Source organism: Cupressus sempervirens, chromosome 10 (genome assembly GCF_028749045.1).
Source record: "Cupressus sempervirens isolate cs-2001-9-10 chromosome 10, ASM2874904v1, whole genome shotgun sequence".
In the NCBI taxonomy this organism is placed as follows: Eukaryota; Viridiplantae; Streptophyta; class Pinopsida; order Cupressales; family Cupressaceae; genus Cupressus; species Cupressus sempervirens.
In genome coordinates this window covers 879,155,140-879,227,228 of record NC_143127.1, presented here as the reverse complement: position 1 = coordinate 879,227,228, position 72,089 = coordinate 879,155,140, and the positions used below count along the sequence as shown (strand labels likewise).

At 34.5% G+C, this 72,089-nt stretch overlaps 1 pseudogene; it reads right to left on the bottom strand.

The window, feature by feature from the left end:
• Positions 1-27,931: 27,931 nt before the first annotated feature.
• On the bottom strand, positions 27,932-50,995 carry LOC149536796 (enoyl-CoA delta isomerase 3-like; annotated as a pseudogene).
• Between the last annotated feature and the right edge of the window lie 21,094 nt (positions 50,996-72,089).

The window sequence follows — 72,089 nt, the reverse complement described above, 5'->3', positions numbered from 1 at the left end:
AAAAATTCACCCAGGAACTAAGAACTCAAATACAAGCACAACTGTAGACCAAGAGTGACAGTATGATTAGAATGACAATATATTCAATATGCCATGTTAAGAGTACACTATCAGTGCCTGTATATAAATGCCTCTAAGATACATCTAGAATGCCTAATAATCAGCATCATGATAAGTCATACGATCAAGCACATGTCCACCACATATGGGTTATCCTCTATTAATCATGGAAGTAAGTGCAGTGATGAGAGGATAAGCCTACAAAGCTATGACATGCAAAATAGTGTTGTAGACACCATGAGCTAAAATAGAGTTGTGTAGTCCTGTGTTGTCAACATTACAACTCAAAAAGGTGCACCAACTCCTAAGTATCTCACAAAATAAAATAATGCATTAACCTAAGAAAACTTAAGTAAGTGTAAATAGTGAGTATGTATTTACACCAACACCCCCCCTTAAGTGCAACTTAGCAGAATGCCCTTAAGGTTACAAAAACTAGGATGAAGTGCATGATGGGTCCCAGGCCATGTTAGGTACCCATGTACATAATGAAGATGAAATCTCTTGTAAAGTGGAGAAAGATGGAAAAACTCATGGGAAAAACCCTCCCCCAAAAAGAGAGATAAAAAGGGATGCATGGATGGCTAGAGTAATCAAGATCCCCCCCCATTACAACATACATCTAGTATATACATAAGAGAATGATGAGAGGAGGAAGAGAGATAGAAGAGGCTCCCCCCCCCAAAGAATAATGTTGACAAGTGAAAGCTACTCTGATGAAGAAGATGGTCCAAGAATTTATAATTGTGTTCCTCCCCTTAGTAAGAAACAATGTCAAAGGTACAATCCTGAAGATGTCTGGTGGCCCTGAAACCTACTCTAGTATCCCTGTGTTGATGTTGATGCTCACCCCTTCCAATTGTACTGAAAAGAACAAATGAAAATTTGTCAAGGATGTCTGTTGAACCTATTCCAATGAACCATCTATCTCCTCAATTGACAAAGAGACCACCTCCAATTTCTATACATAAGGATCCAAAATCATGCCAACCTGTGAAGATTGATCATGTAGAGAATGGACATGAGGGTTAGAGTGACCCCTCACAATAATTGTAGAAGCATCATGGTCATCAATGAGAAGATGTAAGTCCTCAAGTCTATCTCCCAAGTCAACTGAAGCTGGAGTTGGAAGACAAGATGTACCATGTTGTGTTGGACCTTTCACTATGGAAATGTAAGAATGGGCACTATGATGTGACCTCTCACTACAACTATCAATAGAACCCCACATGTCTGAAGCTATTGAAGCACTATCATTGGTGCCACTATCAGTTTCCACTATGTATGATGTGCAGAGAGGATTAGAGGATAAGTTGGGTGAACTTTCCTCAAAGTGAACATCCTTCTCAACAAAAATCTCATGTGTCTATGGATCCATAAGTCTATAAGCCTTCACATTGTCTTCATAACTAATTAAGGTACAAGGCCTATGTGCTGGTACCTTACAACTCCTAGAAGATAGATTTGCCCATGCTTGACAACTGAAGGCTCTAAGGTGACTCACAACTAGTTTTTTGCTCGACCATGCCTCAAAAGGAGTCTTCCCATATAAGGAATTATGAGGAGACCTATTAAGTATGTGAGTAGCACTAGTAATGGCTTCAACTTCAAGTATTGGATCAAGAGACTTACCTTTTATCATGCAACTTACCATGGTCTTGAGAGTCCTAATCCTCGTTGCTACAACATCTATCTTATGCATACTAAATCCAGGTGAGTTCTAAAGATCAATCCCCTCAATTTTGCAAAAGTCCCTAAATCTTTTGTCTAAATATCTGTTCTCGTTGTCCACCTTTAGTACCTCAATGGATTTCCTTGACTTGAGTTCAATAGGAGTCTCAAAGTCTTGAATCTTATGAACAACTTCTCTTTTGTGATGAAGGAAGTAGACCCAAGTGAATCTTGAAAAGTCATCAAAAAATGTGAGGATGTAGCAGCCTTGGTTGACTAAAGTCACTACAAAGGGTCCTACTAAAACCATGTGAACTAGGTGAAGAACAACTAGAGCTCTAGAAGATTTCCCTTTATCATACTTTTTCTTGAGATTCATATCCACTGAATAAGATGAACACTCTCCCTTAGAAAAGTTAATGTTTTGTAGACCTTTGACCATATGTTTACAACAAAGTTGCTAAAGAGAGTTGAAGTCAAGGTGACCAAACTACTCATGCCATAAGTTGATTTTTGAAGTAGAGTAAGTCAATAAGGCTTGAGAAGGAGACTTAGGCACAAAGTGGGAGAAGGAATAAAGCCTCTTGTCATCATTGACTTTCCCCACTACAATCATTGAATCTTCTCTTAGATTTTGCACCATCACTAAATCTATAAGGAACTCAACTTTGTGACCATCTCCAATGTGTGTGATTTGGTAAATTGATAGGAGATTGGAGCTAAGAATTGGAATGTAGATAACATCTTTGAATTCCCCATTTTCCATTTCCATGTGTCCTTTCCATTCAACTTCCATTTTAGTATCATCTCCCATGAAGAAGTGTGGTACCTTTAACTACTTCAATGAAGAAAAGTCTCCCTTTGAAGAACCCATATGGTAAGACACACCTAAGTCAAGTATCCATTCTAAAGAACTTGTGTTTTGCATAAGTGATTGACCTTTACTCTTTGAAGATGTTGGAGTTGAATCCTTGGAAGTACCTAGCACTTGAATTCTGTTCTTCTTGACTAGATTTTCCAACTTGTTGATTTGTTTAGTCTTGTAATGATGCTCATCATTATTTGGATTTTTGTAGTATGCACAAAAGAGTTTGTCCCTCTTTTCATTACTTCCCTTCTTGTTTGAAAAAGAACTGCCTTGCTGTGAGGAGGATTGTTGTGTCTCAAATTATGATTTCTACTTCCACTACTTCTTCTTGTTGTTTCTTCCTCCTTAACTTGATTTGTGCTCATCACTAGCCACCAACGCTTTGGTCTTTGATGACTTGAGAAGTCTTTAAATCGATCAAGTGAGATTGTTCAACAACAAACATCTCTATGAATGCATCAAATGAAGGCTTCTGGTAAGTAGATCCCATGGTCAACCTGTTATCCTTCATGGGATTTCCAAAATCATTTAGAAGTGCCCTATACTCATCGGCTTTGATGATGTAATCTTGAATTGTGTCAAAATTCTTTGGATCTAAGAGAAGTAGATCATCTTCAATTCGAAATCCCTTTTCTTCATTCACCTTACCATACAATGACTCAAGTTTATCCCAAGCTTCTTTGGATTCTGAATAATTATTAATGTGAAAGAGAAGATCTCCATGTACACAACTCCTAATAATTCCTAAATCCTGTTGGTCTTGAATTTTTGAATCAATGAGTTCTTTAGCATCAGTAGGTTTAGGAATTTTACCTTCAACATAAAGACTATATCCTTTTTCCATTAATCTACTCCATGCAATATCTTTCCATGTAGAATAGTTGCGTGAAGTTAGAGGAGGACATTTAAAACCCATGATGTCGAAATGAAAAGAGCACAATAGAGAGACACAAAAACACAGTACGCACCCCCCCCCCCCCCCGCCCCCCCCTTTTCACTCAATCAAAAGATCCCCAAAAAACATGCTTTTGGCATTTTATAAGTAGTGTGTGTACAATGGGCCACTTGTTAAAATGAACAAAGTGGACTTTTTGATTTTTCTTTTACAACTACCTTATGAGGCTCAAATCTGTCACTAAGAACTGTAGCTTAGATTTACAACAATTTTGAAACATAATCAAAGCTTTATAATGCCAAAAAAGGCCTAATCTTGAAAGTGAGATTTTGGTCCACACAACCCTAGAATTTGACTTTAGATCTAGAAAGTAGACAAAAAAATGCACTTTAAAAAAAATAGAACCTAAAAAAGTGAATAGATGTGCCCGTACAGAGCTTTTGAAGTTGCAAGATGTGGGATTATGCAAGTATAGTAACCAAAAATGAAATTTATGCTAAATCTATGCACCAAAACCAAAAAAAAATAGCAACACCAGAAAACTCAAGAAATTCTACCTAATTTCAAAAAAAATTGTATCTGAATTGGAGTCTAGATGTCTAAGTTATGGGCTCACAAAGTTAGGCTACCAATTTGAAAAGAAATCTAGAGAAGGGTCTAGTAGGAAAAGAGGGTGTTTAAATTTGACAGTCAAATGGCCATTTTAGTAGTATGAAAAGGCATGGGTTTGATGATTAGATGATTGTATAATTTAACATCTTTCCTAGATGACATTAGCAAAAAGGAGCTATCTTGATGATGTGTCAGGGTGACTAGGATACTAGCTATGATTTCCCTACTATAAAAAATGTATAGATAGAGGACACATGGTGAATGATGTGTTTGTACACTTGTCAAATAGGTTTGGCTATTGATGTGGCTGATGTGGTAATTCCAAGTTGTCCAACGTGTCAAAGAGTAGCTGTTTATGTGAATAAATAAATGTCACATGTCTTGTTTTAAACAAGAACTTCAATGCTCCAAAAATTCAAAAAAGTGGGTTAGGATTAATAAACTCACCATCTATCTGATGCCAGAATAATGTGGCAGAATATCTGCTCACGAAAGGACTAACCCGCAAGCCATTGTTAGAACTTTCAATGAAAGAGTTGGGACAAGGTCCAAACTCAATGTTGAATACATATTTCTTTTAGATTTAATTGTGAATACAATTTAAAAAGTTGATACAAAATAATCTAAAAGAAGCATATATTTAAATTGTCTAATTTCCACCACAAGCCAACAACTATGAGAAGACAATATATTTAAATTGTCTAATTTGCATATTATTGCATGAAATTGAGTTATATATTTGATGTTTAAAAGTGGAGAAATTGGATGTGTAGAAACTTTGCCAACTTGGTGAATGTAAAATATTATTTAATGGGTGGGACCATTCAGATTTATTTCTATTATAAGAGAAAAATTAATGAATTCTAGACTAGTGTTCAACAATTCAATTAGAATATAGGTGTACTATAACAATGCCTTAATAATGTATAGTTACAAGCATAGATGTGAAAGACCCTAGTTATCCTTAAGTACACTTAGACACCTCCCTCTACATTCATCTTTTTTTATTTTATTAATACAACATATTTGCTGATAAAATTTTAAACTCTCAACACCTTGTAAATCATGATAGTTGGAGGGTTTCCAATAGTATGTGCTCATCAAATATGTTTACTCTACACAAAAGCTAATTTCAAAAGTCAAAAATGACTCGACATGTAGTTTCGAATAGTATTTAACTTATTTGTGGCTAGACAATTGAAATAGTAAAATCCCACTTAGTAACCTATGATTATTAGTTTCTTGTTTAGATGTTTCTTATAAATGTATGGTATAATAAGAACATTTAATAAGTACTCTACCATTTGATATATTTATATTTTTAAATTTGTGGGCGATTTTTGAAAGCTTGGGGTTGTTTGATTAAAAAATCTAACATATTTCTCTATCATTTTAGTGCTTAATCATCTATATTTCATAGGTTATGTGGATCAATTATGTAGAATATTAGTAATTCTCTAAACAAGGAATGGATTGATGTAAACAACAAACAAAGACAAGTAAGAAGAGAACATGATAATTTTTTAAATTTAACCCCTAGGGTTTCATTTCTCTATTGTGTTTCTCCTAATGGGATATCATTTTCTTCTTGAAGGCTAGTGCAAGGGATAGATTAGGGATTAAAAAATGGGGAAGCAAGGAAATAAAATTAGTCCCTCTATTTTAGGCTTTAGTGTTAAAATCAAAAACCGCATAATGAAGGGTTTGATTTATAGATGTTTGAAATTTTCATCTTGCTTTCAACTCTAGATTATTAGACTAACTAATTGTTTATTATTCTAACTTGATTTTTCCTTGTGATGTTTTAGCTCATTGATATTTTACCTTATGAATTTTTTTCAGAGAGGCATTCGTAGATTAAAAATGTAGGACCATAGGTTGTAACCATATGTGAGAAACCTATCATCCTCCTTGAGGTTTAATGTAAATAGTTCAACAATTTTTCTTTGCCTATCTTCTAAGGTTATTTCTTGGGTTCCTACTTATATATTGTTCTTTATTTCAAATCAAAAGCAAATTGAACCTAAAAGACAATTTTAGTTTGTAGAGATGTATTGTACCAGTAGACTTATCATAAACAAAAGAACATGGTAGTTCTAAGCTAGATTCAGTCAAGTAGGGAGTGTTGAAGGATCAGCCACAGGCATTTGGGAAAACTATAGAATCTCATGGTACTAATGCTACTATTTTAGCTGAAACTTTTCCAAACATCATGGATAAGAAATCTAGTCAAAATCTTGAGTCTAGGACTTCTTCTACCATGGTTGTAACAAATATCTCTTTATCAAACATGCATGGATATTTTCCATAGATGCATGGTTCTCTTCTAAATATGCATGTAATAGGATTAGACTCATTTTATGTGGGGGAGATCTCCAAGCTTAAAAATCTTAGTTTAATTGTTTCCCACAAAGCCTTACTCAAACTATTCTAGTTATTTCTCTAGAGGTCGTGATGGAGGACATCGAGTAATAGCATAAGCATGCTTTGATATGTAAATTTATTTGAATTAGGATTTTTTTATCTTCTCTTGATGGATGGATTCATCATTAATGGTAGGTGGAAGGAGATATGAAGATCATGTTGGTTTAAAATAGTTGTCTTTGTTGTTTTCTCTTCCATGTCTAAGAAGGATTGTTTTTTTGAAGGGGATCCTTACTTTTACAACCATGTGGGGTTATATGTTAAACCTTGGGATTTATAATTTAATTCTACTAAGGATATCCCCTCAGATGTGTCAATGTGTGTTCTCCTATCAAATCTTCATAGGAGACATTCTATGAATTCTAGTGAGAAGACATTCTTCCTCATAGTGTTTCTTTGTTTGGAAAGATAGTTGCAATTGTGAATCAATGTTTTGATAAAAAGGTTCTCTCGTATACCATAGTCTTTGTTGAAATTTATTTGAATAACCTAATACCAAATTCTATTGAAATTTTTCTTCGGTGTAGCAATTGGATTATTAATCCATTCCTTTCTAATGTCAAATATGTCATGAGTATGGTCAAATTCTGGTTTTAATTGATTTGAGGTGCTTGAGAATATGGTTTTAGAGGAGGGTGATATAGTTTGTGATGGAGAATCTCTACCTCATGATTCTTGTGAAGCATCTCAAGTTGTGGTTCATTAGCCAAATGAGGTCCCTATTACTCTTGAGTTTGGAGCTCTGGTAACTCCTTTGGTGCCTTAAGATAATGTTAGGATTTTTGTGGACTTAACTTAGGAAGTACTAGTATTTGGTAATGGTAAGGGGCCTCTGCTCCCTTTTGATTTTCCACAAAGACCTCTTAAGTGGATTTAATTTACTCTTCTAAAGAGTGGGTGTAAAAAAGACCAAGAGAAGCTCAATTTTATTGGAGAAATTTTGATAGAGTTTGGTGTTGTGAAACCCTTGGATGCTTGTTTCCCTCATCCTACTTAGTAATCATCATCATCTCATGGAATTTTTGGGGGTTTGAATAGAATATCTAGACAAAAGGCTATTCACAATTTGGTGATTGATCATTCTCCAAATATTTTTTGTGTCTAGGAGACTAAGATTTCTGTGGAGTCTATGGGCTGATTTTCATCTATTATTTAGCCCCATGGGAAATGACAATGTGTTGGGGCTATAGGGATGGCTATTGGTTTGGATATCTTTTGAGACCCTAATAAAATTTCTTCCCTTTTCTAGGTGTCTCCTTATTTAGCTCTATCTTTGGTGGCTTCTTCTACAGAATCTAGTGAGGTGATCCTGATTACTAATGTGTATGCACCTGTCAATTTTGTCAGGAAGGTGAAACTCTGGATGTCTATTTGACATGTTAGAAACTTTCATTCTTACCATCCTTAGTGTTAGCAAGAGATTTTAATTCATTTTAAAATATACAAAAGAGACGAGGTGGGTTGGCCCAGTTAGGGCCTTCATCTAATCTTTTTTACTAGAATATAGATCTTTTGCATCTTTCTGATATTAACCCTACTAATAGTCACTTTACTTCTAATAATAGAAAGAAAGGAGTTGATGTTATCTCATAATGTCTTGATAGATTTATAGTTTCTTTCTTTTGGGTTATTGCTACCCTCACTCTCTCTTCTACAATTCTTGACTACAAGGTTTCTTATCATTGGCCAACTAAATTTTTTGCTACTAGGGTGATTATTCCTATAAGTCCTCATTTTTTTTTTTACCACATGTGGTTTTCGGACTCCTATCTAAATGATCTTACTTTTAGCTAGTGGATGTATAGTGCCCCTGCTTTTGGTACTTCTATGTTTTCTCATTCTAAAAAACATCAATATGTCAAAAGCTAGCTCAAGAGATGGAATAGAGATTGTTTTGAGAGCCTTGATTCCTTGATGGGGCTCATGCAAGACCATCTGGATGTCATTACTAGATTGATTTGAGATCTTGGTTTCTTAGAGGATTTGGGTAATGTTGAATCAATTAATTATATAAATATAAAGGAAAGGGAAATTTAGGAGGAAATATTTTTGAAGCAAAAATATAGGGATGATTGGCTCTAGGAAGGTGATAGGAAAATTTTCCTTTTGCATTGAACTCTGCAATCTTGTCAGAATCAAAGTTGTATTTATTCTTTTGTTAATTATGAGGATATCTAGTTATCTTCCTTGCTAGCTGTGTTTCAAGAGACTACTCGGTACCTTTTTGACATTTTCTTTGAGGAATCTCCTCCTGCTGATAATGAACATCATATTATTTTGTCTTTTATTCTTGCCCTTATTTCTCAGGAAATGAATGATTATCTTATGTGCCCAATCTCTTTGGCTAGGTTATAGGAAGTGGTCTTTGCTATGCTTGAATAAAAATCTGTTGGCCTCAATTGCTTTCCCATTGAATGCTTTTAGGAATTTTAGGATATCATTAAGAAGGATTTATTATAAGTTATTAAGCAATCTTGTTCTAGAAAGAATATTCTTGGAGCATTGAGTTCTACTTTCTTAATTTTGATTCCAAAAGAAGATGGGGCTAATCAATTGGATTTTTTTTAAAACTATTTCTCTATGTGTCTTACAAAGTTATTACTAAGTTGATTTTTGAGAGACATAAAAGGTGGTTTCTAACTATTATCCAAGAAGAACGAGAAGTTTATATCATAAGAAGATGAATCTTAGATGTGGTGGTTATTGCTACTGAAACTATCCACTCTATGGCTAGCTGAAGTGAGTGATCTATTTTTATTAAGTTGGATATGGCTAAGGCCTACAATACTGTTAAACGAAGATTTCTAAGGAATATTTTTCTTGCCTTTAGCTTTAGCTCAGAGTGGATGAGTTCAACTATGAGTTGTGTCACTTTTTCCTCTTTCTCTATTCTTCTTAATGAACAACCTTCTAATTATTTGGTACTTCTAGGGGTGTTCAATAGGGTGATCCACTTTCCCCCCTATGTTTTCATTATTATGGTTGAGGGTTACAGTAGATTCTTTAACAATAAAGTATCCCAGAACTCTATCCAGAGGTGTCACTAGAGGAATGGTTTACTTTCTCTTTCTCATCTTCAATTTTTTGATGAATCTTCTCTTTTCAAAATCACATGAGTCAAGGAAATTGAAGCCTTTTGGCATACTTTCAATAATTATTTGATGGTGACAAGCCAAAAAAGTCAATTGATACAAATCTTCATATCCCCTTCCACCTTACCAAAAAAAAAATATTACAAAAAATTGGGATCACATATGATTTGAGTGAGTGTGTGATAAACCCAAAAGTTATCAAAAATATGAAAAACTAAATTTTTATTATTATCCTCCAAAAATCCACTTCTCCATCCTATAAATTAATAATTATTTTTTAATACCAAAATTTAATTAAAAATAAGATTAGCTGAAAAAATTCCAATGATTAATAAATTTCAATTCATTCTTCACTTTAAATTTTGTGCTTAACTATTAATCTTACACATATTTTTCTATATCCGAAGAAAACAATTTATAAAATTATTTTTTAACTTTTGAACCATTCTTTAACTTAAAAGTTATAATTCAAAAACTCTTGTTCTTATCTTTTTACTTACAATTTTTTTTTATGGACATATTGAAGTTGTTTTTTTATTAGTAAATTTTTGAAGCCTTGTATTACAAGTAGGAAAGAGCATGGCAATAAAACCTCCACTCTTGAGTGGGACCAAAATCCTATATTATACAGATTAAAAGGGGCATACCCCTTTTTACACCATCTCATTTAATTTACATAAAACTATTTTAATCAAAATACTCTTTCCAGAATATGAGAAACAAGGAAACTCTTCCCCATAACTACTTTTTTTCTTTCTAGATTTCAAAATTAGGCTTGAAGCTACATCCAAAACACTAATAATTTCCACATAACATTAGAGTTCATCTTAAAAAACTATATAAATAAACAAGTCTGTAATTTCCATACTTTCTAATGTTTAAAAGTACTCTATTCTTTTTAATGTTTCAGTTCTTGAGAACTGGATGTACTTTTATGTTCAAATTATGTTATAAGGCTTGCAATTTTAAGATTGAGAAGAACTAATTACCAGCTAACTCAGAGACCAGTTGAAAGGTTCCCTAAATTGAAAGAAATATTTCTTCTTGTCTTCCTACTTAATGTACATGTTAGCTACCACTCAAGATTTGCAACAATTTCCACATGAACCCTTGACTAAGGAGATAACTATATATAGTTATTGTTCTTTTTTTCATAAAGGTATATTATTAAATTATATTAGAAGGGTTCATGATGCTTTCTCTAGAAAATCATGTTTTGAAATGAAAAGTTATTTGCAACATATAGTTTCATCGAAGTCTCACAGATTTGTCCAATCTTTTGGTAGCATATATCTTCAATTCCCAATGTTTACATATTTGTGAATAATAGGTTTTGATGAAGAACCTATGTGTCTTCCTAGATTTTCATTCGATTGTTTCATCTTGGTGGAAGTAGTGTGATAATTAATTTCTATGATACATAAATTCTCAATTGAAGAAGCTAGTGATATTGTCTTCCTACTCAAACTAGCCAAGCTAACATGTGGAAGCATGGAAGATGCTAAATTTATAAGCTCTGATATGGTTAAGTTTTGTTTTGGTATGTATCAAGCTAGAATGAACTTTGACAATAAAGGTATCATCCATAGCTTGTTTGATAGATGGGCTAAAATTACACATGTTCCTACTGTGGATGATTTATGGGAAGACTGTGCTAATGAACTAGAAGTAAAAAGGTAGGGTCTATCTAGATTTACAATCTCCCAAATTATTCCTTTTCAATTAAAGTTGGGAATAGATATCATAGATATAGAGGATAATGGAATAGATATTCTAACTTCTTAGGAAATTCTACTTGTAAATATTGCCATAAATTGAGACTCTAAAGATGAAAACAATATCATTAAAATAACAACTAATGTGTTTAAAAGGACAAAATATTGGTTGCAACTAAAAAAGGGCACCTGTGCTAATGTCAAGGTTGATTGTATTTCTAACATTTGTCTCCCTGTTGCAGGTAGCAGAAGGTCTTCTAGAATTTTTGTGAAAAAGGTTCACAAACCTCCCCTTGTATAGAAAACCTATTCTAGTAGGAAGGCTAAAATGTCAAATCCAGCAAGCCCTCATCAAGTTATTCAGGTTGAGATCAAGCAAGAAAAAGACCAAGGTGGAAAACTAATTGACAATAGTCAAAGATTTCAGAGGACATTGGGTTCATCTCCTCTGTGGGTACAAGTCATAACTACTCTAGAAGGGACTACTAGATCACAATAGGATGGTACTACTCCTAACTAGCTTTTGGCCTTGGTAAATAGGAAAAGGAGTCTCGTCCTAGTTAGTTTCCTTTTGGATGACATTGTAAGTACACTAATAAGGCTCCCAAACCCAAGAGGACCAAAAGTACTGCAAGGATAACTTTTGACAATGCATCTGGAAGGAGCATTGTTGAAATGGCTACCTACAATCATAAAGGAGTTGACCAATTAGATTTGAGAAATTTTGAGGCTACACACTCTAACCTAGTGGTAATGAATCATGAAACAAAGGAGTACTAGGTAGAAGCCTCGACCAAACAAACTATGCTACAATCATAAAAGGATGGAATTGAAAAGAAAAGGTTGAAAGATGAAAACAATGTGATGACTAAGTACATAATTTCATTGAAGGAACAAAGCTCTATTCCTCATAATCAGTCACAAGTTGCCTTTGATTTTGATGCTCCCAAAAACCAACAACTACTAGAAGACCTAAAAAAGGAAAAATGATGATGTTTGTAGTGTCTAGTTGGATCAACCTGGTAATGATTTGAGTTGCTAAACTTATGAAAAATGTGCATAAGAGTGTTTCCCTAGTAGGGGTTGTGCTAAATGAATCCCATGCTCAATACTGGACACAAAAAATAGAATTTGAAAAAATATCAGCTATGGTGTATCAGCTAATAGGAGTAGAAGAGTTTGGGCTAGAGAAGTTCCTTCAAGAGAACCCGCAGCACCAATTTAATTCAAGTTCTAAGGAAAAATATTGATAGGAGAGTATCCAACTAGAGTTCTACCATTTCAAGAATGCATTCTTGTGAAAGGGATTTCAAAGAATTACTAGAGAAGATGGATAGAGATTTATAGTCTATTGGTTCACCTTTGCCTAGCCCCCTTAAAGAAGGAAGTTTTGATGTAGAATGAATTGTTAAGGAGCATGAAGAAAATATGAAGTCTATTAAGGAAAAAATGGAACTCACATCATTTGAATTCTCCAAAGTGGAAAAAACTAAAATGATGGTAATGGAAAGAACCTGTACCTTGTGACTACCAAGCTACCTAGACATGATGAACAAAATGAAAATGGATTTAGACATTTGGAAAAATCACCTTCAAAGCATCAAAAATCCAAACACAACCACCATGACTGAGTACATGAATGCATTTAGGACGTGGAAATTGGCACATGGACAAAGAGATACTGAAGATGCTAAGGATGAGGAGGAGAAAGAAACCACTTGACTAATCAATAGTTATTTTATGTTTTTCTATTAATTTTATCAAACATTTTAGTTGTAGTTCTTATTAGTTAAACTCTGGGTCTATGTACCCTATTTTGATATCGGTTTTCATAACTACTTTTAACTATCTGAGAATTGGGTTTTCAGTGAGATTCTAAGACAACTTATTATTTAAGCTTAAAACTCAGTAGTGCTAAGGGTTGGCAATTTTTGATGAATAACATGTCTGACCAATTGACTTAAGATTTCATGTTTATGCAATATTTTTCTAAGTTTTTCCAGCAATATATATGAACTGTATTGTTCTTTCGAAAGGAAATGTTGATCATTTTAGAGATGTATGCTTTGAATTAGTTCATTAATTATTTAGTATTTAATTAGTATTAAATTATTGAATTATTCCTCACTTGCTGGATATTTCTTTTCTCATGGTGATCATCTTTCAAATTTGTTTACATTTTTTAATGTGATCAATAGAGAAACTATGTGTTCTCTTCTTTGTGCATGATTGTTTATTATATTGTAATTAATTAGATTGTTTCCTCTATCTAAGAATAGATGGAGAGCCTTATTACTTTCATGTTAAAGGTAATCTTCTTGTAGAGAGATGGTTTTTATTCAAAATCTAATAAGGGTGTTGAACCTTAGCAAAATTTAGAGAGGAATCATGAATGTGAAGGTTCCTCAACTGTTGGGAAATGGTATTTGTCTTATGAACATGGGCATAGGATCTTTCACTCTTTTTCTTTAAATCGAAAAGAAGAATCTGTTCACTAACATGTAGGAATCATCAATCTTCCGATATCATCGAGAGCTTATTGTTGTTCTCCGTGTTAATATGTCTTTTTTTGGTTTTAAGGTCCTTTCAGTCTATGCCAAACACAACAAATCTACCAAATATCTTGTTGATTGAAAGGAACTCCTATTTGGAGATGTCTTTAAAATTTTCCATGTAATTACAAGGATTGAAATGCCATTGGAATGACTTCTTCATGTGTGGTGTGAATTTAGGGATGAGCTCCTTAAATGGATGAAGGTTATATTTTAAGTACTTTTAGGATACCTTCCTGAGTTTTTGAGGGCTCATTTTTCTATTAAAAAAGAATCCATGCTATTGCTTAATTTTATTTTTTTCACCACATAAATTGCAAGAAAGACAATATTTGTACAAATAAAAGCTATTTTTAGGTCACAGTTAACTTTTGTCTATTAAAATAAAAGAATTGAATTATGAAGCTTAGCATAATAAAAAAATATTGGAATAAAGCTAAAGCAAGTGTTATGTCATTGTACCTCTAGTATAAAAAATCTAAAACATTAAATCATAAAATGTTGGTAGACAACTATTTAAACATATTTTGGTCTTCAAATGATCCATTAATAGGCTTAACAATATTACATTATAGTGGGTAAACAATAACTTTAATTTTACTTTGTTTTTAAATTTGACAAATAAAACAAGTAGTCATAAACTGCTTCATTCAAACACTGATGCTTCTTCTTGGGGGGATCTTGATCCTCCTAACATTGGGGGTGTGGCCAGAAGATCTCTCTAGAAGTTCAATTTCTTTTTTTAGTGCATAATTTTTTTCATACTAATAATCTCATGGAGGCTTTGGCCATTTTACATGCTATGGAGTAATGTTCTTTGCGGGGTTGATGCAAAGTTATTTATGAATCAAACTCTCAAGTGGTGGTGAATTTTCTTACTTTATAGTTTCTTGAGGATGTTAGTTGGTAATTGGGTTGAGTTGTTAATCAAGCTCTTCTCTTTTTTACTTCTCTATAGTCTATTAGTTTTAATTATATTCCTCGATAATAAAATAGGGTTGCTAATTGTTTGGCCAATTTGGCATTTGATCATTCTCAAGATTTGAATATTGTGGCTAGGGATAGCTTCCCTTATGCCTGTCTCTTGAGTTAGGTGACATTGTTGCTCAAGATAGAGCTCCTTGTTGAGCTCTCCTTTTTGTTTCTCATTTTGTCTTAATAAATTTGTACCCCTCTATTAGTTCAATATAATTTACTAAGAATGAAGAGAAATATGTCATGAAAGTAGATAAAATAGTAAACAACATTTATGAACATTCCTATTATCAACAATCAATGATATTAATTTTTTTTATAATGACAGATAAGATAGAACTAACCTAATAAATAATAAAACACATTAGATTAAAGAAAATATTAAATAAAGAGCATGAATAGTACTAATTAATTAAATAAATAATACAACATAATACATTAAAGAAAATATTAAATAGACTCAATATGGAAGAAGGGAAATGCTCCCATGCATGTATGCAAAAGGTGTAAGCAAATAAAAGGCATTGTAAATAATGTCTCATTGAATGTGGTGATTACTAGATAGTTTGAAAATGGATTTGTCTAAGAGTCTTAATTTTTTTTCAACATTGCGCAGGTGTATATTCCAAACTTGACAAACTTTGCTAAGAAAAAATAAATGTTTTCAATAACTACATTCTTCTAACTGAGTTTCCTTTATATTATCATAAACAAAAAAGGCTTCTTTGTGACTAGAGGTGTGATATGGGAGACCAAAGGAGGACAATTTTATATTTTCTAATGATAACTTGATCATGCAAGGAGCAAACTATGGAGTCGTATTAGTATTGGAAATTGTAGAGTTCAAAAAACAACAATTTGAAAAGAAAATTAAACCACAAAAGCAATATATGAAAGAAGACAACTCTTTCTTTTAATAGAGAATAGTCTATTTTTTTGGGATCTAAGATAAATAAATTAATCCTTTATTGCATTGTGGCTTGAAAAAAAAATGCATATCCTTCATACTTAATAAAGGAAATCTATGATGCCTAAAACTTATGTTTACTTCCTATAACAATAATTTACAAAGTATAAGAACTGCTTCTTATTGCATGCTAATAATAGCTATAATGGAATTGAAACCTTTTGTTATGGAGTTAAGATGTAGTAGATATAGTAATAATAGAACTTTATGTCACAATTTATTATGCAAATCTAAATATTAAAAAATTATGATCAATTATCCATGTTGATTGATCAAATGAATAGATATTAATGATTATGGAGCTGGAGTCAGGAAAGTGGTGGAAGTGGAATGAATGAAGCTTGAATTTTAACTATGTGTAGAAATCATCAATCTTCTAAAATCAGTCAAAGTTTTTTTTTTTCTCCATGTTAATATGTTTTTATGGTTTTGGTCCTTTGAGTCTATGCCAAACACAACAAATCTGCCAAATCTCTTGTTGATTTAAAGGAATCCTTATTTGGAGATGTCTTTAAAATTTTCCATGTGATTACAAGGATTGAAATGCCATTGGAATGACTTTTTCATGTGTGATGTGAATTTTGGGGTGAGCTCCTTAAATGGATGAAGGCTATATTTTAAGTCCTTTTTGGATATCGAGTTGGCCGAGTTTTTGAGGGCATCATATTAATTACATAGTTCGATAGGGTTTTGTTCATATTTTCCTACTTGAAAAGAATGTGTGCTATTGCTTAATTTCATTTTTTTGCCATCAATGAAAGCAATTTTTTAGGTATTAATTTTGATCTATTAAAATAAAATAATTAAATTATGAAGCTTAGCATAATAGAAAAATATGGGAATGAAACTAAAGCAGGTGTTATGTCATTGTACCTCTAGACTCAAATATCTTAAAAATTAAATGATAGAATGTTGATACACAACTATTTAAACATTTGCTAGTCTTCAAATGATCCATTCATAGGCTTAACAATATTTCATTATAGTGGGTAAACAATAGTTTTAATTTTACTTTGTTTTTAAACTTGACAAATTGAGATCAATCTAGATTACTTTTAAATGAAGAGTTAGAGTCTATAGCTGAGACTACCAAGAAAAACCACCAAGATAGAACACAAGAAAAGTCAAGTTTTTCAAATTTTCATTGAGAAAATAATTGCATTACCCTCTATCATTTTTATTTTTTAACTTTTCTTTTTCAGATTTCTAGTAACAAGTGAAGAAGTCAATATAGTTCTCTCTATAGAATTGAAACATGAACAAAAATTTGAAGAAACATAACTTTATTGTAACTCTCTCTAAAAAATATTACAAAGGCTTGAATATAAAGAATTCATAGTGAGCCAAAAAAGTGAGCAAAAAAATATATACACATGTATCTAGACATGTTTTATTCCTGAATATATGTACAACACATACTTATTTGCATAAAAAAATAAAAAGCTGACTAAAAACTTCTTAAGCAAAAAAATGTATTGTTTCACCAACATTAATTATCAACATGCTCCCCCTTGATGTTGAGTGTTCTCACAATTGCTCATGCTTAGTGTGCTCACAATCTGATCATTTCATCTCAAAGTGAAATCCTTCATTACTAGAGTCTAATATACCCAAATATTACTTCTAATAGAAGTCAATTAACTTTTTATCAATTTCTCTCATTTATGAGATGCCACAATGCTCAATTTTCTACTTCTTTCTTTAGCATACAGAATACTCATAACACCTTCATGTGCCAATTAAAATAAGTATTCATTAAATACTTTATTCAAACATTAAAACCTTGATCCACTAGTGTCACTCTTGATAGGTTAACATTGAGGTTTGTACAACCTTTTCGATATCCTTTTCAACTTTTGCCAACAAGATCCTTTCGTCCATCCATAATCAACCTGCTTAAATTTTTTCATAGATTTTCCATTGCTATTTCTATTTCAACATGTCTTTTCATTATGACTCTTCAACCCACAAATTCTACATGGATGAAGATCTTAACATCTATTTTCTTTATGTCCTTCTCTATGAAAATGAGAACATGTAGTATATTCCTTACATTGAATTGATTTTTTTCAACCTGCAAGACTAGCAACATCAAATTTCTTGCTCTCACCAAATCCAAGGCCTCCAAATTTTTGCCTCAAAATAGGTTTGATGTTATCTTTCATGCCTTGCCCATGTTTTCCTAATCCACTTCTTTCAAATTCCATTTTTGTGCCTAATATTCAAACCAATATTATTTTTAAAACATCCATTTCTATCATCATAACAATTTCCATCTATACCTATAAATATTTTCTTACCATCATCTTTATACACTTTACCAAAAGAAACTTTGATTGAATCATCCACATTAATTGACATAGATCATTTTTATGACATGTAACATCACCAAGTGATTTCATTGATAGGAAATTTTCTTTTTCTTTGTCTTTTTCTTTTTCTTTTTCTAAGATTTTTACCTTCTCTTATGAATCTCTAATTGTCTTCTTAACTTCTTCCAATTCCTCCTCTAGATTATTATTTTGACAAACTTTTTCATAAACATTCTTTCTCAACCCTTGGTAGTTTCTAACAACTTTGATTTTTTTTTTTTCCAAACTCATCAATTTATCATTCAAACAATCCTTATTAGAAATCATATTTTTATTTTCCTTCTTTACTTAATTTCTACCTTCCCCACTAAAATAAATTAAACTCTTATGCAAATATATTACCTCTTTTCTGGGGAAAATTCTTAAGTTGCACAAAAAACCTCCTTTACTGAAAATTAATTTCCAATCTTCCTTTGACACAAATCTTCAAACTTCCTTTTTGTCAATGCCAATCATGATCTTTTCTCTTTGTTTTATTGCATCTCTCTACTAAAAAAGATTACAAACTCTTTCATATAAAAAATTCACAACCAGAAGAAAATATGAGAAAAAAACTAGATACACATGTATTGCGAAGAAACATAACCATGAGATAAAGAGAAAAAAAACTTCAAAAATGATCAAATCATCATGCTTATACATATGATGGAGAAGAAAAACATTGTGTGTATGGAGGGAGCTATGGGGTGGACTACATGGCTGGACACCCATGATGAATTCCTCCATTAGTCGCTTAGCTCTCTCTTTTGAATCTATGCATAGGACTCTGCGATTTGTGGATATTGTGATACTCTTGTTGTCAGGGAGGGCCTCCTTTTTTGTATATTTCTATGTTAGAAATTCTTTAGAATAATTGAGAGCAGAGGGGGGTGGGGGGGTGTGAATTTGTTTTTCAAGGTTCAAATGTCCTATTCAAACTTTTCGCTAAGTATAGTGAGCCCTTTCAACCATTCATTCATCCAAGCTTTAACTTTTCTAACCAATGAGTTATTGTAAATCAACACACAAGCATAACACACAAGAAATCAATACATAACACAGTGATTTACGTGGAAACCCAATTTAGAAAAAACCACCAGTAACATGCTACTCAATTCTCACTCTTCTGAAGTGATGCCCTATGAAAGGCCTACCCTATTAAAGGCTTACAAAACATTGTTAAATGTGACCTTGTTACATGATTTAACCACCTAGTTAGAAGTCTCCCTGGTTAGAGGACTATAGAACATTCACTTGGAATGCCATCGTATTAAAAGATTTACAAATGGTTATTAAACCAACCTAAGTCCATAGGATTTTCATATCTAAAACAATTGCTAGAAAGTATTAGAAAATCTTTGACCTGACTACTAAATACAACTTAACTTGCAGATCTCAGATCACTTCTCAGCTCATACCATTACTTTGCCTTCAATCTCTGCAACTTTGACAACTTGCCCTCCTTTAAAGCTTAGTCTCTTTGAGTCTCTATGCTCAATGTACCAGTGCAATCATCTCTTCATGACCACTTATAGAAGCAGAGCCTCTATGCTCTTCTTTCTTCTAGATGTCTTCTCCTTGACACCCATCTAACCACTTCGTAGTTTAGCTCTTTGGCAATAGCAACATCAGTAACATTTTCTTCTTCGTATATGACTCCTTAAACATAAGTCTTGGGGTTCTTTTCCCACTTGATTCTTCCATTCTTTAGTTTCAATTTGTATGGATTAGGTAGGATTCATTACATCTAACCCATATTTTTTTTCTCTAGAAACTTCTTGAATAATCCTCTTGAATTCGCCTAAAACTAGTTTGCATAGAATTTTGTTCCACTGGCTCATCATCCTTATCTTCCAACTAGTTCACAAATTCAAGGTAACCACTTTCTCAGCTTAGATTTGGAAAATCTTCATTATTTGAAATAATGTAGTAGCTTAGCACTATTGAAATACTGGTGCTTGGCACATACTATGTTCCTTGGCATCAATTGTGTTTTTCCTGATGCTCGGCACCTGAAGATCACTCGGCACCAACTAAGATTTTTTGATGCTCAACACTTGAACTTTACTTGACACCTGAAGATCACTTGGAACACACTAGAATTTCCTATTACTCAGCTCCAACAGTGAATTTTCTTGCCTTCAACTAAATTGCTTGATACCCACTAATGATCTTAGTTTAAGCTTTGTAGACAACCTTGATACAACTTCTTCCTCCAATGTTTCTAGGTGTGATCAACCTCTGTATCTTTTAGTAAGTTATCAATACATCATTTAACCATTGTCTTAATTGATCCTTGCACTTTATTACAAAATCATAACTCAACCTTTCCCTTAGGTGCTCTTGTTACATCTTTATTGATCAAATCCTCTTCCTCAATCAACTAAGTTATAGTACTTGGATCTTATAAGAAAATGTCATTCCTACAAATAGTAGGTTTAACATAAATGACAAAACAATGATTGAAAAAAACAATCTTCCTTCTTTGCAACAATCTTCCTCTTTGATCTTCATCAATGAGTTTTTCAATTAGATTTCCAATAATCTCCCTCTTTGGCATTGATGGCAAACCAAACTGATCAATCATTAGACTAAAATATTTAACCTCATGCTAATAAGGCTAGAACAATAAGTCAAATTCCAAAAAGTAAATTGTGACTTCAAAGCTCCCTCTACTATTGCGATTTCTTAGTTTCATTTCTACTTCTCCTTCTATATTGCTCATATTCTGTTGTTCTGATCAAATTCTCCCTTTTATCTTCATTTGATCAGATTCTACATTTTCTTTTCATTTATCTCTCATGGATTTGATTGCTAGATCATCAGCATTTGATTAGTTTCTCACAATTTCTCCCTCTTTGACAACAATGCCAAAGACATATTAGCATCTTAATATGCAAGTGTATCTTTTGCAGGTTCATTCAATTTCTCCCTCTGTCACCTTGCTTGTGACTGATTTGAAACTTCAACACTTCTACTACTTTAGGCATGAATCCTATAGTAAACAACATCTACATCAATGTGTAAAAATCTTTTAACAATCAGCTCATTTGATGTAGAACATTCTTGCTTTTGCTTCAAGTAGCCTTGGCTAGGGGTATCACCCTTAACTTACCTCTAAGATATCAAGATGCTAGCAATTTGTTCCTTTGAGGTAACATATTCCATCTTCACTTGTTTGTCTTCTACCAACTCTCTTACATAGAGATACTTGATTACATTATGCTTGATTTTAGCATGCATTACAAGGTTCTTTGATATGTTGATAGAACTTTTATTATCACAATAAGGTATTACATGCTCAATTACATCTTCCTTCATAACTTGTAGCAAATTTTTGATCCATACAATATTGGTGCAATTTATAGCAACTGGAACATATTCAGCTTCAGCAGTGGACTGTGAGGTACAACTTTACTCTTTTCTAGTCCATGTAATCAACCTTTTTCCCAAGAAAAATGCTCCTCTACTAGTGCCTTTTCTATCATCAATGTTACCTCCCCAATCTACATTAGTACAGGCTCTTAGTTCAAACTTTTCACTTCTCTTGTAGTACAAACCAAAGTCATTAGTATTTTTTAGGCACCTTAGTATTCTTTTTACTACCATTAAGTGATTTTCTCTTGGATTTGTACAAAATCTTGCCACTATTTCAACAACTAATGCAATGTTTGGTCTACTATGTACAACATATTGCAACTTTCCAATCATTGATCTATACAATGTCTGATTCACTTCAATAGACTCATCATTCTTGGATAGCTCATGGCCTGTTGCCATTGGTGTGCTAACTAGTTTTGAGTCTTCTAACCCAAATGTCTTGAGTATCTCCTTGATGTATTTGGATTGGGTCACAAATATTCCATGCTTCAATTGATGTACTTGTAATCCAACAAAGCATTTGATTTCTCCAAACATTGACATCTCAAATTCATGCTTCATTTGATCAGAAAAATCTTTTTAAAAAACATCTTTTCCTCCAAATCTTATATCATCAACAAAGATTTCTACTATCAAAATGTCTTTTCCTTTTTCAGCTTTGATGTATAAGTTGTCATTGTCATCCATTCTCTCAAATCCTATCTTTACAAGATATTTGTGTAGTCTCTCATACCATTTTGTAGGTGCTTGCTTCAATCCATAAAGTGCTTTCTACAGTTTGCAAACCATGTTCTTGTCATCTACAAATCCCTCTGGTTGTTCTATGTAGACTTCCTCTTCCAGTATACCATTCAGAAAAGAAAACTTAACATCTATTTTGTACACTTTGAAACCTTTGTATGTAGCATATGCAATTAATGTTCTTACTCCTTCCATTCTTGCAATAGGGGCAAATGTTTCCCCATAATCCAATCCTTCTTCTTGTGCATAGCCTTTGTAAACTAGTCTTGCTTTATTTCTTGTTATCTCACCATTCTCATCAAGTTTGTTTCTAAGCACCCATTTAGTACCAATTACATTCTTATCAACTGGTTTAGGAACTAGGGTCCATGTTTTGTTCTTCTCAATCTAATCTATCTCCTCTTCCATGGCTTTATACCAGTCATCATCTTGCAGTGCATCTTTCACTATTTTAGGTTCAACCTTGCTTAGTATACATGATTCATTCCTTGGTCTATTCCATGTCATTGGTCTGGCATCGTTGTCACCAATGATTTCATCTACAGGGTGATGTCTTCTCACATACTTGGCTAATCTTGGTTCTGTCCTCCTTTCCATGTTTGATTTTTCAGCTTCAAAGTCATTTTGGTCTTCTCCATCCAGTATTTTATCATTCCTGTCATGTATATTGTTTTTAGAATCAGAATGTGCACTTTCTACATTCTGCAGCTCCACATTCACTGGCTGTGACTTAGTAGATAATGAATTTTTTTGTTGATTTCCAACTTGATTTGCAGCATTATCTTCAACAGTCATTCCTTCATAGAAGTATAAAAAGGATCTATAATCCTCTGTTTTCTTGGACTCATCAACTTGGACTTCTCAATGCTCATCAAAATTTACATTTGCACTCTACACAATCTTGTTAGTGTTAGTGTTCAAACACTTATATGATTTTCTCTTAGTGGAGTATCCAATGAATATGCCTCCATCACTCTTTGCATCAAGCTTACCATTTTTACTATCTTTAAGAATATAGAATTTCCAAACAAAGACTTTGAAATGCTTAATATTAGGCGAGTGACCATACCATAATTCAAAAGGTGTTGCATTTGTACCTCTGTTGACTTGGACTCTATTCAATTTGTAGACTACAATACTTGCAGCTTCTCCACAATAGTTTAGTGCAACATTTTTCTCCATCATCAAGGTTCTAGCATAGTTAATCAATAACCTATTCCTTCTTTCAAAAATACCATTCTAATGTGGGGTCCTTGGTGCTGATGTTTGTCTTTTGATGCCTTTTTCATTGTAGAATATCTCAAACTCTTTTGATGTGAATTCACCTCCTTTGTCTAACCTTAGGCATTTCAAGTTCTTTCCTATTTCCTTCTCAACTCTCTGAAAATACCACTTAAACATTTGAAATGCATTAGATTTTTTTCTTCAAAAACATACTAGTCATCATCCTTCAGTAGTCATCTACAAATAGCATTATGTATCTATCTCCTACATAGCTTTGCACTTTTATTGGATCACATAAGTCTATATGGACTAGTTCTAGTACTTCTCTGGAAGTGTATGTTTTTCTTTTGAAACTAGACTTAGTCATCTTCCCTAGTTGACACTATTTGAATATTGTGTTTTCAGGTTTCTTTAATTTGGGCAACCCTCTGTCCTTCTTATTGTTGTTGATGCTAATCAGATTATCAAAGTTAACATGACATAGTCTTTTATGCCACAACTACACATCATCAAGTCTAAGAACAAGACATGTTGCCTCTTCCATATATAGGCAAAATAGAGTACTCCTAGTTTGTTCACCTTTTCCTATCAGATTTCCATCAGTGTCATAGATTTTGGCAATTTTGTTTTCAAATTTAACTTTGCAACCTACATTGTCTAACTATGACACACTCAACAAGTTGTAGTTCAATCCTTCAACACAGTATGCATTATCACATAAAATATTCTCTATGAGTTTAATAGAGCCTTTTACTTTGATTTGACATGGACCATCATTACCAAATCTAACACTATTTCTATCATATTGAGTAAAGGTAATGAACTTATTTTTATCTCCTGTCATGTGATGTGAGCATCCACTGTCTATGATCCACTGGTCATTCTTGTTCACACAGATAACCAATGTTTTTTCTTTATCTTCATCTTTATCGAATTCATCCTTCATGGCCACATAGAGTACTTCGTCATCATTTTTATCAGAATCTTCTTCAAAAATGTAGCATATCTTGCTTTTTTGCTTGTAATATTTTCTATCATCTTCTCTCTTGTTCCTATACTTGTTTCCTTCTTTATATTTTTTCTTCTTTGTACATCTTGCAACAATATGACCTACTTCATTACAATTGAAACTTATGATAAGGAGCTTACCTTTGAATTTACCTTTGCCTCTATGGAATCTCCTAGCCAGTAGTGTTTCTAACTATTCCACATGTTCCTCTTTTGCATTGCTATAATTGGATGCATGTTTTCTCTTTCTTTTCTTCTTGCTTGATGTCTCCTCATCAGTGTCTTTTATTGTAATCTTGGCCTTGAAAGCAGATTCAAGATTCTCAGGTCTGTAGTTATCAAAATTGGATAATTCAAATGTAGTAATTCTTCCCACTATTCCTTCAAATGTTAGTGTGTTTCCTTGTACACACCTTAGCTCTTGAAAGGCTAAAAATCTAATAGCATAGATAGGGAGCAAAGTTCATAAGTATTTGTTGATGACAATTTCTTCTTTCAATTGACCACCTAGACTTCTTATTGCACTTTCTACTTCTTTTATTCTTATAGCATACTGAGCAACATTTTCACTTTCCTCCATTTTCATGTCATCAAACTTTCATCTTAGATTCTCTCTTTGTGCTCTCTGGACATTCTGATCTTCTCCATAGATATCTGATAAGGCTTTCCACATCTTGAAAGTAGTGTCACAATCTTTGATGTCATCATATTCTGCATAACTATGTGCAGAGGCAATCTTTAGCATTGCTCTATTGTGCTCCTTCTTTTTATTCAAATCATTTGCAGTAAGATGTCCTGTTGGATTTACATGCTCTGTTCCAATTGAGGTTTGTGCATAGTCACCTAATGATCCAAGGTGTAGTTTCATCAGACTTTTCCATGCAGAAAAGTTGTCTTTGTTGAGCTTAGGAACTTCTCTCTTGGACATCTTGATCTTCTTGCTTCTAGTACCTTGAAACTAAATCAGCAGATGGCTCTGATACCAATTGTTAGAAATACTTTACAATAACTTGGGGGGGAGTGAATCAGTTATTCAAGGTCCAAATTTCCTATTCAAACTTTTCTCTAAGTATAGTCAACCCATTCAAATATTCATTCATCCAAGATTTAACTTTTCTAACTTGCAAGTTACTATAATTCAACATGCAAGCCTAACACACAAGAAATTAACACGACATAGTGATTTACGTAGAAACTCAATTTGAAAAAAACCACTAGTAACATCCTACTCAATTCTCACTCTTCTGAAGTGATGCCCTATTAAAAGCTTACAACACACTATTAAATGTGACCTTGTTAGAGGATTTAACCACCCAGTTAGAAGTGGGCCTAGTTAGAGGACTTTAGAACATTCACTTGGAATGTCACCCTGTTAAAGGATTTACAAATGGCTATTAAACAAACCTAAGTCCATAGTATTTTCATCTCTAATACAATTGGTAGAGAGTATTAGAAAATATTTGACTTGACTACTACATACAACTTAACTTGTAGATCTCAGATCATTTCTTAGCTCATACCATTGCCTGGACTTCAATCTCTACAACTTTGACAGCTTGCCCTCCTTTTAAGCTTAGTCCCTTTTAGTCTCCATGCTCAATGTACTAGTGCAATTATCCCTTCATGATGACCACTTGTAGAAGCAAAGCCTCTGTGCTCTTCCTTCTTCTAGATGTCTTCTCCTTGACACCCTTCTAACCACTTCGTAGTTTAGCTCTTTGGTAGTAGCAACATCAACAACATTTGCTTCTTGGTCTATGATTCCTTAAATAGAAGTCTTGTAGTTGTTTTCCCACTCGATTCTTTCATTTTTGAATTTCAATTCATATGGATTAGGTAGGATTCATTACATCTAACCCATATTTTATTTCCACTAGAAACTTCTTGAATCATCCTCTTGAATTCGCCTAAAACCAATTTGCATAGAATTCTATGCCACTAGCTCATCATCCTTATCTTCCAAATAGTTCACCAAATTCAAGGTAACCACTTTGTTGGCTTAGATTTGATGAATCTTTATTATTTAAAATAATGTAGCAGCTCAGTACTAGTGAAATACTAGTGCTTGGTACATACTATGTTACTCGGCATCAACTATGTATTTCCTAATGCTCGGTACTTGAAAATCATTCAACACCAACTAAGATTTTCTGATGCTCAGCACTTGAACTTTACTTGACACCTAAAGATCACTCGGCATGCACTAGAATTTCCTATTACTCGGCTCCAACAAGGAATTTTCTCGGCTTCGACTAACTTGCTCAACACCCAGTAATGATCTTAGTTTAAGCTTTGTAGTCAACCATGTTACAACTTCTTCCTCTAATGTTTCTAACTGTGATCAACCTTTGTATCTTTGAGTAAGTTATCAACACATCATTTAGCCATTGTCTTGATTGATACTTGCACTTCATTACAACATCATAACTCAACCTTTCCATTAGGTACTCTTGTTACATCTTGTTGATCAAATCCTCTTTATCAATCAACTAAGTAATAGTACTTGGATCTTATAAGAAAATGTCATTCCTACAAATAGCAGGTTTGACATCAATGACAAAACAATGATTGAAAACAACAATCTTCTTTCTTTGCAACAATCTCCGTCTTTGATCTTCATTAATGAGTTTTTCAATAAGATTTCTAACATTCTATGTAATGAGTACTTTTTCTAGTTATCCCCTTATATATAATATTAAAAAAAACTTGAAAATTTGTCCACATGTAATAGATCAATTAGTGCACATTTAAATTGAAGGATTAGAATTCATAACTTAGACTAAAAATTTTAATTTTAAATTTAGAATACCATATTAAAAATCACAATATGAAAAAAAAAATCACTTAATGACAAACCAACTAAATTAGGGCAGGGTGACAATATAAAAGAGAATTATTGACTTTTCTTGAACAATAGAAGAACTTATACAATCATAATATTAACATTTCTTTAACAATAGAACAACTTATATAGTCAAAACATTATATTTTTTTGAACAATAGAAAAACTTATACAATCATGATGTTAGTTTTTCTTAAACAATATAAGAACTGATACAATCATTTGGAGTCCTAGTATGATGTCAAAATTTCTTTTAAAACTACAATTCTTTAGAGAATTAGGTCCAATAGTTCGTGGGTGCTCTAACAAGAAGGTGAATGAATTACTCAATGTGTGATTTTGGCTTATTATTATTAGTTATAAATATCTTGAAAATATTCATTTTTTGATTGAGATTTCCATGCAAAGTTGCTAATAAACCATACAAGTTGAAGGTACAATTGTTGTAAAATAAATGAACCCTTTTTACTACAACATAATTATTATTTTTATAGAAGTTGTAACAATGCACTATTGTAGATTGGTCATCTAATCATCTTTTCAGAGGCATTATCTATCTGCCTACTATTATTATCATTGACGCTAGAACTGGGCAACGAGAAGAAAAATGAGTAGTAGAATCTGGCAAGTCATGGGCCTGAGAATTAGAATTTGAAGGAGGGTGGTACGCGGTGGGAACATTGACTTCGAGCGCCTCCATGACTCCGGGAAAGGCAACGAGCCTGAAGCCATGGTATATCTGCCTCTCCCATCCCCTGCCCGCCAGCTTCTCAGCCTCCTTCATCGCCGCCTCCATAGTGGAAGAGGATTCTTCGAAGACGGCATCCACAGTCCCTTTCTCCATGGCCGTCTACGCCTTTAGCTTGCTCGCCCCCAACACCATGTCGCACAGGGCAGTGGGGTTGAGCTTGCTGCTAATCAGGGCCATCGTACTCCTGGGGATGGGCAGACCCATGTTGAGCTCCAACATGTAGAGCTCAGGGGAAGAGGATGATGATGATGATGATGATGTCATGAAACGATAGTCATGGGCGACAGCCAGCATGAAAGCTCCGGCGAATGCACTGCCGTAGATGGCTACAACAGTGGGGACGGTGAGCCTCATGAAGGCCGCCAGCATCTTCAAGAATGCGGTCCAGGGGGCTCTAGGTGATGGAATAGAAGATGGTGGGATCGTTATCCTTTTCCACCTTCCCTCGCTTCTCAAGGCTGCAGATCCTCTGCCGCAGACAAATGTTATGATGGTCTCTGCCGCAAAAAAATATTTAAGCTCCTTCAAATTGCACTTACTGCGAGATGTTCCATTTAAATAGGGGTGCTCCCAGTCTCTGGTGGGCCAGGTATTTTGAATGTCTAAACATTACTATGAAAGATTAAACATAACGATTAATAATCTCACAGAATATTGTCCATCTCTAACATAATGATTAATAATCTCAAAGAGTATTGATACTGATTAGAAAACATACGAACGCATGCATTAGAAACGCGGGTGTAATCTCGAAATCTCAGTCACAGATCAAAAAATTGGAATCATGTTCCCTCTGGCAATGTTTATTTCCCTCGCCTTAACTTTCATGTGACGTTCGCGGGGAACTGACAGAATACTGCACAACATATTACGAAGTGTAAAACATGCATTGGAAATACTGGTCTAATCCCACACTCTAAATTATGCTTTTAAAATGTGTAATCATGTTGAGATCTAATCCCATGTTCCTCCTTGAAATGTTTATAAAGATTTTTAGAATGCGTTTGCATGATGTCAGATCCTTGAGGATATTTTATGTACCCATTTTTAAAAAAGTAGTACGCTAGTTCTCTTAAATCAACTTAATTAATATACTATTGTTTATAATAAATACAAAGGAAATTGTCATAAATATATTGAAATAAACATAAATCAACATTTTCCCCTTGAATTATTGGTAGAGTTTCTACAAAAGAATCATAAGTATAATGTAGGCTCATTTTAAAATCTTTTAATTAAATGACTAAAATTTCCAAAATCAATGTCTATAATTAAGAAAAGAAGCAATTAATGGGTGCTGACCTGAAGTACAATCAAAACTCCAAACACTAATAAAGACTAACACTAGTTCTGAAATTAGATCATCCTCTATCAAATACAAAGGTCTACGAGTGACTAACCCACCAACCATGGTTAGAACTTTCAATGAAAGACTTGGGACAAAGTCCAAAAACAATGTTGAATACATGTTTCATTTGGACTTAATTGTGAATACAATTTAAAAAGTTGATACAAAATAATAAAGAAGCACATATTTAAATTGTCTAATATCCACCATAAGCTAACAGCTACAATAAGAGAAAATTTTGAATGTTAATAAAAACATTAAAAAAATAGATATCGCTCTTTTCCATTACATATTATTGCATGAAATTGAGTTAAATATTTGATGTTTAAAAGTGGAGGAATTGGATGTGTAGAAACTTTACCAACTTGGTGGATGTAAAATATTCTTTCATTGGGTGGGACCATTTGGATTTATTTCTATTATAAGAGAAAAAATCAATGAATTCTAGAGCAGTGATCGACAATTCAATGAGAATGTAGCTGCATTGTAACAATGCCTTAATAATGTATAATTACAAACATACATCTGAATGATCTTGGTTTGCCTTAAGCACACTTAGAGTTAAACACTTCCCTCTCCATTCACCTTTTTTTATTACTACAACATATTTTCTGATAAAACATTAAACTCCAAATACCTTGTAAATCATGATAGTTGGAGGGTTTCCGATAGCATCTGCCCATCAAATATGTTTACTCTACACAAAAGCTATTTTCAAAAGTGGAAAATGACTTGACATGTAGTTTGGAATTGTATTTAACTTATTTGTGGCTAGCCAATTGTAATAGTAAGATCCCACTTAGTAACCTATGATTATTGGTTTCTTGTTCAGGTGTTTCTTAAAAATGTACTATATATTAAGAACATTTATGATCTAAATTATTTTGTCAATTCAGAGGACAATTCCAAAAGAATAAATATTGGTATTGTAAATACATGATAAACAATATGAAGACTTCTATTCATTCATAATATTAAATAAATTTTTTTACAATTGTTGACAATTTTGTAAGTGAGATGTATGCCTACAAATCAATCTAGTTTGGACAAACTCGTGGAGGAGTTGTGTGTCCAAGCTCATAAAAATTTGGCAATCTCATGAATGAGATGTATGCCCATGAACTTTATAGGAGTTGGGCAATCCCATGGTTGAGATGTCTACACATGAACTCCATATATAAGATTTGATACAAATTGGCAATCTTAGCGAATTCATCTTGAGTCACTTTATACATCTTCATGGAAGTTGAAAGGTCACTTCATCTACATTCTTATTAGAAGCCGAAGGGACAAATCCAAATTGAAAAGTCATTAGCCATAATATAATATGATTTAATAAAATATGCATGTCCAATTCTGATCAATTTAATAAGTACCCTACTATTGATATATTTATATTATTTTAATTTTTTGGGTGATTGTTGAAAGCTTGGGGTTGTTCGATTATGAAATTTACCACATTTCTTTGTCATTTTAGCACCTAATCATCTATATTTCATAGGTTATGTGGATCAAATTATTTACAATATAAATAATTCTCTAAACAAGGAATGGATTGATGTAAACAACAAACAAAGACAAGTAAGAAGAAAACATGATAATTTTTTTAATTTAATCCTAGGGTTTCATTTCTCTATTATGTTTCTCCTAATGAGATATCATTTTCTTCTTGAAGGCCAGTGCAAGGGCTAGATTAGGGCGGAGCATGGGGTTTCAGTTGTTAAGTATCCGAGGTGTTACTTTCATTGGTTAGATCTAAAGATTAAAATCCCCTATTTTCAGTGATATAATTTGGTTTCATTGATGTGGTGGCGCATAGGGCATATTCTTATGTTGGTGCATATAATTTCACCCATGGCTCTCCCTCATCAACTAATGTGAAAAAATATCACCAAGGGTCTCAAACAATGATGATACAACATTTTTAATGGTTCATATGTATTGGATGGTCAAATGTGTTGGATAATCTCAAAATTATTTAGTTGTTGAATTTGAAGGAAGTCTAATGGTTATGGGAACATAAAATTATATGATTTAATATGTATAAAAATATATATTGATTTAAATTTCTCTTGTAAATATATAAAATAAGTTATTTTTTATGTATATAATAATAGAATACAATCTTGACTATATATTTCGTAGCAAGGGATAAAAAAATGTGGAATCAAGGAAATAAAATTAGTCTCTTTATTTTAGAATTTATTGTTGAAATCACAACCTGAATAATGAAGGGTTTGATTTATAGCTATTTGAATTTTTTATCTTCCTTTCAACTCTAGATTATCAGACTAACTAATTCCTTGTAATGTTTTAGCTCATTGATATTTTACCATATCAATTTTTTTCAAAGAGGGATGCTTAGATTAAAATTGTAGGCCCACGTGTTGTAACTGCATGGTAGAAACTTGTCGCCCTCCTTGTTGAAGTGAGGTTCAAAGTTAATAGTTCACCAATTTTTCTTTGCCTATCTTCTAAGGTTGTTTTTTGGGTTCCTATTTATGTATTGTTCTTTATTTCAAATTAGAATCAAATTAAAGATAAAAGACAAGTTTAATATGTAGAGATGTTGTGGAAAAAAAAATGTCTTCAAACTAGTTTAGCTAAAATTCATATCCCCTCCCACCTAGCCAAAAAAAAAAAAAAAAATCTACAAAAAATTAGGATCACATATGATTTGAGTGAGTGAGTGATGAATAAATTTCAATTCATTATTATTTTTTAAAACTAAAATTTAATTAAAAATAAGATTAGTCGAAAAAAGTTCGAATGATGAATAAATTTCAATTCATTCTTCATTTCAAATTTTGTACTTAATTATTAATCTTACACACAATTTTTCTATATCATAAGAAAACAACTTATAAAAGCATTTTTAACTTTCGAACCATTCTTTAAGTTTGAAGCTATAATTCCAAAAAATTTGTTCTTATATTTTTACTTACAATTTCTTTTTGTGGACATGTTGAAGTCTTTTAATTTAAATTAGTGAATGGCCAAAGCCTTTTATTATAATTTATTAAAAATTAAAAATTACATGGATTCTCCATTCAAATAGGCACTAGTAGGAAAGAACGAGGTAAGAAAACCTCCAATCTTGCCTGGGACTAAAATCCTATATTATATAGATTAAAAGGGGCATACCCCTTTTTACAACATCTTGACTGATTTACATACAAGTATTTTAATCAAAGTGCTCTTTTGAGAAAATGAGAAACAAGGAAACTCTTCCCCATAGATGCATTTTTTCTTTCTAGATTTCAACATTAGGTTGGAAGCTACATCCAAAACACTACTAATTTCCATAGAAAACTATATAAATAAACATGTTTGTAATTTTCATACTTTCTAATGTTTAAAAGTACTCTATACTTCTAATTATTAAGTGATCTGACATGTCTTCTAAAGATAGCATTCTCCATTATAATTTACAATTTCTTATCTTTTGTTAGACTAAGGGCTTGCTTCCTTAATAAAGATGCTTCTACCCATTTTGAGATGATGCATATCATCACATGATGATAGTACTTAATCAAGAATAGATGTGGAACGATAAAACATAATTTCCTTTTTTCCTCTAATTTGTTTGGAATCATTTTCCAATATTGTTTAACATCTATTGTTGCAGAAATTATCAATTTTGCTTCTTGACCCTTTGTTTACTAACTCTGAAATTAGTTTAGCTACTTCTCACTCGATGTTTATATTTGATGGTATAATATACTACCTTTTATCTTATTAAAATAAATTCTTAAGACCTACTGACTATTAAATTCTTTGTTTAATCATTTGGATTTATCTTTAGGATAAAGTCAAAGCTAATTTTGCTAATAAGAATGAGATTTACATTATTTAGTTTGATTAAGATGACTATTTAATTTCTAGTTAAATTATTTCTAATCATAGATTAAGATATTTTCACCATCAGTGTTGTTATTTGCTAGCTGATCTACCTCTTTATTACCTTCCCAAAATATATGTAGAATCTAAAAATCTTTAATGAGATCCAAGAGATTAAGCACTTCTTCCAGTTTCAAATTTAAAACCCAATTTGAAGTCCCCCATTTTCTAATGGCATTTAAGATAATCTATGAATCTCTTTCAATAATGAGTTTTTCAATATACTAATATTTAAGCATATTTGTAGACCTTCTTGAAGGGCCTCTAGTTCAGCAAGTTTTTTAGTGTTTGATCCTACGAATTTATCCCTTTTCTCTATCCAACAGTTAGAATCATTATTAATGATGCATCCTATTCATGCGGTACCAGGATTGCCTCTTGAGGCTCCATCAAAATTTAGTTTGCTCCAGGTGGTGGAATCCATCTACATTATTCCCTTGCGTCTTTATTATTATTTTTATACATAAGTGGTGGATTAATTAGGTTTCTCCAGCTCTTTTTCATTAGACCATTCCATTCAAAAAATGTTTCTTCCTCTTTTTGGGTTTTCTTAAGGTGAGAGTTTAAGGTTTCACCAATATAGGCCTCAATTTTATTAATAATTTCACCTACTAACATAGACTAATAATGAAATATTCTTTTGCTCCTTTCTTTTCAATCTTCCCAAACAAGGATAGATAGGAAAATATTCCATAGTTTGCTATATATACAAATACTACTATTAGTTGGCCAACCCCTAAGGAGATCATCCATCGGTTCTGGCAAAGGAGCTTTCCAAACTAACATTTATCTGAGCCAATCCCAATAGTATTGTGTATATGGGCATTTATATAAGAGATGATTAGAATATTCATTGTCTTGCTTACATAAAACACATCTTGATGATTCCAAAATGCCCATCTTCCTAAGTCTATCCACTATTAAAATCCTCTTCTAGGAGGCAATCCATAGAAAGAAGGTTGCCTCTAGTAAATAGGATGAATCCTGATAGAATTTAAGGGGGATATTCACTTCTTCCCATCTTTGTGATTGGGTGATTACTCTATATCCATTTTTAACATTATACCTACCATCTTTTGATGCTACCCATATGATTTTGTCATTTCTCTTTAACTACTTTATTTTCCTCTTATGGAACCTCTTTTACTATTGGTTCTAAGTAAATGTTGTCTAGAGATTTCCATTCCCAACTTATACCACCATTATTATCATTTTTAGATTTATAATTACTAACCTTACACTCCCAGAGTTTGACTAATTGCTCTTTGAGGATGGCTAGAATCCACATGCTGTCAACTAGGTAGGCTATCCCATGAATCCTCCCAGAGGAGAGCTTCAACACCATTACCAACATCCCGCATGAGATATTTACTAATAAGTGCTCTGCTTTTACTATACAATTCTAGCTTTTGGATCCTTTAGGAAGCATCCTCATTCTAAACAAGGAGTAGGGATTGACTACATTACAGTATTTTTTATACATAATGTTAGCCCATTTTTCTTCTCTTTCAAGAAAAAGTTACCATGCTAGTTTAGCCCCTAAAGCTTCAATTTTCCAACTTAAGTTTTTGATACCTAGACGTCCTACTTACTTTGGTTTACATAATTTTTCCCATTTAATAAGAGCCAATTTTTTATGCTCATCAGTGTCATTCCAACTAAAGCTTCTAATTTTTTCTTCAAGCCTCTTAGTGATGCTTTTAGATAGAGGTAAGTTGGAAAGGGGGTATGTTGGGAGAGTAGATAAAACTACTTTGACCTTAGTAACTTTACCCAATTTTGTAAGCCATTTATCTTTCCAACCTCCTATCCTTTTATACATCATGTCAAGGATATCATGCCATCCTTTTTTAGTTTTACTCTCTTTTTATAACTTTATTCCTAAGTATTTATAGAGGAATGTGCTCATTTTATATCCAATAATATTACAGATCTATTTTTCTATTTCAAGTTTGGTGTTAATGAAGAATATTTCTTATTTTACAACATTCACTCTTTGATCTAAAGCTTCCATATATTGTTGAATGATCATCTTGATGTTTAGGGCCTCTTTTATTTTACTTTCTCCTGGTAAAATTGTATCAACCACATATTGTTGGTGGGTTCTATTAGAGACACTTTCGGTTACAATAACACCCCTAATTTTTCCTTTAGAGTTTTCTTAGGTAATTGTCCTACTGAAGGCTTCTACCATGATAATGTATAGGAAAGGAGATAGGTGATCTCCTTGTCTTATACATCTTGATGTGTCAAAGATTAATCCATTGGTGAGAAAATCTGAATGCTTCTAAGATTTTGCACAAAAACCTCTAGTCTACCATACTAGATGCCTTTTGAATATCTAGTTTCATGAACATGCTTGCCTTCTTCTTTATTGGAAGAGTGTAATGTTTCTTGTATAATGAGTGTCCCATTTAGAATTGATCTTCCTAGTTCAAAACCCATTTTTTCTTCTGAAATAATCTTTGGGAGAAACACTTTCATTCAATTAGCTAGAATTTTAGATATGATTTTATAAATGGTGTTACAAAGAGGTCTAGGTCTAAAATCTCTTGGGTATTCAAGGTCATCTTTTTTGGGAATTAAAGTAAGAAAGATATTATTAATTTCTGATAGTAGTGACCCACCATTTCTTGATGCTTCATTGGATTTCCTAAAATCAATTCTGATAATATCCCAAAATTTTTGGAAGTGGAAAGCCTAGAATCTGTCTAGACCTAGAGAGTTATCAGGGTTCATGTTGAATAACATAGATATGACTTCTTCCAAAGATATAGGAGAGTTTAATGCTTTATTATCATCTATGGAAATTACTTTTAGAATAACTACAAGCATTTTTGCTTGAGCTGTCATATTCGAACACTTAAAATTGTTTAGTAAATTATTGAAATGATCTACAAAAATATTTGATATGTTGTCAAGGCTTTTAGTGATAGATCCTAAGGATTCTTTAATTTTAATAATTTTTCTTTAAGCTCTATTATAAAAGGTTCTATTATGAATTTATTTTGTATTGGGGTCTCCCTCATCTAGCCATTTTCCTCTAGATTTTTGTCTCCAAAAGTCTTCTTCTTTGCTAGGATATTTTCCTATCTGGTGAGGAGTTCATTTTGTAGTGAGAAGTTCTCATTATTCATACTTTCTTTAATTACGTCTTTATTTAATTTTTTTAAAGCTTTCTTTGATGTCTAATATTTCTTTAAATATATTTTTAAAATGTTCTTTATTCCACTTAAGTGTATGTTATTTAATCTTTTTCATCTTAGAGACGAATATATACATTTTAGAACCTTTAAAATTGCCTTGATTACACCTTTTTCTAATGAGTTCCATAAAAAATTTGTCTAGAAACCACATATTTCATATTTAAAGGGGTTACTTATGGGTTTAGAAGGTTCAAGAAATTCAATCCTAATAGGATAGAGGTCCGATCCTGCTATAGGTAGGATTGAGGCTTGACTATCTAAGTCTAGTCCACTTAGCTTTTACCACAATGATCTAATGTCCTTAAAAATCTTCTATAAAAATGTATCCTATCAATGACATGTGGTCATTTAATGGAAGATTTGGTCTTGGGAGAAAATGGGCACATTCTTTTACTTTTTCTAAAAGTCATGAATCAACTTGGTAGAACTGTCAACAACTTTTAAATTATTATATACTTTCTCACCTCCATTAAATAATTTATATAAGTTGTGTGTAAATTTTATAAATCCCACAAAATTTCTCATCTTCTAACATAGGAAATAAATGACTATTGAATCTTCAATGACTATTATTAGTGATTTATTATTGTCCAAAGTAGAAGATAGAGATTGACTAGCTTGATTTTATTGAAAATATGTTGAATAATAATATTGGAAACAAAATTATAATAATGTTAGGCACTTTGACTCCACTAAAAAATATTAAGTCCATTATAACTGTAAGAATCTAACTTGTGAACTTGGTGACATTCATTTTGTGATATACCATATTTATAGCTTTATATTCTCAATTTTTTTTCTAGTCTTTGAAGTAATTGAAACCAGCCAAAAAGATAGGGGGCTGACCCCAAAGTACAAAAAGGTTGAAGGATGCTTTTTTCTAGCTTTGTGGCTATTGTATTTTGATCATAATAAAAAAGCTTCTTTTACAACCATGGAAACCATCTCAACTTTGTTAATGGAAACAACAAGGAGACACATTCTAATTGCATACATGTTTGCTAGGGTTAGTGGTGTTCCAAAGCTTACATCTCTTATTAGCTTTTTCTAAAATTAATGAAAAAGAGTAGAAAATGAAGGAGGAGATTTCCTTGAACTAAAATATACAACTAACATTTAAATAGACAAGAAAATTTGTTGAAGAGATAGTTACAAAATGATTTCTCTTGATAGGTACACAATCATTTCTCTTTTTCATTCCAAAACTAACCATCACACTTAAACTTATCATGTCTAGAGTGCGAGTACAAATAAAATTCATCAATAGATCATGTCCCAATCAATGTCTATGGTTATTTTACAAAGCATGTCTTATGCATTTACAAATAGAAGGTAAAAGAAACTCTATTCATTAGTGACTTGATTGACTCCATACTTATTTTGAGCATGCCCATATGATAGAAAAGGAAGAGACCTATCTAATATCTTTTTCTTTCAAAGATGCTTAGTACCCACCTTCAACTTTTGACTATTTGATTATATAACTATTTATATAGTTTTAGTCAACTACCTGAATAGCTTTTAGGTTGTATATATTCACTTGTTGTTATAATAAATTTTCCAATGTTTGTGCATTTAATTTTCATATTCTTTGGGTTTGCTATAGTAGTATTAGAGCCAAGTTGTTGGAGAAAAAGAATTTTGATTGAATTGTGATTGCATTCTATAATTTCAATCATTGATATAGTTCTTTCTGGAAAAGAGAATTACCATGAATGGTTTCAAAATTTTTAAAATACTCTTATTTTTAATGATTTGTGGGATGATGCTTGTGAAAGTAATATGAAAATGAAGAGCTAAAGCTACCTACAGACAAAAAGGAACTCATCATCTAGAAGAATAAAGACAAATAGGATTATGCTCTCATTATTGCCTCCATTATTGAACAGGTAAGTACACATATAATCTCTTGTAAGAGTGTATTTGAAGCATTAAAGAAACTTAAAGATCTATATAATTCTCATTCAAAACATGAAATCATTCAACTATTAATGAACTTATTCAACTTAGAAATGAAAGATAATGATCGAATGAAGTTAGGTTTCTAAATTAGGGCTTTATTTCATTATATTGCAGCCATGGGTGTAAAAGTGGATCTACAAATCACTTCTTTTATTAAAGCTCTTTATCCTACCTATTCATAGTATCTTGAATCTCTTCAAGCTAGTAAAAAGCTAAAAGATATAACATTTGACAAACTTGTGGAGAAGATTGCAGAGAGAGAAAAAGCATTTGGGAAGAATTTCAAATGCAAGGACTTTGTGTCTTGCACCAAAGAAAGGGGCAATAATTCAAAGCTGAGCCTTCTAGACATGATAGTAGCAATAAAAGTCATAGAATAAGACAATCTATAGGCAAGGGAGTAAAAATTATCAAGGTGATAGACAACATTCTCAGCCACAACACCAACATAGAGATTATCAATGAAAAGAGAAGCAATCTATACAATGTCATAGATGTGGAAAAATGGGTCATAGTGGCAATCTTTGTTGAACTCCATGCAAGAGGATTTGTAACAAGAAGGAGAAGCCACCAAATAGAGGTAACCCTCCTAAATCTAAACATTATGTTGTAGGCTCACATTTTAATGTTGGGATTGAAGAAATTTTTAGTACTTTTCTAGCTTTGATGATACTTGTTTGTTAGATACTGGAGCCACATGTCATATGACATTTAGAATATTGTTTTTGATACATTCAATGATCAAGGGGATAGAGTAGTATATTTTTCTACCAAATCTAAGTTAGAACCTTTAAGCATTCGATCTATTAGACTTAAATTACCAAGTCTTGCTGATTATATACTTTCTAATGCTCTTTATCTTCCACAATTGAAGAGAAACTTATCATCACTTGTGCATATTAGAAAACAAGGTCATTCAATACATGTGGTTTATGGTATTATTGAGATTAGAAGAATGATGATCATGTGATTGTAATCACTGGACTAAAAGATGAAAAACCTTTATATTTGAATGGTAGTTCATCAAGTTCTTAGAATTATACAAAATTTTAATTGCATGGTGTTAATTTTTCTTCTAACTTTTTATGATAATCAAGATTTGGCCACATTAACTATGATAGTCTCAGAATTATGAAACAAAAATGAAATTCAAGGACTTCCCACTATCCCCAAAAATTTTTATCTATGCGATGCTTGCATTTTATGCAAACACGGTAAACAACATTTTATTGATCGTCTATTTTGAGCTACTAGAAAGTTGGGTCTCATTCACTCAGATTTGTGTGGGCCTATGGATTTCCCATCAGTAAATGGAAACTAATAAATAATGACTTTTATTGTTAACTATAATAGGATGTGTTGGGTTTATTTATTAAAAGAGAAATCTAAATCTTTTGATACCTTCAAAAATTTCCATTTGTGGATTAAAAATATGATTCAACTCAATATTGGAAACCTAAGAAGTGATAATGGTGGTGAGTACATTCTAAATATTTGGACAAACATTTGTAGGAAAGTGGTATTAAGAATCAAATAACTATTCCTTATAACCCACAAAAATATTGTTTTGTAGAACATATGAATAGAATAGTCTTGAATATGGTAAGATCTATGATATTTTAGAAAAATGTTAAATAAACATTTTAGGGAGAAACAATTCTCTGTGTTGTCTACATAAAGAATAGAAGTCCTTCTGTTGCACCAAAAAATAAAACTCCCCATGAAATATGGCATGGCCATCTTCCAAGTGTCAAACATTTTAGGGTTTTTGGTTGCTCTTGTTACGCTTTAATTCCTACTTAGTTGAGAAATAAATTGGAAGGTAGGAGTACAAATCCATTTTTTTGGGATATTCTACTACTTCCAAATCTTATTGTCTATATGATGAGGAGAATCAAATTTTGTTTTTTCTAGAGCTGTTATATTTCTTGAATTTGAAAAGGATGCACATAGTACTGACAAACAACTTTCTCATCTTGATAGATTTCAATTGAAAAAATTCTATCATGAATGGAATAATGAACTTGCAACTCTTTATAGGGGGGTTCCCTTTCTAGGTCAATATTTGGAAGTTATAGAGAATGAGGACAATGTAAAAGAGAAAAATTTTAAAGAATCTAAAATAGTTTGTGAATAACCTATTGAAAGAGAAGACAATAGTTCTAAAAATTTTGAAATTGTTTGTGAACAACTTGTTGAAAAAAATATGAACCAACTTATGAATAATCTAATTCAAAGGCTCTTGAGATTGATAAAACATCAGAGCAATCAATCTGTAGATCAATGTGGACCATTAAAATTTCAAAAATGTATGAATATTTTAATTAATTTTTTCTATTGTTGATGAACCTTCTTCATTTCAAGAAGAAACAACAAGTGATGCATGGAGAAGTGCAATACAAAGAAAGTATGATGCTCTCATAAAAAATAGAACTTAGAGATTAGTAGATCCTCCAATTGGAACCAAACCTATTAGCTGTAAGTGGGTATATAAGAACAAATATAAAGCTGATGGTTCACTTGACAAACACAAAGCAATACTTGTAGCAAAAGGATATGCTCAGAGAGAAGGTGTTGACTACACCAAAACTTTTTCTCCCAAGTCAAAATGGGGAACTATTTGAACATTATTTTCTTTGGCAGCACAAAAACGATGGAATATACATCATATGGATGTTAAAACAACTTTTTGAATGGAGATTTAAAGGAATATTTCTATATGCTACAACCTCAAGGTTTTGTTATCAAAGGTCAAGAAGAAAATGTATGTAAATTGGTAAAATCTTTGTATGGTTTGAAGCAAGCACCATGTCCTTGGAATGAAAAATTAACTGAGCACCTCGTCAAATTAGACTACAAGCATTTTAGTCTAGATGATGCGACTCTCTTTGTCAAGAAAGTTGGCAGATCAATTGTCTATCTAGTTGTATATGTTCATGATCTTCTCATCACAGGCAATAATGATGATTATATATAATCCATTAAGAGAGAATTGAAAAAGTGGTTTGAAATAAATGACTTGGGATTACTTCATTATTACTTAGGTGTTGATGTCATTCAAAATCCTAAGTTTATTTTTTATATCTCAGAAGAAATATATTGGAGAGTTATTATGCATATTTTGCATGACAAATTGTAATTCGGTTTCCACTCTAATGAAGCAAAAGCTGAAGATTTCATCCAATGAAGGAAATTCTTTTGAAGATCCAACCAAGTACATGCAACTTGTTGGAAGTTTGATTTATCTCACCACTACTTGTCCTGACATTACTTTTACAGTAGGAATTTTGTCCAGATTTATGAATAAACCATGTGAAGGGCATTGGATTGCAACACAGTAAGTTTTAAATTATCTAAAAGGAACTCAAACTCTTTGCATAAAATATTTAAAAGTTTTAGGCTTCTATCTTACTAGCTATTCTAACTTAGATTTTGATGGTGATAAAGAGAATGGGTTATCTACTTCTAGTTATTTGATGACTCTAGGATCAACTTCAATTACTTGGAGATGAAAGAAAAAAACAATTCCCACTAACTCTACAAGTGAAGTGGAATATGTAGTAGCAACTCAAGCTATGACAGAAATTGTGTGGCTCAGAAAAACTATTGATGACTTGCAGGAGAAACATATAACTTTAACAACTTTATATATTGATAATAGTTTTGTAATACAATTGGCCAAGAATCCTAAATTTCATGATCGAACCAAGCATATCAATACCAAAGATAAGTTGATTCGACATCATGTTGAAGCCAGAACTATACAGGTGAAACACTATTCCACTAGAGAACAAATCACTAATATTTTTACAAAAGCACTAGGATGTCTCAAATTTGATAAATTTTGAATCCTACTTGGCATGACAAATATCTCTTCAGATTAAGTGGAGAATGCAAACTAATCCTTCAAGATCATTTGTAATTTATTTTATTTAGGAAATAGTTTTCAATATATAGTTTTACTTGACTACCTAAACAGTTTTTGTGTTGTATATATATTTATTTGTTGTCAGAATAAATTTGACAATGTGTGTGCATTTCATTTTCGTATCTTTGGGCCTGTTACAAGATGAATGTTCATAACTTGATCCAGGGCTCTTAGTTTGGCACAGACTACTAGTCTATTGGCAAAGGTAAACTGATCAGGTTTGATTTCTTTTCATTGCATTTGGTGAAAAATGGTTAATACCTCCAAAGGGTAGCCATGTTTTCTGTAAGTTGCAATTATGGTGCTCCAATAGTAGACATATCTTTCTACCGTGTCGTTGAACATTTTACGCACATCTCCCAAACTCCCACATTATTTTGAAAAATCATGTGTGGAAAATACAAATCCCTTATCAGTGACGAGATAATGGATTTGTTTACCTTCTGCAAGTGCAACTTTAATACTACAGGTTTTAGAATCAAGACTATTCTCCATTTCTGGCATTGTGGTGGCCTCTTTTCTATATTTTATGTTCTCCATTCTCTATTATACGAGTGAGAGAGAAAAATATGTTTGATCTCCATTCTCTATTTTTAGGCCATGTGTTCGGCGTTCCAGTGGCCTCTTTTCTATATTCTTCATTCTTTACACTCTTTCTCAAGAATGATTGGCATTGACAACTAATATGATCTGAATAGTGAATGAAAAAGGAAAATAGAGGTTCTAGATGATTCCAATAATTTTGTAGGGTCTACGGATCTATTTCAACAATTGATCCCAAATTGTTGGTCGTCTTTTTTCAGATAACAAACCCCTTTGGTGTAAATATGCATAAAGTGGCTCAAAAGAAATGAATAGATGGAATCATTTCTATGGTCGTCTTGCTTCTCTAATACAATATTTGTCATCAGATAGAAAATTCAGCTCCTCTTCTTCATATGGGAAATGCCTATGATGTAACTATCAAATTTAGAAACCTCTAGTCCCCTTAATCAACTATATTTATTTTTATAAAGTACTTTTGAACACATTTAAAAATTATTGATTTTTATATGAGTACATATTATATATTACTTTATTCATTATTAAACAAATAAAAATCATATGTTATTCTAGTTATAAAAGTGTTGTCAAGTTACAAAGTTGCTCTATGCTATGCTAAATATTAAACACATCTATGATGAATCATAACATATACATATTGATATTTCTTTATTAATTCCTACAAAGGTATGTTACTATTAAAGTTATTCAATACTTATTATTTTTTTTTAGAATTTTTTTTTTTTTTTAGAGTTTTCTAAATGAAACGTTGTTTTACTTAATAAAGGATTTTCTAAGATATAGTTTAAGCTATTGGATAGTCAAGTTAATTTTAATTTACTCTTAGTTTATTTTAATTTAAATATTATTTTGAGAATAGTAAAAATTATTTTAGACATTACTATTATTTTATATGTAAAATTTTGTTATTTATTTATGAATTTAATATATTATAGGACTCCATTTCTTTGAAAAAGTATATAAAATCTATAAAATTAAAATAAATCTTTTGAAATATATAAATATTAAAATGATCATTATAGCCATTGCTAAAGCATTGTTTCCAATATTTATTACTTCTTTTTTCATGCTATATAATTTATTTGAATTAAATTTAAACATTGTAGATTTGTATTTTTATTTTAACTAATATTTTTGTAATTGCTAAACTAGAATGGAAAGTGGCACTTATTTTTTAATGATATATAATTTATTTTGAGGTTTTCATTTTTACTATAACTAATATTTATTTAATATATTTAAGTTAATTAATTTTTTTAAAATATTTTTTTTGATCTGTAAATGATGGGTCAATTATTATTATTATTAGAATTAATTATTACTATATGTTAAACAAGGTTAGTTTCAAACCCAAGACCTCCAAAATGAGAGCTTGAAAAGTTAACATTGTGGTATAGGCTTTTTCTTTTTTTCTAAAAAAAATATTATAAAGAGAGTTTATTGTTAAAAAGTTCTAAATTAATTAGTTTTTTGTATAATTAGTTATTTCTTTTTTCACTTCTTAGGTCATAGTTTTAGCAAATGTTCTTTACACACATATAATTTGTTATTATTTTTCTTAAAACTATTAAAATAAATAATTGCAATGACAATATTTATTAAAAGAATTTATATTTGTATTATTTTTTCTAAAGTTTTTAAATTATATATTTTCAACTCTTATTATTACTTTAACGTACTTTTTAAATTAAATTTATAAAATATAAATGTTTTTCTAATAAAAGAGTAGCAAGAGGATGTTGGACCGTGGAACAATCATATTGTAAGTGCAAAGAACTGAAATAGGCACCATTAATAAATGCATTATAGTCCATTAACAATATTTTAAAAATACATTAATGACACATTAACAATAATTAGTGCTAGAAAACTAGGCAAATTAATACTTAGATAAACCTCTGTCAAAAATATATGTTTGGAAGTGACTAAGCCACCAAACATTGTCAACATTCTCAAAGATAATATTGGGAGAAGCCTGCACAAAAGTAACAAGATTTGATGAAAAAGAAAAATGAGACACAAGAATGAACCCTTTAAAACTTCCAGCAATCACCTGGTTATAGGGAGGGAAGAATCTAAAAGATACAAACATTATAGTTAAAAGGGATGAAACTCACAACACATTGGCAACCACTCATAAAAGAAAGCTCAATATTTTTTGGAGAGAGTAGGGTTGACAAAGATCTTTTGGTACAAAACAACAACCTAACTATCATTCTGAGTGCAAACTATAGTCTCCTTGTTCGCCTCAACAAAATATGGGTTCACTAATAGAGGATCATCCTAGGTCTAAGTGCAATCTTGCATCACCCAAAAATATCATCTTGCTAGTGGGGTTACATTGTGATACCATATGTATTACAAAAAATTTTGAGGTTTTTGTGTACAAATATTTTGAGCTTGGATTCAAAAGCCTTAGAATCTCAAAAACAAAGTCATACTTGGGCTAACAAGTGCTTGCACATTTTAGGAACTATAGCTCAAGAGTTATACATTATGAAAACTGCTTATAGTTGAAAATTGAATGTATGGATTGAAATTTATGGACTCTGAAAGTTGAGTTAACTAAAATTATAATTAGAGAAGACACTATGTAATAAATTAGAAAATCATTTTAAATTGGATTTTTTTTGTCCTCAAGGGCTAGGGTTAATGTCTAGAACCTTCCTGGACATTGAAAAATTTCTTATATAAAGAAGGCCCATAGTAATGTTTACGTAGTTTGGGGTGGTAGTTTGTGGCTCTTTGTTGAACATTACTATAAAGGAATTGACAGTGTGGATTTTATATTGCAGTTTTGAAAAGTCTATAATTCTACAGTAGTGGAGATAATAAGAAGTCAATTTTTTGTTCTAAGTATTTATTTTTATTCTCTCTTTTTGTGTCTATTTATGGCATTAAGGGAGGAACCCTTTATCAAGTGGTATGAGAGTTACCCGTTTTTAATTTGTATTAGAGAAGTAGTTCCTAAGAGTATAAAAATATCATCGAATGTGAGGCAATTTGCACTAGGGTTTTAGTGAAAGCACAAAAATGCCTCTATAAAGGGAGCTTGGTGGAAAAGTTACTAGTGTTACACATGAGGGTTTTAGATATAAATGCAAGCATTAGAGGAAAAACTATGTTAAGGAATGAGTCTTGTTGTAGGAGAAGAAAACAAGAATGAAGGAGAAGAAGAAGAAAATTTCAATGAAGAGGTAATTTTTAAACCCACAAGAAGAGAGACTTTTTAGGGCTATTTCCAAGATTGGAAAAAGAACTAAGTTTAAGGTTCCCAAATTTTTAGGATATATTAACTTGGAGGAATTGATCAATTGAATCAATTAATTAATAGAATACTTTAAGTAATAAGATATTGAAAATCTAGATAGAGTAAAATTTGTAAAGGATAAACTACATGCCCACGTAAAGTTATGGTTGTAGGAGATTCAATTGGAGCTAAATAGAAGAGGGAAGGATCAAATTAAAATATTGGATAAAATGATAGCTAAGTTTAAGAGATAATTTATTCCCATGGATTATAAGCTCCATCTACTAAATAAAATGCAAGGGTTGAAGAAGTAGGAAGATTTTTTTAGGAGTATACAAAAGAGTTCTACTGAATTCTCATCAGAACTAGCTAGGAAAAAGTTGACAAGGAGAAATTTGCATGTTATTTCTATGGTTTATGGCCAAGAATTTAAGAATAATTTAGTGTGGTCTAAATGAATAGTATTGATGAGACATACCAATTTTCCTTAAGAGTTGAGGAAAAGGTAAGGAATAAGTTTGATAACAAAAATAGTGGAATAGGTCATGGTGGAAGATCTAGCACATGATTTTATGGAGGCTAAAATGATAATTAGAAGAAGAAGGATGAGGGTAAAAATAGCAGTCAGAACCAAAAGGGAAACCTTTCCAATCATTTCAATGATCAAAATAATAGAGATAAGAGAGGAAGAGGAAGAGGGAAAGGATCTGGTAGATCAGTTTTGTGTGGAACCTATTTTCACACTATAGAAGAAGGCATAGGGAATTTCATTGGCCTCAACTCCAAGGAAGGATATATTAGAGAATTGAATTTCAAGCCAAAGTTGTACACATATTCCTGAGGATACCAAACCATCATATTTTGAATGTGATAAAAGAGGAAAAACCCTATTTAATAGAAGAGACACAGTAAGTGGTGAGAATGAACCTGATCAAATGAGGAACTTGCTTTACACAAGGGGAAAATGTGAAGATCATTAATGGTAGAAGTACTAACAATATGGTGTCATCAAATATGGTCTCAAAGTTAAAACTTAAGTGGCATAAAAACCTGCATCCATTTTGTATTGTGTGGGTGCATGATTACCACAAGATCATGATCAATGTGAAAGAATTACTAAAATTCAAGATGGGAAGCTACCATGATGAGGTTTTATGTGATATAATACCTATGGACATATGTCATGTTTGTTGGCTAGACCATGACATTTTGATAGACATGTTGTACATGATTGTGAAAATACCTACACTTTGAAAAAGGACGGAGTGAAAAATAAGCTGAAGCCATTGAGGGATTTAGATAAAAATGTATATATATTGCTGATAGAGTACATTTGATTGATGAAAATTAGTTTCTAGAGGGTATGAGGTGTGAGCATGTGTATTTTTTTTGTAATTCAAAAACATTGTAAAGAAGTAGAAGAGGTACCTGTAGAAGTTGCAAAATTATTGGAAGAGTTTCTAGATATTGAATATAATATTTTAGTAGATGGATTGCATCCAATATGGAAGATTAGTCATTAGATGGACTTGATTCTAGGAGATAGTTTTTCAAAAAAGGTAGCACATAGAATGACAAAAACATAAAGTGAAGAGTTGAATAGACAAGTGTGCGAGTTGTTGTAGAAATGGTTGATTCAAGAGAGTTTGTGACCATGTATTATACTAGTAGACTTATCACAAGCAAAAGAATAAGGTAGTTTTGACCTAGATTCAACCAAGCAGGGAGTGTTGAAGGATCAACCACATTCATTTGGGAAAACTATACAATCTCATGGTACCAATGCTACTACTATAGCTATGACTTTTCCAAAAAACATGGATAAGCAATCCACTTAGAATCTTGGGACTAGAATTTCTTCCACCCTAGTCATAACATATGTCTCTTTATCGAACATCTATGAATCTTTTCCACACCTGCATGATTCTCTTATGAACATCCATGCAATAGGATTGGACTCATTTTATGTTGGCAAGAGCTCCAGGCTTTAAAAAGTTAATTGAACTATTTCCCACAAAGCCATGCTCGACCTATTATGGTTATTTCTCTAGAGGTTGTAATGGAGGACATTGAGTAATAGCATAATCATGCTTTGATATGTATTTTAATTTGAATTATGATTTTGTTATCTTCTCTTGAGGGATGGATTAATCATTTATGGCAGGTGGAAGGAGATATGAAGATCATGTTGGTTGGAAATAGTTATGTCTTTGTTGTCTTCTCTTGCATATCTGAGTGAGATTATGTTTTTGAAAGGGGGTCCTTACTTTCACAACCATGTAGGTTTATTTGTTAAGCCTTAGCATTAAGGATTTAATTCTATTGAGGGTATCCCCTTAGATATGCTAGTGTGGGTTCTCCTATCACATCTTCATCTTGAATTGTAGGGAGAAAACATTCTTCATCACATTGTTGCTTTGCCTGGAAAGATAGTTGCAATTGTGAATCAATTTCTCGATAACAAGGTTCTCTCTTATGATAGTGTCTGTGTTGAAATTGATTTGAATAACCTAATACCAAATTCTATGAAAATTTGTCTTGGGTGTTCTTGTTGGGTAGAGCAATTTGATTATTAATCCCTTCTACTCTGATGTAAAATATATCATGAGTATGGTTAGATTCTAGTTTTGATTGATTTAAGGTGCTTGACAGTATGGTTTTAGAGGAGGTTATTCCTCCTAGTACCACTAGTACAAAAAATATATATATTACTAAATAAACTACTAAAAATTGTAGATATGCGACTAGGTTTGATCACATGACCAATGGTAGTTAATTGCTAGACATTTATCTCCCAACAAAATTTATGACTAAACTATTTTATTCATTGATATGATCATTGATTTAGTCATTTATTGTTGTTACTTGGTAGTTTATATGGTATTTTATTTGTTAATTTTGGTAGTTTATTTGGTAGTTTGTTTGGAAGTATATTTCATAGTTTTTTGGGTAGTATATTTGATAGTTGATTTGGTAGTACATTTGGTAGCCTTTTAGGTAGTATATTTGGTAGTTTATTTAATAATTAATTTAGACATATTAGGGCATGATGGAATTGAACCACCATCCTCCTTATAAAGCAAGTGCTCTTCCATTGAGCTAGTACCATTTGAAAAATTATGCAAAAATTTGACAAAGTTGACTTCCCAACATTATATATACCATGATCATGGTCACTATAACATGATATACTCTTCTCAAAAAACACAAATTTTAGTTATTATGAAAACAATAATCTAAATCTTTATCAATAAAAATTCAAAAATTTCAAGCATTTTAAACTTATATTTCATGTCAATTATTATTGATAGACTCTTATAAAATATAATCCACACACAAGTATTGTTTCTTGTGCTAACTTCTCGAAAAGTGAGACAAATGATTATGCAATTTATGTTAAGGAAATAGACCTTTGCATTGAATAAAAAATGTCAAACCCCATTAAAAAATCACATCAAACCAGTTACTTTTCCTTTTCATAGTCTCTACAATAATTGAGACTAGCTTCCATGCATTACAAAAATAAAGTCACTTTTTGTAACGATTAAATGTAATCACCATAATAATACCAATGTCAAGAGCATGCAAGAGTCGTATATGGTGGATGTATAGAGGACACATTGAACTATGTCAATTCCAACCATGACTTGAGAGACTATTTTTTGGGGGAAACTTTTTGGGAGGAAAAATCAAAAAACTACCAAAAAAATCAATCTAACATGGTTAAACTCCAAGAATTACAAGTCAACAATCAAGTGAAAATAAGTAGTGAATAGATTAATAATAAACAAAAAAGGTAATAAGAGTTCTTAACAGACATGGAAAGGTGAAATCAAGTAAAAGGAATAGGTAATTAAAGCATGAGTCCTTACAACTATAGAAGAAATCATTTTAAAAAACTAAAATGATATTTTAAAAATTATCCAGGTAATTGACTGACTAGCACACCTGATTTAACATTTGATATGCGCTTTAAGTAATTGATGTGACATATGTTGACTTTTCGTGGGGGACTTCAAAAAAATGAGAAGAATTGAGCAATTTGTGATATAGATCCAACACGAAATAGAGTTTCTTTTTTGGTTGTAACTTCTTTAGATCCTTATCACATAACTATACAACTTCTCTATCTATGAGCTTAAAATCCTAAAAAAATTACATATGAAATGGTTTTAATTATAGAAACATATAATTCAATTCTATTTGCTGAAGGATCAATGCAGGGAATTATATAAAGAAAATTTAAGACTAGTTGTATTGTCTACAGATAATTAGTTTGTAAAAATATTTTAAGACAAGGTTTTTTTTTTTGATAATTGAGTCACAATTCAAGGAATTCAAACAAATAATTAAATCATCCAATTGGCTTTCATAAAATGGATACCTTATGAATATATTTTAGAGAAACTTTAGTTTGATCATTTGAATCTGAATTTGGTTTCATCACATGACATCGGATGCAAAATCCCTACATAAGTTCTATGTGTGGAGGGCATGTTGGACTACTACTATATGCTTCTATATTATCTGGAAAAGAGTGTCAGTTAATTAAATAATAGTAAATCATTTTCAATCAAATGTGCGACAACACCAAACATATAGACCTTTAAAATAGGCATAAAAAACATTTCATGAAGGCTCATTTTTAGATACCTTTAATGTCTTCAGGTACAGAAGCTTGCACCTCCCTGCTTCCAATAGGCGTCATTCCTTCATTCTGATAAAGTTATTACAAGAAAGAGGAGGAAATGTCATGATGAATTTAGTTTCAAAGGTTGTGGTAGCCACTCATTTTTTAACTTCCAAAAGTGGAACTATAATATTGGACTTATATGCCTTTTCTATGCTTCCACAATTTGCAAACATATATACTAAAACAATTCCAACTACATTTGACAAAATATGTCTATTATTATTGCTTTTCTAGATGTTCATACTATATTTCAAAACACCTAATTTAGGACAAGCAAGAAAGATGATGGTAAGGGTTTTGGAATTTTCCTTTACAATTGTCAATTACATTTGTATGAAAGTTTTGAAATCCTTTTCAATAGATCCATTCTGTGCATAGCCAACAATAATTGCAGTCCAAGAGATGACATCTTTTTGAGGCATTACATATTTTGCATACATGTGCACTAGAGAAGTTACAACTACAATATGAGATAAAAATCCTCCTTTTATTTTGTTTTGATGGATATCCATACCCTTATCCAGAGCTTCTAATTTGGAACACGCAAAGAGGAAGCTACCAAAGGTTGTGGAGTATGGATTTTTACCTATAAAGTCTTAGAAGTTCCTTAAGCCTTCTAGATAGAGTATATCATGCAATCCATGTAGTTTATGATGCCACATTTCTTTCACGCATTTTTTTGATTAGTTCAAGTGGAGCATCCATGACTCCACATTTTGCATACAATAGTAATTAACAAGTATAATATCTTAACAATCCATCTATCTTTTATGGTTTGATGATTGTTTGTTCTCTATTTCAAAGCTCACATTTTGGCATAGGCATTTAGGATGATGGAAAAGGTTGTGAAGTCTAGCTTTACACCTTCCAATTCCACTTAATTGGAACTTTCTAAAGCTTTTTATCTTTTAGAGATTTAATCAAATAGTTAACATACCCTATCTATGTTGCCACATTTCACATATATGTCTCTAGGTTTAGTTTCCACTAGAAAATATGACAATCAATGCCACAACTTGGGATTAGAAAATTTTGGCCAGATGCTCAAAGCTATGGGCCAGCTGAATCTCATCCAAGTTCAAAGTTTTTCTTCCTCTCATTTCCATTTCAATCAAGATGTTTACTATGGGACCCTTTTGAAACATTTTTGTATGAATTATCGCTCAAGAATTTTCTCTTTCCATCCTTTCCACACCACAATTGTTTCCTCCATCACATAGGAAGATAACTATTGGCTTTTAAACATTCATAGGGTAGTGGCATGCTCTAAACTTTCATCAATATTTTCTTTATAGCTTTAGAATTGTCAACACTATATACTAGTAGCACTTCATCAAGGAGGACGCTTTCAATGTAGATATTAGCACCATTTATAACAAATGGTTGATTTCTACAGAATTTGACTATTGCAGAAGCACCTTTTCAATTATTTCCACTTTTGTTACTCAAATTCTTGAAACATTTTGGGCCACCACATTGGTAGGTTAGTGTCATTCTGATCTACACACATGTCACATCATTGCTCCATTTTTATGATAAATCTCATTAAGTTTAACTCTAAATAGTTCTTAAACTTAACTACTTTTACAGATTATGAATAACATTCAATGTAATTACATCATGAATTAAATACAATGTGCATGGACCTTTCACTAGACTCTCTTTTGCTATGTATAGGTTCATCTACATGAGTACATGGTAGCGACTCAAGATCTTAGACAATGACATCCATAAAATGGATTCTATTTATCATGGTCTATGTAGTGGCTGTAGTGCAAGCCACGACATGGTTTTCCATTTGTCTAAATGCTGAACACAAAAGCTACTATAGACAGTCTAAACTTTGTTGATCACACTGTCCCGGGAGATGCTACATCGATTGCAGGCACTGCAGGGTGAGATGCCACAAGCCCAACTCTGGTACACCCCAGTATCAATAGTACTAATGTTTACATCAAGATCACAATGGCTATCCAGCTAGTTATTTAGTAAATATCTAAGAAACACTTAGTTTTTTAATGAAAAGTTGTCCATTTTTGTATTATTGTTTACTAAATAGTTCTGCAATAGTCAGATTTCTTAGAAATCAACCTTTGTTATAAATGGTGCTTATATCTACATTGAAAACCTCCTCATCAATGGAGTGCTACTAGTATATAGTGTTGACAATTCTAAGGTAAGCATGTTAGTCGATCATTTTGTCAAATCATTTTTTCATCCTCTTAAATACTTAAAATAGAAAATTCTTAGATGCTTTTTCAAGAAATTTTAATTTTCGCATGCCAAATATAGAAGATCATCATAGAACACCTAATTTAAGCATGTATTATGTTTCAGGTCAAGTTGTCAACTCAAGTTAAGAATGATGGATGGATACTTAAACCTGTTAACTACAATGATGATTTGTTGCCAGAGAAAATTCAAATTAGAGACTTTGCTATCCAAAAGATTGACTAGACAATCTTGAAGTATGATCAATTTGGAAAATATTGTGTTGATTTTAGCAATATTAACTAAATTGGAGAGGCTTATCATATTAGAATTGCATTCTTCTAGTTGATTTATTATATACAAACTACTTCTAACTTTTAAATGTTCAATCCCATTTTTGGTTTGCTTTAAGTTTGTTGACATCCCAAGCCATGGAATGTGTTCAGTGATATCCTTGAGTTAAAAATCCATGGTAAATGAGAATGAGATTCACCTATTTGAATACTACTTCAAAGAATACGATATTGATGACAGAGTTGGTCTTAATTTTTGCTTCCTCTGACTCTTGCTAGTTTATTTTTACATGTTGGACTATATATGAACATTTCATCATTAAATTAGAACATCGCCCTCTCAAAAGCAAGGCCAAAGAACTCAATATATTTTGAAGAGGGGACATGCTTGAGTTTGTAATAGATGAAGTAGTAATAGTTACATTAAATATAAGATAGCACGATAAGAGGCAAAATGTAGATTCAATTAGGGAAGTAGAGCAGGCTATAGGTATATAATTGATGGTGGTCTACCCAATGAAAAGGTTACAGTACCAAGCACAAGTCTAGAGGTAAGTCAATTCCGGAGCCAGATTGCAGTGTTGAAAGAATAGATCCAAGAAATTTCCACCCCAATAGGCCAGGTTCACACTCTCCCATTTACCATCTTGATATGCAACTGGGCCACCTATTTTATCATTACAATCACAAGGACAATCATGGGATCCATGGATAAAAATATTCCCTCCTCTTAGAGGATACACCCCATGCTTATGTAGGCTTGGAATAAAATCTCTGTAGAAATAGCATGCAAACTATTCCCTACTATTCCAAGGGTTGGGTCCCTCTATTTGTGAGAAATATAAGATTCAATTCACAAACTCTAAACTCTAAAAAATTTCTCAACACATGAAGGTGTTGAGTGCCAGTTTTCTCTACAGGTGAAGGTTTCGAGTGATAGGTTTCTTGGCATGTGAAGGTGTTGAGTGACAGGCAGTAGGTGTTGAGTTATCTCGGCATAAGAAGAGCTCAACACACAAAGAAATTGAGTAAGCTTGGCACACAAAGGGCTGCTCGGCAATAATGGATTTCGAGTGAGCTCAACTCAAACTAAAAAATTTTAACTTAGAGAAATTTCAACATGAATGTTTCCATCATTAAAACTAGAGAGCCAAAACTTGAAGCTTCTAAACAAACTTCTCAAATGCAATGAATAGAAGAAGGAAAATAGATTCAAGTATGCTTGCTTTCTTTCTATTCAACTTTGATTATAAATATTACAAAATCTAGGAGCATTCAATTTCAACTAGAAAACCATAAAATAACCCTAAACTAGTAAAACTTCAAAAACTTAAATGAACTTTAAACTTGTAGCTCTAATGGCTACATAAAATGGTGCCTAGAGCAATCACTACTTCAATAGGACAAATCCAATAATAATGAACTTACAGAGTGAATAGGGGAAACACATGCAACTAGAGAGATTTGATCTACTGATCACTTTCTTCTTCTTCCCTTCTTTGCTCCGCTCTACAAGTGAACTCTGATATGTTGAATCCACATTGTGTATGAATGAATGTAGAAAACATTCCTTTTGTCATATTCCATTTTCTCTCTCAACATGATTTCAAAACTTACCTGTTGCATTCATGTTTATGACTGTTGTGCAAGTTGTCAAGGATGGTAGGTGGGTGTTTGGCTCCTGGGGGAAATAGCCTTTTGCCTTTAATATTCCAACACTCCCTCTTTGTCTCGAGCCAAACAAACAAGGATCACTACTGATCCACATCAACTACACCAAGACACTCTCTTAGGTGTACAAAATTTCTAATGCCTAATGGCTTGGTAAAAATGTCTGCTAGTTGTTTCTCAGACTTACAAAATTCCATCTTGATATCCCCATTCTCCACCAACTCTCTGATGAAGTGATATCTGATCTCAATATGTTTGTTTCTCCCATGGAAGACTAGATTCTTGGACAATGCAATTGATGAAATATTGTCACTATATATTGTGGTTCCATCCTCTTGCCTTTCTTTCAAATCTATCAAGATCCTCCTTAGCTAAACTGCTTGACATGATGTAGTATTTTCTGCTATATATTCAACCTCTGATGTAGATTGAGAAACAATAGGTTGCTTCTTTGATGCCCATGAAATTGCACTCGATCCCATATGAAATACATATCTAGAAGTGCTCTTCCTATCATCTATACTTCCATCCCAATCACTATCCGTGTAACCAACCAACTTGAAATCATCATTTGCAATATACAAAATCCTAAATCCCTTGGTACCTTTCACATGCCTTAGGATTCTTTTTCTTGCTGGCCAATGGGAATCCTTTGGTGTTTCCATAAATCTGGAAATCAAACTTACTACATGCATTAGGTCTAGCCGAGTTGTAGTCAAATACATTAAACTTCCAACCATACTCTTGTATAATGTTGAATCCACTCTCTTGCTAGAGTCTTCCTTGCTCAACTTTAGACCTACTGCTATTGTTGTGGGGGCTGCCTTACTATTCTGCATTTTAAATCTCTCCAAGATCTGCCCTGCATACTTTTCTTGATAGATTAAGATGCCATTATGCATTTTTTTTACTTCTATGCCTAGAAAGTACTTCAAGAGACCTAGGTCTATCATTTTAAACTCATTTTTTATGGTCTATTTGAACTCATCAATTAGGGCCTTGTCATTAGTAGTAAAAATCAAATCATCTACATACAAGACAACAATCAACACATTTCCCTTTGCTACCTTGATGTAGAGTGTAAGCTCACCATTTCTTTTGCTAAAGCCATTGCTCATCAAATATGAGTCAATCCTACTATACCATGCCCTTGGAGCTTGCTTCAGCCCATAAAGAGCTCTCTTCAATCTATATACTTTTTTCTCTTCACCTACAACTTTATAACTAGGTGGTTGCTCCATGCAGACTTCTTCCTTCAATACACTATTTAGGAAGGCAGACTTCACATCCATTTGATATACCTTCCATTTGTGTTGAGCTGCAATTGCTATGACCGCACACATAGTTTCCATTCTTGCAACCGGGGCATATGTCTCATCATAATCTCTACCATACAGTTGTTTGTAGCTCTTGACTACCAGCCTTGCCTTATGTCTATCAATCTTTCCTTTAGCATTATATTTGGTCTTGTAGACCCATTTTACTACAATCATTTTCTTCTTGGGAGGCAAATTAGTTAGCTCCCATGTCTCATTCCTTTTTATAGCATCTATCTCCTCATCCATGCCCTTACACCATTTCTTCTCCTTAATAGCTTCTTCAAAATATATTGGATCATTATGAGAAAATAATGCAAAATTAACACTCTCATCATAATCTTCATTCTTTTCATTTTGGTATATCTCCCTAAGACTCTTGGCCTTTCTTGGTAAAAGGGAGGAGAGTGTGGGATTAGAATCTTCACTACTGCTATTTTGCCAACTAGCTCAGTCTTCACTGTTACTCGGCACTGACACTCGATCATGCCTAGAGGAGCTTGGTAATGACTGAGGCTACTTTCCTTTTCTTCTATCTGCTCCTTCTTCTTTCTATTCATCAAAATCTTCTTCACTCATAATTGGCACTTTACTTGAAGTGCTCGGTGACTCGTCAATTGGACCATACCAAGACTAATTTTTAAGAAATTCCACATCTCTTGAAAGAATCATCTTATTGTTCAATGGGTCATATAATTTGTATGCCTTTGATTCTGAGTTGTACCTTGTGAAGATGCACTTCATACCTTTGTCATCCAATTTTTGCCTTTTCTCTTTAGGCACATGTGCATATGCAACACATCCAAACACCCTTAGGTGTTCAATTATCTATTTTCCTTGTGACCATGCTTCCATTGGAATTCTATCATGAACTGTTGCATTAGTCTCCCCCAAAAATTCAGTTGGGAGACCTTTCTCTTTCATCATGCTCCTAGCAATTTCAACACTGGTCTTGTTCTTTCTTTCTGCCACTCCATTCTGTTGTGGTGTATAGCTAGCTATTACCTCTGGTTTTACCGCCAAAAGATTTAAATTCAAATCCGCAGACTGTTCAATGGTTAACCAAAAAATTGTTATTTAATGCCCTGACTCGCCAAGGTTCTGTGACCGTCAGATTTTAGATAGATCGACAGTCGGCATGATCTCGTCATCAAAAGTCGCACAAGAGATAGTATTAGCGACATCGCACCCAAACGACACGTGTTTGGTGGGCCCTACAGGTGGGTCACAATTGAGCGTGGTCAAAAAATTTTCTGGCACCATAGGCGCTATGGCGCTATCGCACGCCAACCGAAAAATCTCCATGGCGACATAGTGCTCGGCGGAGATGCTCACGACGGCGGGCGGGTCACGTTGCCAAAAAAAAAAAAATGTTGCAACGATCAGGTAAAAGTTTGGCAGGCCGGAGAAAATAAATGGCGAGAACTTCAGAAAAATATTGGGCCCCATTGCGTACCTCATCTGCCCAGTTGGCGAAGCCCGAGTCACGGTAGCGAATCAAAAGTAACCATGCACAGATAGGGACACGTCATCGGTTGGGCGCTATGGCGCTATGGAAATTTAACCTCAATTTTCCCATAGCGACATGGCGCCTGATCGACACATGGTCACCCTGCGAGGCCAAGTCGCAAGATTTCCCAGTGGTGTTCCGATGGGCTAGTGAGGAACCGTCGCGTGTAACCAGGCTGGAGTCTCTATCAGTATGGTTGGCACAGTCAAGGTTTGCGATCTCCACCGTCAGATTTGATTGCATCAACGGATGATGCCATCTCGCTATGGCAGAGATGCGTAGATATTATCATGGCGACATAGTGCCCATCCACTGCGTGGCCATTCTACGGATCAAGTATCGGGTTCACCAACCAGATGATGCCATGCGTATATGTCAGGAAATAGGCAACCACGGGCCCAGTAGTTTTCAGGAGGGACGACGAGTGAAGTACGAGGTCACTCTGATCGTCAGATCTGCAAGATCTACGGCTGGCACTATCTCGCCATCAAGAGCTGCTCAGACTTTAGCATCAGCGAGTTAGCACTCGAAAGACACGTGTCCTAGCAGGGTTGCGTTTCATGCCATCAGAAGCAGATAGGGTGGGGTGACTGACGAACCAATAGGGGGATGCCACGTGTTGGCGGGCCCGGCGAATCAATAGGAACGGAGGGTTACAGAAGGTCAGGTTCTCCACCGTCAGATTTGATGAGATCAACGGTAGGCGCCATGTCGCCTTAGCGAGGCTACAAGATTTTTACCATGGCAACATCGTGCCTGACTGACATGTGTCGGTGGGGTCAGGTCTTGTTAGATGCATCATTAAGGTGGCGTCGATTCGGATGGAGGCCCAGTCACAGGAAAGAGAGTCCACGACGAATTAGAAACAACGACGTGTGCCGAGTCAGAACACAGATATGTTGAGGGGCCAAATTTCCTGATACAATTAGTGCATTAAGGGGTAGATTCTCCACCATCAAATCTGCAGGAATCTAGGGTCGGCGCTATCTCGCCATGGAGGAACTGCGCGGATTTTACAATAGCGAGTTAGTGCTCAGAAGACACGTGTCCTCGCGTTTTGATTTTCGAGGTGGCAATTAGCTGACGGCCAGCGGTTAGGTGATAAGGTGGTGCGGTTAGTTTGATAAAGGCGGTCAACCGTGGAAGGACTCTCCAAGTGGCAAGACAAAGGATTGTGATTGGCCCGCGTGGCCTAGTCGGCATATAACAAATTAGGTCGGCTAATAGGCCAGTTTGATTCATGAAACAAGATGCAGAGGCGATCGACGTATCTTGCAATCTGATCTTCGTGATCATTTTCGACCTACCAAGAATGAATGCAGGACATAAGGACACTCCACCCATCTGGTCGGCCCATCTACCATGTCAGGGAAGGTTGTGGCACCATTTCTATCTTCTCTAGGCTCTTCTCAGAAGAAATGAGATTTCTCGGTATGTAGGCCAGGATTTCAATCCAGATCCTCGATTGGGTTCTAAGGACAGGAAGTTAATGCTAGTAGGTAAGAAGTGAATGTAACGCAGAAATCTTCAGTTGTGCCTGATCTATAAAGGCAGTTTCGTGATCTGTTCTGAAGGTCAATTCTTCCTGATTTTCTCTGCTACTGCTTGCAGACTTACAGTGTAAAACCCCCTTTATCTCTGAGCCATGTAATAGCCTGTATCATCTCTTTCGTCCATCAGTGTGAATGTGCATCACTTTGCCTCCCATTGGTGTATGGTTGAGATCAACGATCTGCATACTGTATCTATCTTTGGCCTATCGAATAATACATAAGTGAAATCTCCTTTTCCTAATGTCATTCGGTTGGTTTCTTCTAATCTATATGTGATTACTGATCGATATAAGTCTGGATGTGTATGAATTTTGTATGTTATTCTGGTTTTGTAGTATATATATGGGCAGGAATGAATCTGAACACTCTGTCTTTGTGCATCACCGCCTTAGATTAGACTAGGTAGATTTGCTTTGACACTCTCTTTCTCCCTTTCCCTTCTGAGAATAGATAGGTGTGCCCTGATAGTAAGAGGAATTCGGCCTTCTCCATAGACTCAACCTCGTAGTTCAAGTCCCACAGCTTGGAGGTTGTTTCCATGTTTCACTAGGTTGTCCTCGCGCATAGGCCTTGGACAAGGGTGCAAACCTATGTGACAACAGTTTTTGGCATGCCCGGTGGGACCTATATCAGAAGATTTCATGTCTACTGGTGTCAAAAGAAGAAAGAGTTTCTGAGATTAATGTTGAAGAAGTAGTGCTGGCTTCATTATTCAAGCCTCCAAGAGGCTGATTCATCAAGTACTTGGCGACTCTGAGCATCAACAAATCTAGTTTCAGGCCAAAGTTGCAAAAATTCATGCCCAGAGCTGAAACAAGGGTGTCTTCTAGAGGTAATTTTCAATATCAAGAACTCTCACTTTCAAGTCCTAGAAGAAGGAGGGCTAGAGCTTCATTATCACCAGTTAGAGGTGGAGTAACAATCAACATACCTGTGAGATTTGTCTCTACTCCTCCTACTGTCCGAACTCAGCCTAGATTGCCATCAGCACTCATCAATAGAACACTTGTTTATATGGCACAACCAAGAGTTCATCCTTTTGCCACCTTTAATGGTGGAAGTCCTCTATTGTTAGCCCAAAGACATGATATACCAGTAGCTGCACTAAAAAGCATACCTGATTTTACTGGTGAAACTTCTATTTCCCCCCTAGAGCATATCCAAGAGGTAGTGAATGTCTGCAATATTCATGGTATTACGGAAGATGATGTTGCTGTCAAACTTCTAGCCTTATCTTTAAAAGGAAAAGCATTACAGTGGTATAGAGGCTTAGCTCATGGTTCCATAACTAATTGGGATGGACTAGGAGCAGGATTATGCAAACATTTTGAGGATAAGAGTGACCATTTGTCACTATTAGAGCAGCTGACTACAATAAAAAGAGCCCCCCATGAATGTATGACTGATTTTAATTACAGATTCCAAAAGACATGGGATAGAATACCTACTATAGTGAAACCTACCCCTGGTAATGCCTTCTTGCATTACCTTAGAGCTTTTAACAGTGATATTGCCACTACAATCCAAACTATGGGAGGAGATATATTACCTAATGCTTATGAGACAGCCATAAAAGCTGAGAACATTCTAATACAAGGAGGAAAGTTGGCCCCAAGGCCTCCTATGCCTTTCTTTCTTGATGTTCCCAACCACCAACCAGCAATAGCCCCTCTCCCTACAATCTCTACATCGGAAGCCCTTACTCCAGTTCCCCAAGCTTCCACATCCTCAAATGGAATAGATGAACTCAAGGAAATGCTCCAAGGTCTAGTATTGAACGGAGATAAAAGAGAAAAGACCCTGGATAAAAAATTATGAGAGTAGGGGAGGGAGTTGAAGGACCAAGGGAAGAGACTAGAGGATAGTTTTTCTCTAATACAAAAGATGAGTAACAAGGTGGTGGCCTTAGAAAGACAGCAGGCTCAAGGTGGCAAGCCTCCCCAATTGCAATATCAGGCTCCGAGTGGTGGTAGGCCTCCTAATCAGTGGAATAGCTCTTTTGATCAGAATAGGCAGAATAGTCATGCTTCTGCTTCAAGCTCAAATCAGAATAGAGCTATAGTCCCTCAAAATAACTTGGCCCAAGACCAAGATTTTTGTCCCTCATGTAACTATTCTTATACCTACTGCTTATGTCAGAAAGCAGAATCTTATTTGGCCCTAACTGTCTAGGAGTCCATAGTAAAGCAATCACACAAAGACGATCATCCCAAGGAGGCCCCATGTGTTCAGAGGCAGGGTGATTGCTCTTTTATGAATCACCAAATGGAGGAACATTGTAATGTAAACCAGGACTCCGTTGCTCATAACACAAGAAGCAAGAAGAGAGCTATGAAACATGTTGCTCCTCCTTCTCCTAAGTAGGCCTCAACTTCAAGTGTTATACCTAACACACAAACAGCAAATGAGCAGACGAACACTTCACAACAGCAAAAGAAAGGTCCAAGAAATGAGGATGCAAGTGATCCTTTTGTTGCCCCATCTCAACCTCTTATAAGTGCAGCCCCCAAAGTTTCTACCAAAATTCCTAGTGCACCATTGAGTGTGGTAGAGCAAATGAAGAAGACCAACGTAAACATTTCCATGTGGGATGATGTTGCTACCATACCAATGCAGAGGAAGATGCTGTAGCAAGAATTGGAAAGGATTGAGCCCAAGGATCAGTCATCTACCATGGAGAGTGCCACTAGTTTAGTACAAATAGCAGGAGATGTGGAGGCAAATAAAAAAGTTAGACCTCCTCCATTTTATGTTTCTCTAATTATAGGGGGCAAATTAGTCCATAATTGCATGATAGATTCAGGGGCTAGCAGCTCAGTAATGCCTAGGTGTGTTGTTGATGCTTTAGGGATGAAATATGAGCCCATTGTTAAGGATGTGTTACAACTAGATGGGAGTACTGTCAAAACCATAGGCATCCTTAGAAGTGTGGAAATGGCCCTACATGCATGCCCTGGTTGTACTGTGATTCAAGACATATCTATGGCTGAGGTTAAGCCCTATTTTACCATCTGTCTTTCGAGAGACTTCACTTCTCAAATTGGTGGATTCATATCTGCTGATTGGTCTTACATGTCATTTAAGACCAGATATGGGGCCAATGCTTCAATAAGAGCAGAACCTCAAGCCCTTCACCACACTGAACCCTACACTCCCAACTTCATCAATATGAATTGCCCTATCCTAGAGGTGAACGAAAATAATGTAGTAAACGAGCCTGTCACTTCCATAGCAGGGATTCCTGATTTCTTCTTGGATGAGTGGGAAAATACATGTCAGTTTGAACCTATGTCGGAAACCCTTGAGACAGGCCTTAGTACATATTGCATAATAGAGAAGGAGGTTCAAGTTCCTGACCTTGTTAGGACTAATGATGACATAAATGGAGTATGAAGAATGTACTTTGATGGCTCAAGGAATAAAAATGGATCAGGGGCTGGTGTTATGTTGATCTCTCCTACACAAATAAGATACTACTTCTCCTTTAGGTTCCAATTCCGTTGTACCAATAATGTGGCCGAGTATGAATCCTTGATCCAAGGTCTCCTACTTGCCCAAAAGAGGGGAATTCGAGCCTTGAAAGTATATGGAGACAGTGAGTTGGTAGTGAACCAAGTGAGAAATCAGAATATCACCAAAAATGGCCTGCTCAAGTCTTATAAACATAGAGTCTAGGATTTGCTCGAGGGTTTCAATGCATTTAACATTCAGAGCATTCCTAGGAAAGAAAATAAACATGCTGATAGACTTGTAGCAGTGGGTGCATCTTATGATGTGCCAGGGAATCTTGAGGAAGAAAAGAAACAACAAATAAGGGTAGTGGTGAGGCCTGCTATTCCTGATAATAATACTCACTGGCAAGTGTTCGAGTCTGATCAGAAAATTGTGAGCTTCTTGCAGAATGAAGCAGAATTTTCAGAGAGAAGTCAGCCAAGACTACAAGATCAATATGGTGATCAGATCATTCATCTCAGTTCCAACAAGCTACCCAAGGGTCTCATTACCTTGGAGGGCATCTTTAATCTTGATGATCAAATAAGAGGCAAAGCGATGAATCTAGTTGCAGAAAAGGATGACCATGCCCCAGTTACTATTGCTGATGGAAAATCTCTTAACATGGAGAAGGTATGTTCTAAAGCTGAGCAAGAAGATTTCATTCATCTATGTCAAGAATTTAGTGATGTATTTTCTTGGACATATGATGATTTAAAAGGGTTTGACGCTAGTTTGTTTCAACATACCATAGATTTAGTTGATAGGGTCAAACCAGTAAGGAAAAAATAGAGGCCAGTGAATCCCAAGATTGAATCTTTAATGAGGAAAGAACTATCCAAACTGATTGAGGCTAACATAATTTTTCCTATCAAACACTCATCATGGGTAGCTAACCTTGTCCCTGTGAGGAAGAAGAATGGAGAAATCAGATTGTGTGTGGACTTTAGGGATCTCAATCAGGCTTCCCTTAAAGATCACCATCCTCTCCCTTCTATGGAGCAAATTCTGTCCAAGGTCAATGGGTCGAGGAGATTCTCTTTTCTTGATGGGTTTTCAGGTTATAATCAAGTACTGGTTAAAGAGTCTGATAGACACAAGACGACATTTACTACTAAATGGGGCACCTATGCTTATTGCAAAATGCCATTTGGATTAACAAATGCAGGTGCCACATTCCAAAAGGAAATGGAGGTAGCTTTCAGAAGATTAATTGGCAAGTTTGTCTTGGTATACCTTGATGATATAACTGCGTATTCCAAGAATGTGGAGGGTCACCGTGATCATTTGAGATAGGTATTTCTAATATGTAGAGAGTTTGGGGTATCTCTCAACCCAGCCAAATGTGTCTTCGCTACAAGCCAGGGAAAACTATTGGGACACATTGTATCTAAGGATGGATTGACCATTGATCCAGAAAGGACAAAAGCAATACTTGCCCTTCCTCTCCCTAAACACAAGAAAGGGCTACAAAGTTTCCTTGGTAGGATAAATTTTGTAAGAAGGTTTATTCCTAATCTTGCCACCATGGTGAAACCCCTTACAGCCATGCTCAAGAAACATATGGTCTTCTCATGGACCAAGGAGGGGAAGGAGAGTTTTGAAAAGATCAAGGCAGCCATAGTATCGGCCCCTACCCTCATGAACCCAAAATTTGAGAAAGATTTCATCCTCTACACTTTAGGTGGTAACTCAAGTATCTCTGCTGTCTTGACCCAAACAAATGACAGGAATGAGGAGCAGCCCATAGCCTTCTTTAGTGAAGGGCTTAAGGAATATGAAGATAAGTATAGCTTTGTTGAGAAGCAAGCCCTTGCAGTCATTAGAGCCTTGAAGAAGTTCAGACACCTCTTATCTCATAATAGGATCCGTTTGTTGGTGCCCCATGCAAGTGTAAAAGACTTCCTGTTAAACAAAGATGTCAGTGAGAAGAGAGCTGGATGGATCACTAGGGTAATCGAATATGATGTTGACATTCAGATTACCAAATTGGTAAGAGGAAGAGGATTATGTAAAGAAATGTTATCAGATCAAAACTCAGATGAAGAAGTTGCCATGGTGATAGCAGAGCAGCAGGAGGAAAGGTATGCTGATGGTCCAAGGAGCTGGATAAATGACATGAAGAATTTCTTATTAGGGAATGGATACCCTCAGGGATTGGACAGAACTAAAAAAAGACAATATAGACTACAATCCATTCCCTATGTTGTGATTGACGATATCCTATTCAGGAGGGATTTTAATGGGACCCTGTTGAGATGTGTTGAAGAGGATCAGGCTGAAAGGGTGATTAGAGAACTCCATGACGGCCCTAATGGTGGCCACTTCTCTGCAAGAACAACCGCTATGAAGATCATGAGGGCTGGATATTATTGGCCATCTCTGTTCCATGATTGTTACGGGTATGTGAGGAAATGTGAGAAATGTGCTTTTTTCTCAAGAAAACAGAGACTTGCAGCTCTTCCTCTCCATTCTATTCAGGTGGATCAGCCCATCACTCAGTGGGGGTTAGATTTTATAGGCCCCATTAATCCCCCATCTAGTGCAGGTCATAAATGGATCTTGGCTGCTACTGATTATTTCACTAGGTGGACAGAGGCAGTTGCCTTGAAGGATGCCACAGAGCCATCAGTTGTTGAATTCCTTGATGGAATTGTATCTAGATTTGGTGCTCCTTCTACTATCATCTCAGATAATGCCAAGTCTTTTGTTGGAACCCAAATTTTTGCATGGGCCATGAATCACAATATCTACCTGAGCACATCATCAAACTACTATCCTCAGGGTAATGGTTTGGCTGAATCTTCCAACAAGAATCTGATCAAAATTATGAAGAGGACAATAGAAGACAATCAGAGGACCTGGCACAAGAAATTAAGGACTGCTCTGTGGGTTGATAGGATAACACCCAAGAGATCTATTGGGAATTCACCTTTTGTGCTAGTATATGGTAGGGAAGCTAGACTCCCAATCTCATTGGAGTTTCCATCCTTGGAGTTGGCTCATCAGTTGGAACTTGTTGAAGATGATACCATGACAGTAAGAATGGGAGAACTAATTGAGTTGGAAGAAAAGAGAAACAAAGCCATGAAAACTCTAGAGATTCACCAGCAACAGATGAAGAGGAATTTTGACAAGAAGGCAAGGGCCAGAATCTTCAGAGAGGGGGATTTAGTTCTCAAGTGGGACTTAGACAGAGCAAAACCAGGAAGGCACTCCAAATTTGACCCATTATGGAGTGGCCCTTATCTGATTTCCAGTTGCAAATAGGCCAACGCATTCCAACTAAGCAGGCCAAGTGGTGAAGTTCTACCCATTCCAGTCAATGGGATCTATCTGAAGCCCTGTTTTTGAAGGGTTGTGAATCTATGTACATAGTTAATCTAGTTGCTTCTTTCTTGTTTCTATTTTGCAATAAGTGCACGAGCACATGGCTCTCTTCGGTTAGGGTTCTTGCAGCTCTCAGCTTGTGCCTCCTAGTCCTCTTTCGACTCCATAGCCCAACGGATCATTCTTAGGCACTGGTCATGCATTGAGCAGGCTCATGCCCCCTGCGAGTCGCCAAAAGTGTTACCTTTGGTTTTACTGCCAAAAGATTTAAATTCAAATCCGCGGCTTGTTCAACAGTTAGCCAAAAAATTGTTATTTTAATGCCTCGACTTGCCAAGGTTCTGTGACCGTCAGATTTTAGATAGATCGACGGTCGGCACGATCTCGTCATCAAAAGTTGCACGGGAGATAGTATTAGCGACATCGCGCCCGAACGAAACGTGTTTGGTGGGCCCTACGGGTGGGTCACAACGGAGGGCGGTCGAAAAGTTTTTTGGCACCGCAGGCGCTATGGCGCTATCGCACGCCAACCGGAAAATCTCCATGGCGACATAGCGCCCGGCGGAGATGCTCACGACGGTGGGTGGGTCATGTTGCTAAAAAAAAAAAGATGTTGCGACAATCAAGTAAAAGTTTGGTAGGCCGGAGAAAATAAACGGTGAGAACTTCAGACAAATATTGGGCCCCATTGCGTACCTCATATGCCCAGTTGGCAGAGCCCGTGTCACGGCAGCGAATCAAAAGGAACCATGCACAGATAGGGACACATCATCGGTTGGGCGCTATGGCGCTATGGAAATTTAACCTCAATTTTCCCATAGCGACATGGTGCTTGATCGACACATGGTCACCCTGCGAGGCCAAGTCACAAGATTTCCCAGTGGTGTTCCGATGGACCAGTGAGGAATCGCCGCGTGTAACCAGGCTGGAGTCTCTATCAGTACGGTTGGCACAGTCAAGGTTTACGATCTCCACTGTCAGATTTGATTGCATCAACAGATGGCGCCATCTCGCTATGGCAGAGATGCACAGATATTATCATGGCGACATAGCGCCCATCCGCTGCGTGGCCATTCTACGGATCAAGTCTCGGGTTCACCAACCGGATGATGCCATGCGTATATGTCAGGACACGACAACCATGGGCCCAGTAGTTTTCAGGAGGGACGGCGAGTTAAGTACAAGGTCGCTCTGATCGTCAGATCTGCAAGATCTACGGCTGGCACTATCTCACCATCAGGAGCTGCCCGGACTTTAGCATCAGCGAGTTAGCGCTCGGAAGACACGTGTCCTGGCGGGGCTGCGTTTCATGCCGTCAGAAGCAGATAGGGTGGGGTGACTGACGAACCAATAGGGGGATGCCATGTGTTGGCGGGCTCGACGAATCAATAGGAATGGAGGGTTACAGAAGGTCAGGTTCTCTACCGTCAGATTTGATGAGATCAATGATAGGCGCCATGTCACCTTAGCGAGCCTGCAAGATTTTTACCATGGTGACATCATGCTCGACTGACACGTGTCGGTGGGTTCAGGTCTCGTTGGATGCATCATTGAGGTGGTGCCGATTCGGATGGAGGTCCAGTCACAGGAAAGAGAGTCCATGGTGAATCAGAAACAACCATGTGTGCCGAGTTAGAACATAGATATGTTGAGGGGCCAAATTTCCTGATACAATCAGTGCATTAAGGGGTGGATTCTCCACCATCAGATCTATAGGAATCTAGGGTCGGCGCTATCTCGCCATGGAGGAACTGCGTGGATTTTACAATAGCGAGTTAGCACTCGAAAGATACGTGTCCTCGCATTTTGGTTTTTGACATGGAAATTAGCTGATGGCCAGCGGTTAGGTGATAAGGTGGCGCGGTTAGTTCGATGAAGGTGGTCAACCGCGGAAGGACTCTCCAAGTGGAAAGACAAAGGATTACAATTGGCCCGCGTGGTCTAGTCGGCATATAAGAAATCGGGTCGGCTAATAGGCCAGTTTGATTCATGAAGCAAGATGCAGAGGCGATCGACGTATCTTGCGATCTGATCTTCGTGATCATTTTCGACCTACCAAGAATGAATGCAGGACATAAGGACACTCCACCCATCTGGTCGGCCCATCTACCATGTTAGGGAAGGTTGTGGCGCTGTTTCTATCTTCTCCAGGCTCTTCTTAGAAGAAATGAGATTTCTCGGTATGCAGGCCAGGATTTCAATCCAGATCCCCGATTGGGTTCTTAGGACAGGAAGTTAATGCCAGTAGGTAAGAAGTGAATGTAACACGGAAATCTTCAGTTGTGCCTGATCTATAAAGGCAGTTTCGTGATCTGTTCTGAAGGTCGATTCTTCCTGATTTTCTCTGCTACTGCTTGTAGACTTACAGTGTAAAACCCCCTTTATCTCTGAGCCTGTATCATCTCTTTCGGCCATCAGTGTGAATGTGCATCACTTTGCCTCCCATTGGTGTATTGTTGAGATCAACAATCTGCATACTGTATCTATCTTTGGCCTATCGAATAAGCAATAAGTGAAATCTCCTTTTCCTAATGTCATTCGGTTGGTTTCTTCTAATCTGTATGTGATTACTGATCGATATAAGTCTGGATGTGTATGACTTTTGTATGTTATTCTGGTTTTGTAGTATATATATGGGCAGGAATGAATTTGAACACTCTATCTTGGTGCATCACTGCCTTAGATTAGACTAGGTAGATTTGCTTTGACGCTCTCTTTCTCCCTTTCCCTTCTGAGAATAGATAGGTGCGCCCTGATAGTAAGAGGAAGCCGGCCTTCTCCGAAGACTCAACCTCATAGTTCAAGTCCCACAGCTTGGAGGTTGTTTCCATGTTTCACTAGGTTGTCCTCGCACATAGGCCTTGGACAAGGGTGCAAACCTATGTGACAACACTAGCTGTGAGCTCTTTCTTTATACCATATTTCTAGCAAAAATTTACAAAAGAATATGACGTATACTCCCTCCTCGATCTAATCTTAGGACCTTGATATAGTGTCCACATTCTCTTTCAGCTTGGGCTTTGAATTCTACAAATTTATCAAATGCTTCAGATTTATTCTTTAAGAAATACACCCATGTCCTATGACTGAAATCATCAATGAATGTCATGAAATAAGTTCTCCCCCCAATGGAAGTAACTTGCATAGGACCGACTAGGTCAATATGCACTAACTCTAATGGATATCTAGCCCTCCTAGAATTTCCAAAATTAAAGGGAAGCCTATGTTTCTTATCCAAAATACAAGCCTAACACTTGTCACATTAATTTTCTATATGTGGAAAACGTTCTACCATTCTTTTATTTGACAACAAATTTAAACAAGCATAGCCAAGATGACCATACCTAAGGTGCCATAGTTGCGAGGGGTCTTCAATCACACTCCTTAGAGCTGATTATGTGGGAGGTGTAGCACTAACTTGAGATGAAAAACATATCTCTATCTTTGAGGGAAACATTCTATTCTTTGTCATTTGAACCGCTACAATTAAGGTCTTGCTCCCATCCTTTTCATGAATGACACATGTGTCATTCTCCATCAACACTTTGTATCCATTTTGAATGAGCTGACCAATGCTCATCAAATTATGCTTCATACCAAGGGAAAAATACACATTTTGTATTTCCTTCTTCTCACCTTGCTTGGTGCGGACCATAATAGATCCTTTTCCCACTACTGGTAGGGTTCCATTGTTACCCATTTCAATCTCAAATTGGAAACTCTTGTCAATGAATTAAAACAAGGTTTCATTACCACTCATGTGGTAGCTACATCCACTATTGAGGTACCAAATCTCAGGGCTTCTTTCTTCATGAACATTACACATGATGAAGGTAGTGGCATTATTTCCACTTCCCATGTTCGCATTAGCCACATTTGCTTGTCCTATCTGATCATTTTGCTTCTTCCAGCGTTCACTTGCATAATGCCCATATTTATGACAATAGTAGCATTCTACATTACTCCTATTTGAGGCATATTTTTTCTTATCTCCTCTTGAAGTATTTTATGAGCTACTTCCTCCATCTGCTCTTCCTGAGCTTTTTGTTGTAGCATTTATTTGTCCTCCATTACCTCGGCCTCTGCCTCTAGAGTTTTTGCCTGAGCCATTTCTTCCTCTCCCCCTTTCTTTTGGATTTGACTGAGCCTTGAATGCTTTCTTTTGGGAAGAAGAAGATGCAGATCTATTGATCCTATGCTCATGGGTTTGAAGAGTACCCATCAACTCATCCATTGTCAAAACAGTGAGGTCTTTTGCCTCTTCTATGGTCATGACCAAATTGTCATATTTATGAGGTAAACTCTTCACTATTATTTTCTCTTGATAGTCTTCTCTATTTGAATTCAGTTGATTAACCACATTGGAGGTCCTTGAACTGAAATCTGCAACTAATTCATTTTCCTTCATCTGAAGGTTCTCAAACTCCCTCCTTATATTCTGTAGCTTTATTGTGTGAACTTTATAAGTCCCCTCGATGTTCGTCTCAAGGATATCCCATGCTTCCTTTGCATAATTTGCTGTTGCAACCTTGGGGAATACTGTCTTTGTCATTGTTGCTTCAATCAAACTTAATGCCTTAGCATCCTTTCTCCTTGACTCTTTCAAATGATTCGTATGTGCATTTGTGAGGACAAGATACTGAGCTGGGTCTGTCACATCATTGAACCCATTAATTACAAACTCCCATAAATCATTTGCAACCATTATTGTTTGCATTTTCTTTGCCCATGTATCATAATTTTTCCCATTAAAGGATGGTGGCTACTACCATATCTTTCTTGTATCTACTGCCATGTCAAATATCCAAAGAAAACAAATGCCCTAACTCACTGTGGATGTTGGGCCTCAAAGCTTTGATACCATGTGAGAAATATAAGATTCAATTCACAAACTCGCAACTCTAAAATATTTCTCGACACATGAAGGTGTCGAGTGCTAGATTTTCTCAGCACTTAATGGTGCTGACTGACAGGTTGCTTGACATGTGAAGGTGCTGAGTGACAAGTAGTAGGTGTCGAGTTATCTTGGCACAAGAAGAGCTCAACACACAAAGAAATCGAGTAAGCTCGACACACAAAGGGCTTCTTGGTAACAATGGATGTTGTGTGAGCTCGGCTCAAATTGAGAAATTTTAACTTAGAGAAATTTCAACATGAATGTTTCCACCATTAAAAGCAGAGAGCCAAAGCTTGAAGCTTCTAAAAAAACTTCTCAAATGCAATGAATAGAAGAAGGACAATGGATTAAAGTATGCCTACTTGCTTTCTATTCAAGTTTGATTATAAATATTACAAAATCTAGGAGCATTCGACTTCAACCAAAAAGCCATAAAATAACCCTAAACTAGTAAAACTTCAAAAACTTCAATGAACTTTAAACTTGCAGCTTTAATGGCTGCATACAATGGTTCTTAGAGCAATCACTACTTCAACAAGACAAATCCAACAATAATGAACTTATAAAGTGAATAGGGGAAACACGTGCAACTGGAGAGATTTGATCTGCTGATCACTTTCTTCTTCTTCCCTTCTCTGGTCTACTCTACAACTGAACTCTGATATGCTAAATCTACACTGTGTATAAATGAATGTAGAAAACATTCCTTTTGTCATATTCCATTTTACCTCTCAATGTGATTTCAAAACTTACCTATTGCATTCATGTTTATGACTATTGTGCAGGTCATCAGGGATGGTAGGTGGGCTTTTTGCTCCAAGGGAAAATGGCATTTT